Here is a 72,089-nt window from a genome sequence, read left to right on the forward strand (position 1 = left end):
CATCCAAACACTACCATTAAGATGCCTAGGAAAGACAGAGTTGCTTTTACTTCCTTGCTAGAAATATACACTGAAGTGCCTTGCCAGGACCATCTAGAGAGGTTTGTTCATTTTTTTATCTACAGTGCCACAGCTGGAAAAGTCTTATCCTGAAGACCTAATTTCCCTGACAGATTCATCCATGAGTATCTCAGTGGTCACATCCACACCATGCATTTAAAGTGCCTAGCTTCTGCTGAAGAATCCTGGGAACTGTTATTTGTTGAAGGTGCAGGGAACTGCGCTTCTGTAAAGGACATACTGCAGTTTCCAGGGTGCTTTAGTGCACTTTAAATGTTTGGTGTGGGTGTAACCATAATCTATGGGTGTTTATATGGGAGAGTACATTGACACAAATCCTGGTGCCATTATGTCTAAGAATCATAGAGCTGGAGAGAGTCTTGTAGGCTGTTTAATCAAAGCCCCTGCTCAGTGTTGGAAATCCAGAGCTAGAATGTCCCAAGCAATGGTCATTCAGACGCTTCTTGAAGACCTCCAGCAAGAGAGAGCCCTCCATTCCTGTAGGCCAGGGCCTATGGCCTTCCAGATGTTGCTGAGCTACAGCTCCCATCATCCCTGATACCTGGCCATGTCAGCTGAGGGTGGTGGAAGTTGGAGCCCAACAATTTCTTGAGAGCCAAAGGTTCCCTAGCCCTACTCAAGGTGTTTGGTTCCATTGTCAAACCACTATTCCCACCAGTAGGTTTCTCTAAATGTTCAACTAAGGCTGTGTTCACCCTCCCTTTTACTGTGAACTCACAGCATTTCCAGTGTTGGATTTCTAATGTCTTCGCGTGGCATTATCCCAAGCTCATATGTCTCCCGCACCGGTGTTTGATATGTTGTTTTTCAAACCAGCTTCCCACTGATGGGAGTTGCTGTTCCTAATTTGTTTGTGAACACCTTTGCACAGGGTAAATACATGACACCCCCCCATCCACACCTCCTGGTGTGTATGCAAACAGAAATGAACTGAAGCTGTGCTCATGTGAACAGCTGAGAGGTAGGAAAGATCTGCGAAATGCATTGAAAAAACAACTTCGCTGCTGCACTCTAAGACAATAATGGGAACACATCCTAAGAAACTTGGAATCAAACCTAGGAAGAAGCATCATGGTAGGCAGTGTAGTTGCCTAATGACCAATGTGAGAGGTTCTGGAGTCCCACCTGGTCAAGGTACGGTCAAGGGAATTCAGTGCTATCTTCAGCTTCCAAACCGTTTTCAGGGACATCCCCACCCCACATTGAATGCATTTCAGTGATCTACCCTCAAACTTGGCAGATCAAAGGGGATAATAGTGACCGGGGTGCAATCTTGCCTCATAGTAAGCCCCATCAAATTTACTAGGGCTCACTTCTGAGTAGACCTGGTTAGGGTTGCTCTGTGGGTCCTTATTACTTAGCTAAGAGCTGTTGTTTAAAGAACTCCAGAATTGTAACAGAATTTTCTAAAGTCACCTAACGCATGATAGAAGCTCCCTGTGCTTCCCTGAGCTGTGTTTGTGCTGTGTTTGTCTGCATTAGGAATTGTAAATGTAGGCAAAGGGTAGCAGCTCTGAGAGGCAGGGCTGACAAGCTTATTTTTATTTTACTTTTGCAACTGTGAAAACATCTTTTTTTTTATCAGTGATCTCATCCCTAGAATGGTTGATAGAATTTTATCGGTCTGCTGACCACAAAACCTTTGCAGTCACATGAAGTGCCTCCTGTCTGTGTATTTTTCTAGCATTAACATACATTGTGTATGTGTATATTTCTCTAGCAGAGGGAGTATTTATGTAATGGGTGAGTTATGAACTTACTGTATCTTAAATCCCGTTCTGTAAAGACTTCTGGACAAAGAGCTGCTGAGCTCCCGCTGCCCACCTCACAGGAAGATAAAGAGAAGCAAAATGGACAGAAGAATAACAGGCCTGCTTTTCTACATCACTGTTTCATTAATATAATCTTTAATACATATTTATTTGGTAGCGAATAAATAAATAAGAGTGAATTAAATTCACCGCAATCCAAGCAATATGAGAACATAAGAGCCAGTGGCCTATCTAGACCAGCATCCTGCTTTCACATTGACCACCCAGATGCCTGTGGGAAAATATTGTGGATAAAATATTGTGGAGGACAGGTAAGCCCCACCCCACATGATCAGTCACAAGATGTGGTGCAAACACTATTTGAATGGAAATGCCCATCAACATTGGGGACCCCCTGACCCCTCAAATATTTTATGGGAGGGTTATAGGGACCTTGGCCCCTAGGAGTTGGCTCCTATGACCTGAAACAGGACCCAAGCACAAGAGTACTCTCTCGTCCTGTGACTTTCAGCAACTTGTATCCTGGAGCATTACTGCCTCTGACAGTGGAAGCAGAGCAGAGCCATTGCAAGGGTAATGTGTGCACAGAAAGAGGTCAGGATTTAGGGTTGCCACCTGTCCTGTATAATACAGGATTGTCCCGTATTTCAATGCAAAATGCTACATCCTGTATTGATACAATTTTGTCCAGTATTTCAGGACTTATCTGTTTATCTAGCTAGCTAGCTAGCTATCCATCCATCCATCCATCTATCATATCATCTCTCTCTCTCTCTCTCTCTCTCTCTCTCTCTCTCTCTCTCTCTCTCTGCCAAGTTAGGGATCATCTCCAAATGCAAGTGTTTGAAAGGTTGTGTGAAAGCTCATGTATTTAAACTCTGGGTAGCCAAGCACAGACAGATTTACAAATTCATGTGTGTGCGCGTGCGTGCACACGTGTGTGCGCATGCGTGACAAATTCCAGACAGGCCATCCTATTCAGCTGCAATGGATTGCTTTGGAGTCAGCACCAGACCGTGGGGGGTGGGAGGTGGAATCCTCTCCCAACTACCCTGCCCCACCCTGTCCAGTATTTTGCCAGAACAAAGATGGCAACCCTATGTAGATTGGAGAACCCCTTGGAAAAGGGCATGACAAAGGACATTGCTCAGTTGCTCTCTCCGTTTTCCCTAAGCAAGGCCTCATGTATCTTCTGCTAGATCTCCCAAGGATACAGTTTAGGATGGCTGACAACCAGATGGGGAAATCTGGCCCATCTTCCTCTATGCCATCAGAAGCAGATTTACGGGAGTGCGAGTGGTTTGCCCACACTGGCACAAGAAGTCCCCACAGGAAGCGCCACAGCAATGACTTAGAATGGAAGGTGAGGCGGGGAGAGGAGAGGGGAGGCATAGACTTTTGACACTGCACAGGGCAGCACTGAAATTTGAAGGGTTGTCTGGTCCAAGTTGAGAGCCAATGTGGCTTAGTGGTTAGGCAGCTGAACTTGGATCTTGGAGACAAAAAGGTTCAGTCCCCAACGCAGCCATGAAGCTCACTAGGTGACCTTGGACCTTGAGCCCATCACTGTCTCTTAGCCTATTCTACCTCACATCCTCCTTGTTGTGAGGAGAGAAAACCATGCACACTGTCACCTTTTGCTCCTTGAAGGGAAAAGGTGTGGCAGTAATCTAACAAATAAAGTTCAGTTTAAAGATGAAAATCATAAGAAACACGAACGAGGCCTGGAAGTTGCTTATCCAAAGTCCGTACCTCAAAAGAAGACCAAGAAGGCAGATGCATACACCAGCTGGTCATCATCTACACCCTCTGAACAGCAATCCTAAATATAGAAAGCCAACATAACCTATGCCAGCTTAAATAAAACTGGCATAAATTGTTCCTATTCTACATTCTATTTGGGTGCAGAGACAGAAAATCAGGATTCTAAAATGACTGTATCCACTGATACAGAAAGTTCCTTGCTTTAGAAGATCAAATTTCTCCATAGTGGAGGGCAACAACAATGGTGATGAAGAGGATGGTGCAGCTAACAGAGGAGGTTCACCGGGCATCTTCATTACATATCTTTAGGCACCAGGCGACAACATTCCTCTTCTCCCAGGCCTTTGGCTAATTAAACTGTGTAGGGCAGGGTATTGTTTCATTTGTTATTCTGCTATGCGTTTTTGTGTTTTTCTGCTGCAAAGCGCCCTGTGATCCTCGGATGAAGGGCAGTACAATAATAATAATAATAATAATAAAAAATTTTATTTATATCCCGCCCTCCCCAGCCGAAACCGGGCTCAGGGCGGCTAACAACAATAAAACAGTACAAAAAATTAATAAATAACAATAAAATAAATAAGTTTGTCTCTGGCATGCCAGCACAGCTCATGTGGAAATTTAACCTTTATTGGTAATTTCTGAAGAGGGCCCTGGAAAGGCAAAAGAAAGGAAGGCAAGTTTTGTGACGATTCGTCTGTAGGTGACTCATAATCTGTTCACACATGAGGAACACAGGAGCACCTTCCTCTATGAGCACAGTCTTGATAGAACAGATATGGGTTAAATCATGGGTAGGCAAACTAAAGCCCGCGGGCCAGATGCGGCCCAATCGCCTTCTCAGTCCGGCCCACAGCCAGTCCGGGAATCAGCATCTTTTTACATGAGTAGAATGTGTCCTTTTATTTAAAACGCATCTCTGGGTTATTTGTGGGGCCTGCCTGGTGTTTTTACATGAGTAGAATGTGTGCTTTTATTTAAAATGCATCTCTGGGTTATTTGTGGGGCATAGGAATTTGTTCATTTCCCCCCCCCCCAATATAGTCTGGCCCTCCACAAGGTCTGAGGAACAGTGGACCATCCCCCTGCTGAAAAATTTGCTAACCCCTGGGTTAAATTGATGTCTTGGAAGCATGAGTTGTTTGGCAGTTGTGTTGTGAAGGAGACACATACTGCCTTATTAACTGGCTCTGCTTTTTGGAGGGAAGGCATAGGGTCTTCTCTGCCCTCTTGGTGCTAGGAAAATGGATACAGTCATACCTCAGGTTACAGACGCTTCAGGTTGCGTGTTTTCGGGTTGCTGTATTTAATCCAATTGTTGCCATTATCAATGGAAAGTTCACCAATTTTGCTGTAGTTTTGAGCAGGAAGGCCTGCTAGCCTAAAGAAAGGCACAACATTTCCAGTGGTTCATTTGTTGAGGGATACAGGAACAGATTTGCTCCATAAAGGGATACTTCGATCGCAGTGGCACAACTGAAGCCTGCTTATCTCGCACTCTCTGCTGCTCCTGCAGGCAGCTTGCAACAGCGAGGTTTTTTTCCCCATGCGGTGCATCTGAGAGACAGCTGACATCCTTGGCGAGAGCTCTGCTTTCTGCAGCATCCCCCTCCCTGTACATAAAAAGACACAAGGAGCAGTGGCAGGGCTGACAGAAAGCCAAGGTAATCTTAATATTTATATCAGATGTTTCAGGGAAAGGTGGAGGGATAGCTAGAATGTCAAGAAGGCAGGCTAAGGTAATGCTGAGAGAGAGCCATTGAAATGAACATGGAATATATTCTTTCTAAGACAAAGGGGCTGGAATACAAAGAGCAGGTTTGGGCACTAGACAGGGAGACTAGTGCTGATGGAATGAATGAATGAAAAGTTTGGGGTGCAACTGAATGTGTTGTAATGTTTTATTTTCTTTGTTTTTATGCCAGGTGCAAAATGTTGGAGAGAATGTTCTGATATTCAAAGCTGGAAAGGATTCTGTTTCCCAGGTGACAGTTACTAACATGGCTATTTTTTTTTTATCTCCTCAAGAGAGAGAGAAATAAATAAATAGAAAATACGTGTTGTATTCTCCAACAGGGGCAATTTCATTAAGACTATGTATTCTGGCGGTGGAGTGTGTGTGATTTCCTTATTTTCCCACTCAATATACTGGACCTGCAACTGTTATTTCCTAGCATTGTGTAGTCTTAACTGGGTCTAAAGGATGGGGCATCTCTTCCTAATGTATTAAAACTCTGCATGTTGTACCATATGTCAGGCTTACATTCTCCATCCTAGCCACCAGCAAACAGAACTATTGCTGCAAAACCTCATGTCATGAAGCACAGTGCTAGTCTGGGGTCTGACGGAATTGCAAGGATTCAAAGGTAATATTCCAAACAGACCCAAGTCACTCATGATTGCCCAGCCATAACATTGCTAAGTCCTTTGCAATTGCTCAATGACTGTCTAGCAAAAGGTGTTAGATTTGGTTTAGAAAGAGGTTGCCATATTTCAGGTGAACACTGCTGTCAATCCATGACTGGCTTCAGATTGTGACTCAGGCATTTCACAAGCATCTTCTTCATGCAGAGATGATGACTGGCAGGTTTTCTACTATCCTCCCTGGGAAGTTTCACAAAAGAAGCTAGGCTTGATCTAAAGTACACTCAGAAGTCAATTGGAGTTACCCACACAACCACAACCCCCCCCAAAAAAACTTTTTTATGTTTTCACTTGAAAATAATACCCTTTGATATGCAAATTATCTCCCTCCCTCACCTCCAGTGATTTTTGTTCATTTCCTCCAATTTGCCATATAGTACAAGGAAGGAAGCAGAGAGATTAAATGATAGGATTAAGAAAATACAACATGCATGTACAAGAGAAAAGATTCATCTGCCAGCCAAATTATTGTTTGTGTTTTTCAATGAGGACCATTGTGTTTACTGGCTAGTGTTGCATGTTCTTCTATTGTGGGCTGTGCACAAAACTCACTCTTGTACAGAATTCCTCCCCCCACCCCAAGTTTGGTGAGCCAGAAATTCAAAATTGGATGGAATAAAACTTTTTGCAAATACTTAGTAACTTGCAGAACAAGCCTATACATTCATTTCCCCCCAGTTTGGTGTCCTCCAGTTCTAATTCCCATCAGTCCCAGCCAGCACAGCTTTGGGACTTGTAGCACCAGATTGGGGAAGACTGTTATACACATTTGGCCAGAAGGACGTCACACCATGTCATTGAGGTTTACACCCAGGAAGGTGTGAGTCAGATTGCTGCCCCAAGGATTGGCAGGATCACATTTTGATGGCATGCTACTCTCTCAATCTCTTGGAGCACACTTATTTGTTGAGAGACCGTAGGGTGCAACCACACATCATTTTTACAGCACTAAACATTGTTCATCTCTGTGTTTTTTCCCACTTGCTTACTCTATGTAGAGGGGGCGGGGGACATCTTTTCCAGCATCAACAGGCATCACTATGCCCCAGTGACTCAGCTCTCAACAAGAAAACAATATTTCCGCAGCAGTAAGTTTACATTTTTATCCTTACCCAACTAATTGTTCTTGACTGGTTTTGGGACCCAGGCTTACTGTTTTGGTGTGCTGTTTAGCAGGACATCTGAAAATGTGTACCTGCATGCATATATTGGTATCCGCACGGCTGATAACCTCAATTGTGTAGAGTTCCAGATGGTTTTTGGTGGGTACCAGCACATGCACTTCTTTTCAGACCGCAGAATAGGTGCAAGTTGGAAGTACGAGTTAAAGGGGTTGCCACACCTCAGCTTAAAAATAACCCTAAGAAATACATCAGCACCTTAATTATATCTCTATTATGCAGGGGCAGGCCAAGATGTTTTGGTAACTGAGGCAAAACGTCCCGTCCCACCCCACCCCCCTGTGATGAGGGTGGGTGTGAATCTCTGCAAGAACTTCCCTGCAATGAGTCGTCTCTGAGGGCAGGGTGGGGTATAAACCCTGCAAAGGCTTCTCCTGCTTTTTCTGGTGGGTAGCAAGGATCCAGAAGGGCTTTTCCTTAAGGCAAAAAAGAGTCTCTGTGAGAGGGAGGCATTCCTCAAAGCTAGCTTTGCTATTGGTCTCTGTCCACCCTCCCTCTTGCAGTGAAAGGAGACCATTCTGTGAGGCTTTGCTGCTGGTCTCTCTTTACCCCTGAAGGTGGGGGAGACCAGCAAGCAAGGCTGTGCAGCAGAATACCATGCCATTCTGCCACTGCTGCAGCCTCCCTTACCTGGGTTGTTTCTCTGGTGGTGGCAGAAATGGTGGGGTGAGTGAATATGGCACCCTCAACGAGGAGAAAATTTGGTACCAGACTAAAGGTCCATCAGTATCCTGTTTCCCAGGTGATGGGCCATTCTCTGGGAAGCCCACAGCATCACATTTATTATTTGTTATCTCTTTTTAATTAATTAATTAATTAATTAATTAATATGTAGGTGATATGAAATGCATAAAAACTAAAACAAGGTTAAAACGCAACAAATATACAATGAACACATCCAGCATAAAAGACTAAAATGCCAGTTGCAGCAACAAAACATTTTAACACATAAGAAAACTAAAAACCGCATCTCAAAAGAGCTAAAATCTCATGGGAGCTAAAACCAAGCAACATCAATTAGAAGAGACTAATATCAAAACGATATTAAATTATTTTAAAATGATATTAGAAGACCCGGGGAGTTGGGTGGGAAACACACTTTTACCTTGTTCTGAAAAGGTCACGGTAGAACAAGCCTAACTATAGGAAGCTGGGATAATTTACCCTATTCCAAACTCCTTCCAGCAGCCTCTGGGAAGGGCTACTTCAGGCTGCGCTGACAGGTGAGCATTGGCTGGAGTTCTGAGGACTGGGCCCCAGGTCACTCAGCTGAATGGTGTTTGGAATAGGTGTAGGTCTCTCCTTGACCTTCACCCTCACCAATCCCATGAAAAACCCCTTTGGGAGGGGACTTAAAGCCCAAGATTGGCCAAAGTCCAAATTGTCTCATCCTAGTGGATCTTGGTTTTCCATTATGCTGAAAGGTGGGTGCCCAGCAAGCCCCTCTAGGGTGTGTGTTCCACAATTGGGGGTAACTGCCAAAAAGGCCATCTCCTTTGGTAGGCATCCTCCATAGTTTAGATTGAGAAAGGCCATCACATTGAGGTAGTATGTAGCCATTTCAACCAATAGCCACTGGTTTCTGTTGAGTGGGATCTTCAGCTTCACTTGGGCTGGACGGCACCCATAACAATCCATTTCAAATGGAAAAAGGGATCTCTCTTGGTATCTCTCTATCTGTATCTGTCTTTTCTATTAAATTATTTTATATATATATATATATATCTCAGAGACATCACCTTGCCAACAAAGGTCCGTATAGTGAAAGCTATGGTTTTCCCAGTAGTGATGTATGGAAGTGAGAGCTGGACCATAAAGAAGGCTGATCGCCAAAGAATTGATGCTTTTGAATTATGGTGCTGGAGGAGACTCTTGAGAGTCCCATGGACTGCAAGAAGATCAAACCTATCCATTCTTAAGGAAATCAGCCCTGAGTGCTCACTGGAAGGACAGATCCTGAAGCTGAGACTCCAATACTTTGGCCACCTCATGAGAAGAGAAGATTCCCTGGAAAAGACCCTGATGTTGGGAAAGATGGAGGGCACAAGGAGAAGGGGATGACAGAGGACGGGATGGTTGGACAGTGTTCTCGAAGTTACCAGCATGAGTTTGACCAAACTACGCTTGGCAGTGGAATATACATACACACACACATATATAATGTGTTATTATATATTTTCTACATGACAGTAGTACTTCTGTTTATTTCCTACTTGCGGGAACTTGACTTTAAAACAACAACACAAAACCCTTTCGTTAGGCAAAGGAGCAGTGCTCATCCTCATAATACAAGCATTGTAACCAACTGCTTCTCATGCAAACCACTCTGTCTAATGCAGACCTTTCACTCGCACAAGATAATCTATCTTCAAAGCTATAAATCCAGGAGTCTTCAGCCAATCAAGCTGCGTAATTGGTTGAACATTTACAAACACTTGATAATTAAATTTGTGTTAAACTATATAAAAGGATTTATGTCCCACTTCTTCCAGATTGTTTTCCCCCTTTTCATTTTGCAAGAGTGAGCAGCCTCTTTCGGAAATTCCTTCTGCCTGATGCATCATTCAGGTGGTTAGATGCATCACATTATGTCAGTAATGTCACATTAGTAGCTCATTCCACTATAATGGGCTTGACACATCATTGGAAAAGCATATCAAGACTCCCAAATTTCAGACAGCCATGTCTGCTTCATAACCAAAGGGCCTTAATGTGGTGGATTTTAATTAGACTCAAGGTTTTTGGTGTTGATGGTGGTGTTTTTGTTAAGCGGGAGAGTGAGAGAGAGCAAAAGAAAGAGGCAAGATTTGTTTTGTCTTGTTTGTTTACACACACATACACACACACACATGGTAAAGGTGAAGGACCCCTGGATGGTTAAGTCCAGTCAAAGGCGACGATGGGATATATATAAATATATAAAAAATATTTACACACACACACGCACTGTGTGTGTGTGTGTGTGTGTGTATATATATACAGTGGTACCTCGGGTTAAGTACTTAATTCGTTCTGGAGGTCCGTTCTTAACCTGAAACTGTTCTTAACCTGAAGCACCACTTTAGCTAATGGGGTCTCCTGCTGCCGCTGCACCGCCGGAGCACGATCTCTGTTCTCACCCTGAAGCGAAGTTCTTAACCTGAAGCACTATTTCTGGGTTAGCGGAGTCTGTAACCTGAAGCGTATGTAACCTGAAGCGTATGTAACCTGAGGTACCACTATATATGTGTGTGTGTGTGTACATACACACACACACACACACACACACACATACACACACACACACACACACACACATCCTGGTTCACATGTGGTTTGAAAATTATGAAGTTTCCCTTGGAAAATGATGAGACACCAAAAAAACACTTAATTGCTCATTTCAGATTGTATGTATATGTATTTATGGGTGTGAAAATATTATTCATTTCATTAAGGTCATTTGTGAAACAGAGCTCCATGCTAAACATTTGCTCAGGAAATTTCATGTATTGCAGCAGAAGCACTGGCCAAAGTGACCTGGGCCTTCACCATCTTTCTGGTTAATGTAAACACTTGCTGCCCTTTATGTGCTGTACTCATTTCCGGAACATATAATCTTCACATGAACAAGATGTGCAACTTCCTTCTTTTGCATGCTAACTAGAAACCTTGAAAGAGGATGAGTTAGCTGAATACCTTCCCTTGTCACTTGTGCAACAAAGGCAGCAGTGGAAGGGCAAGAAGTGGTGTTTTTGTTTTGTTTTGTTTTCTGGAAGAGATTAGGGCTGCAATCTTAAACACACAATAGAGAGCTAGCCCCGGGTCATCTGCAGTGGGCCACAGATCACTTGACCCTTCCCCCCTTCTTGAAACTTATTTCTCCCCTCTTTGCTTCTAGGGTGGCTGGACACACTTCAGTTTGCAGCCTGGCGACACCCTAGTCGGCTACCATCTTCATTTACCAGAAGCATCTCTATGTATAAATTTTCCTATGGAAATGTGCATTATGGGCCTATGTCTCAGTGTCTTAAGTCCCCAGAAACAACCCTGTGGCTTGTTAATATCACTTGCTAATATTATCAGAAGGGACGAGAGAGAAATCAGTTAGCATTTAAATGTATTCTTACCTAATTCTCACTTTCCAAAACAATTAGCAAACTGAAACACTGAAATTTGCATGTCTCCAATTTTTACAGTGTAATGTGTGCAAAAATGCAGTAGAAGAAACTGTGTATGTCACATCTATAAGTAAAAATAACACAGAAGAATGCATTATATTGGCGGGAATTGCTTTGCCAAAATGTGTATATTATTCACAGTAAACTGCTAGTGAATTTTTGTGAGGTTTTTATTTTCACAAAACTTGATGTGGAAAGGTTTAGAACCAAACTTCAGTTCGGAATAAATAACAAAATTTTGATTGGAGAACAATCAAAACTGACATATTTGTCCGCCTCTATCTATCAGCCACTTATACCTGCTTGCAAAATATTTTTACAGGCCTGCAGTAAGAGTCCTGAAAAAATGAAGAATGAACTAATGTAAGGAAATAATGAAAACATAGTATGCTTCAGGGATGGGGAACTTTTTCTTAGACCAAATATGGGTGCAGCAACACATGCAAATGGACTAGATAACCCTCTGGACTCCTTCAAACTGTGCAATTCTAGGATTCTATGAAGTAGGTCTGGTTTAAGAGTCTGGCCTGGGAAGAGGGGGTGTGGATGAGAAGAGATGTGGTTTGGGGAGAGTCCCAAGGGCCAGGTAGAGAAGACTGGAGGGCCACATTTCATCCCCGGGGCTGGTATTCTCCATGCCCTGGAAAATTGCATTAATTTTTCATGGATAATTTGGGACAAATACAACTTATCTACTGACATTGTACAGCATAAATGTTTTACAGTGGTACCTCGGGTTACATACGCTTCAGGTTACAAACACTTCAGGTTACAGACTCCGCTAACCCAGAAATAGTGCTTCAGGTTAAGAACTTTGCTTCAGGATGAGAACAGAAATCGTGCTCCGGTGGCGCAGCAGCTGGAGGCCCCATTAGCTAAAGTGGTGCTTCAGGTTAAGAACAGTTTCAGGTTAAGTATGGACCTCCGGAACAAATTAAGTACTTAACCCGAGGTACCACTGTATATCACTCCCTGTTTTGTGTGTGAGAGAGACAGGGGGGTGGGGAGAAGGAGAAAGAGAGAAATAGTCCAGTGAAAAAGTTCTACAAATAGAAAGTGTGAGATCCTTATTTCTCCAGATGAGCAGGTATTTATACAAACAGTCACACCACCAGATAATAGAAGTGAAATTACTTACTTCCTCAGAGGCAGGACAAAAGTGGTCACACAATCAGTGCTCCCTGTGCTCCCTTGGAATGTGGAAGAGGAATGAATGAAAGTCTACAAAGAGATTGTATTTCCCAATTAGTTTCTATAAAATGCTATGATGAACATCAAAGATGACATTTTCTCAAAATCTCATGAGATACCAGTGTAAACTTACCACCTGAATGGCATGGTAATTGCAACATTCCCACCCAAAAATGAAATTTAGAACTTAATGCAGAATATTTGCTTTATATTTGTGACATAATTCTAAAGTATAGTAGAAAGCAGAACATAAGAAACCGAAAAGTTGAATGCCAGAGTGATTTCTTTTTTCTTTTTTTCTTTTTTTAAAGAAGAAGCTTTCATGTTGACCTCTACTCTCTAGAAAAGTAAAATCTGTTTCACATCAGAAGCTATGGGGACAGAAGAATACATGGGAAACGAATAGTCATGGCAGTTTATAGAGGACCAGTTAGGTTTCCTGAAATCCAGGGGGATTCATGCCGTAAGCAAAGAGCAACAAACAGCAGGTGATAGGAAGGATTTAAATGAAAACAAGAATACTTTGAACTCAAGATGCTTTCATTCATTGTCTGCACATTTTCCAACCAAAGGGTGCATTTCAAAAACAAACAAGCACATGATACGAAAATGAAAGGAGAAGAAGTGAGAAAAACTGTACATCCCAAATGTTCTGAGTGCTAATAAGTGAAGTATATGTATATGTATATGTACTGTATATGTATATTTATATGTGTGTGTATGTGTATATGTATATGTATGTATGTGTACTTATATATCTATATATTCCTGTGTGTGTACACACACATATATACACATATATATCAGAATATATATAATATTACACATTATTATAATATAATATAATATAATATAATATAAATCACTCCTTATTTCTTTTTTATACATTCGATCGTTCTGTATTTTAAAGTGTTCAATGCATCATAAAAATGGGTAAAAATATAAGAAAGTCTCTGAACACACACATACACACACACAACATTATATGTCCCGTGGCTACAATACAGGTGACATCAAGTTGACCCACGCTGGTTCAACCTGGGTACCACCACCCCAACCCCTAGTCACTATCTGTCCACCTAACCTAACTCATGGAGCTGTTGTGAAGGGCTGGAGGCAGAACCATGTACAATACCACGAGCTCCTTGCAGTGGAAGGGTGGGTAAAAGAACAACGAAGCCCTTATCAAGAAGGTGCACCAAATAAGGGCTGTAGCTCAGTAATCCAAACCTTGGGAGCTCCCGGTTGGGCTAGGAGTGTCCCCTGCCTGAACGCTCAGAGAGCCACTGCCAGTCATTGTCACTCAGCTGTGTCAAGTGGACATTGGGAAACAGGACAGAAGTGTTGGCGTTATCGCCAGGGACACTAGCACAGTATTTCCCACATCCAAATGCACCCTTCTTTTCACTGGTTCCTCTGAACTGCTGCCTCAGTTCAGTGGCTCTTGGATTCCAGCTGTAAATGCATTTGCTTTTTAATTTTCTAACATCCTTTGGTAAGAGATTAAAGCCCCTAAGACTCAAGGCCTCCCTTCGGAATTATGGGTTCTCTTCCAGTATTTCCTATCAAATGCAAAAGGCTATAATCCTATAACTGTTTAGCCATTTACTGTAATCTGATGCCATAAATCCAATCAAAAACCCATTTCCTTTCAGAATTTATGGTATAGATTTGTGTAGGGTTTGAAAAAAAAAAAAACCCTCATGGGCGGAAGGGCTTACTTATGCAAACTGGATAATTTAATATTGTCTACATTAAAAAAAAACACCAGCAATCCCTACAGTATACAAAAGTTTTATGGACCTGTTTCAATGCTGTTCTGCATTCCTCTCCCCGCCTTCCTAATATATATCACTTTCCTCCATACTGAATGTCTCCCAAACAGCAGCCTTTGTCGGCATTGATTCAGAACATCATCATCATCTGCAATGAGGTGATAACACCTGTATTTATATCTGCCAAGGGACTGACTCTGGACGATGAAAACAGCCACCATCAAAAAGTATAATTCTTTGCCATGGGCGTATATCAGCATTTTTCTTAATTATTTTTGACAGTTTATCTATTGCACGATGAGCTTTCACAAGTGACAAAAATAACTGGGGTAGGAAAGGACATGTTTTATGAGCCACAGTCAACAAAACGCATTTCCTGTTAGATATTCCCATTAGAAATCCGGAGAATCTATATGGAGACAAAGAAATAGTACACAAAGATACAAGAGGGCTGCATTTATCTTTGCCAAGGTACTGGTCAGCTTCAACATAAAAATAGCAGTTGCATCAGGGATAAGCCTAGCCCTTCAGACTTTGTGAGGAAGAGAAGAGGGGTGAAACTTGAAAGAGTTCAGAAAAAATAATATATACATCTTGCAAGCAGTAGCGTAAGGGTTCAGCTCTTCTTAGGTTGTATGTTGAGAACTTTTTAATTGGATCGAGCCCATGATCCATCCTATCTCCATTTATGGTCCGTTGCAGATGCTAGAGAAGAAATGTAGAAAACTACAAGCCAGGAAACAATCTCATGCTCCTTGCTTTCTGGTTCAGTGACAGCTCCAGCAATAAAGCCCCATATCTTAGAGCATAACTGACTCTTCTGTTGCTGCAGCAGCTGGAGAACAAGGTACATCTCTGAGGGATTCCTTGTACTCTGCCACCAAACAGCACCACATCACAACTTCCTCCTTGCTTGTGACAGACTCTCATCTGGAATACATGTATCAATCTTTGGGAATTAACAACTGATTATCATTCTTTGTGGACCGGAAAGACTTTTCATTCCCTAGTGAAAAGCAACAAATTAGCAAAGAGAGGTCTCCTGAAACACAGTTGCTTCTAAAGTCTAATTCTACGTGCACAGTCAATCCTATGCATATACCCCAAAGATATTGGGTCAGACAGACTGAGGGGTTGCTTGTTCACACAGTCAGTTTTGTCTCCACGCAAAGGCTCCCTGAGGCTCCCTGGGGATGCATTCACACACAGCAAATCTCCCATACGGCCTGGAATCTCGACTGATAACACTTGCACTTTTTTAGCGGCAATTTCTGTAATCACAGCAACACAATTTGCAGCTACCGTGATAACAGGAATCATTCCTGAGAAGTAGCAGCTGCCTCCATTGAAAGCTCGGTTAATATGAAACATTCTCTGCATGATGCATCCCTGGAGAGCATGGTGGAGAGACAAAATTGACCGCGTTGACCTGCCTGGAGTCAGTTATTTCATTTCAATACAACAGTTTCCTTTTTAACATGTCATGGAAAACACGGAGTTAACAGCATTGACTCTCTCACTCTCTCTTCCCGTCTCTCTCTCTCTCTCGCACACACATACACAGCAATTTTGTAATACTTTCCAAACTAATATTATCAGACAGACCCTTATGTCTCTGACCTTCTGTTCTCAAGGCAATCCAAAACAAATCTGATCGCTATAACAAATATTTTCATACGTTCCTCTTCTGCAGAATCACAGGGTTTGCAACATTTTCTTTAATGAACAGAGAGTGGCAATGGTTGCTGTTTCTGTTTTTTGTTTTTAAAGCGGGAGCGAGAATAAGGAAAGGGGGGTTGAAATGGCCGATCGCGTGGCTGTTATCGCTTTGGGACAGTGGGGAAATGTGAACTAGGAAAAAGGCTGAAAGTGATCCAGCAAATGTCAGTTATCCCAGAAGAGAAGATCCATGGGCAAACTCACAAATGTATGTTAACCACTCTATGTCTTCAAGACACTGGTTGCTCACAAGCCACAAGATTAGAATCATGTTGGGGGGCGGGAAGAGACAAGGCCATTGACCCTGTCCCTTCCGTCATATCCTTGTCTCCTGTTCCCACTCCACACATTGTAGAGTGAATGTCTCCTGCCAGGAGCCTGCCATACAATCACCCCCCATTGTTCTGCCTGGACACTGAGGTCCATTGCCGAGGGCCTTCTGGTGGTTCCCTCGCTGCGAGAAGCCAAGTTACAGGGAACCAGGAAGAGGGCCTTCTTGGTAGTGGCACCCGCCCTGTGGAATGCCCTCCCATCAGATGTCAAAGAGAAGAACAACTACCAGACTTTTAGAAGACATCTGAAGACAGCCCTGTTTAGGGAAGCTTTTAATGTTTAATAGACTATTGTATTTTAATATTCTGTTGGAAGCCACCCAGAGTGGCTGGGGAAACCCAGCCAGATGGGCGGGGTATAAATAATAAATTATTATTATTATATTATTATTATTATAATCAGGATTCTAAATTGCACAGGAAGAATACATGTGCAGAGAAGGTAGGGTCGCCTCGCCTCAAAAAGGATATTGAGAAGTTTTCAGAAAAGAACAACCAAAAAAACCAAGGGGATGGAGCAACTCCCCTATGAGGAAAGGTTGCAATATGTGTGTGGTGGTTCTAGGGGTTGCTCATGCATAAATCGACGCCACACCTGGCTGGGTTACCTGGGTGAACCCTTTCTGTCCGGACAGCCACTCACCCGTGGCTGTCTCAATCGCTGGCAGAATCCGTCAGTGGGCGTTTCTTGAACTTCTTCCAGCAAAGAAGCTCTTTGACGCCTAGTCGCCGCCTACTCTCCCTGCGCGGAAGCCTTCTGCGCAGGGAGGGTGTGGGCAGCGGAGGACCCGTGCTCTCCCCGCTGGTCTCCGGCGAGGAGTCATGGAGCCACCTCGCCGATTCCCCCATCTGCCCCCCTTAGAATCATAGAATCATAGAGTTGGAAGAGACCACAAGGGCCATCGAGTCCAATCCCCTGCCAAGCAGGAAACACCATCAGAGCACTCCTGACATATGGTTGTCAAGCCACTGGTGCTACGCTGAATTCCTTCCCCAGCAGATGGGCTGCTTCTCTCCCTCCCGGGACGCTCTCCTGAACCCCTCTGGAGCCCTCCCTCTCCCTCGGGCTCCGATGGCAGTTCCCTGACAATGTGGGACTTTTTAGTTTAGAGAAAAGGAAAGCAAGTGGTGATATGAAAGAAATTATATAATGTTGCCTGGCATGGAGTAGATAAAGGTTCTCCCCCCCCCCATAGAATTGTAGAGTTGGAAGGGACCACGAGGGTCATCTATAGTCCAACCCTGTGCAATGCAGGAATCTTTTGCCCAACGTGGGGCTTGAACCCACAGCCCTGAGATTAAGAGTCTCATGTGCTACTGACTTGAGCTATCCCAGCTGGAGCACTGGAATTCCAATGAAGTTGCAGGTTTCCCACAGGCATCTGGCTGGCCCCTGTGAGAACAGGATGCTGGACTAGATGGGCCATTGGGCTGATCCACCAGGCTCTTCTTATGTTCTTGAGGATCTTCACAACAAACATGCAGCCCCCAATATGTGGGGAGCAGCGGGGGCAAGTAATGAGGGTACGATGGAGAGTGCTGGGCTAGCTTGTGCCTCATGACCCCATGAGGGGGATGACAGCTGAAGAAGGCTCTAACAGTGACTCACATCCATTATGGATTGGTGGAACAATCAGGTAAAGGACCCCTGGACAGTTAAGTCCACTCAAAGGCGGCTATGGGGTTGCGGCGCTCATCTAACTTTCAGGCCGAGGGAACCGGTGTTTATTCACAGACAGCTTTCCAGGTCATGTGGCCAGCATGACTAAACCTCTTCTGGCGCAACGGAACACCATGACGGAAGCCAGAGTGCACGGAAATGCCGTTTACTTTCCCTCCGCAGCTGTACCTATTTATCTACTTGCACTGGCGTGCTTTCAAACTGCTAGGTTGGCAAGAGCTGGGACAGAGCAACGGGGGCTCATTTCATCATGGGGATTCGAACCACTGACCTTCTGATTGGCAAGCCCAAGAGGCTCAGTGGTTTAGACCACAGCGCCACCTGTGTCCTGTTCCCCATGCACAGAGTGAACATGCTGAGAAGAAGATCTGAAAGGGGCTTGACGTGTTCCCATCCATGGGCAGAGGTCAAAAGAATGAGTAGGCCTCTCCAAAGGCAGCAGAGCTGGTTTCCCTTTTGAAGGAAGTACAGTGGTACCTCGGGTTAAGAACTTAATTTGTTCTGGAAGTCTGTTCTTAACCTGAAACTGTTCTTAACCTGAGATACCACTTTAGCTAATGGGGCTTCCCGCTGCCGCCGCGCCACAATTTCTGTTCTCATCCTGAAACAAAGTTCTTAACCCGAGGTACTATTTCTGGGTTAGTGGAGTCTGTAACCTGAAGCATCTGTAACCTGAAGCGTCTGTAACCCAAGGTACTACTGTAAAGTTATGCATATTACCATCTAAAGATGAGGGATCTGAAAGACCATTAAGCCCAGAAAAACAGTAATTGCTGTACTTCCCAATGCAAATTAACACACACACCATGCCCAGAATTTCATTTCAGTGTAACATTGTAAAAGATGGAACAACATATTTGAGAAGGCAAGGACAGGGGGTCATTTTTGGTGCCTGTTGTATCTCACAAAGCTGCCCCTGAGAGGCCATGCTGCATAGCTGGAGACAGCTGATTCCCCCTGTCCATTGAATCCCTACTCCCTATGGGAACTTGACTTGTCCGCCAGTTAGGACAAATATCAGCTAGTTAGACCTCTGATGGTGCTTTTGTGGATGGAGAAACATGCCCCATGGGATGCTTACAGGAACTGCAAGTGAACCATATGCTTCTGTCAGTCGTGAGAAACATCTTTGATAAACTGAAATACTTCTAGAAATTGCTACAGTAAATGGTCATTATTCTTAGCTCTCCATTGAAAAATGATACAGCCTGAAGTCAAGAAAAAGAAGGAAGCAGGGGGGGGGGGGAGCCCACAGGCTTCCCAGTGAGAAAACCCCTTAATCCTGACTACAGTATTTAAAATGAAATTTACTTATCTCTTACACAATTTGAACAGCGGCTTTTTAATTACGGCTGATTGTTAAAGGTGATGTTGTGCAGCCCTAAAGATTTAAGATGAAGACATTCAATTGCTGGAACACATCCTCTGGTTACCAGTACTACAATCGAAAGCCCATAGCTATCATAGCAGAAACGATCGTATAAAAAAGCATTAAAAAGCATTTATTTAAGTGAGAGCAAGCATGGAATCCTTCCCAAGAGCGTGGGGGTAGGGGTGGAGAGGGAATCTCTGTGTGTGTTTTTGGAGACACAACAACAACCAAACCATGAAATACACAGTTGAAACGTTTGGGATCACTGTGAAAAAGTTCCATGTTCACTTGTTAAATAATGTTCCAAGGCAGTCTAAAGCATATGAATGGTTCTTTCACAGGTCACAGATTCCATTCAGTTGTTGGACATTGTTATTATCCGACCGAAATAGACAGTCCTAATTAATATTCTACACATACCTGGGAGAACATTCTTAAGGAATCCATCTTCTGGTGGCTTGGGTATATATATATATATATATACAAATGGAAAACATTGAAAATTGTGACTAGTTAATGTACTGTAAACACAGTGATACTATTAAAAGTTTAATTTAATAAAGATACTACCACTAAATAGACTTGTTTACCCAGTTTTCCTTGTCTTTTACTACCCAACAGTTCTACCACGTATATTAAAGTTGAACTGTGAAGTCATTTTGCAAGTAATTATATTCTTGGCACTTTTCTGAACATAATATAACAATTACCACAGCAACCGCATTTTTATTAGGCTCCTCTGAGGGAGAAGCGGATTACTAGAAGGGACAGAAGGCGCTTCTAGACAATGCTAATATTTGCTCTATATCAGATGGAGGAAGCAGCAGCCTGATATAAATTTGGATCCACGTTGGAAGGACAGCCATAATTCTGCATGGCAATTCCTGCAAGAAAGAGCTGATACAGGCAATACATTTCAGAGACATAGCAGTGCTCTTACAACACCTCTTCTTCCTCTTTCGATGCTTCCAATATATAGAGAGAGATAGTGTTGTACTTGTTGTTTTCTTGGGGGGGGACCATTAATTGTGTTTTTGATAACACAATTAAAATATGAAAATCAATAGTACACATTCATTCCCCATTTTTTAAAACAACAACAACAACAATGTCCCCAACAGTATATAAGGTTCTACATTTTCTTGTAGCACTGCTGAGCTGCACTTATCATACTTACGCAAGTTGCAGGATTGGGGCAATTGTCATAGGCCTTATGGAATTGGTGGAAGGTTATCCAGTACAAATGAATAAAAATTTCAAAGTAGCCTTGATTATGTAGGAAGTTAATTCTCTGATGAAAAGTTAGCATGGGGAGAATTCTAGACCTCTGGAAAAGCCGCTATTAAAAATTCCCAAATAAGTTTTTTGTGCAGTTTTCGGCCCACAGCCCTTCTTCTCTAATTGAATCGAACTCAACAGCACCTTCTCCTTAAGAGGTCTAACTAACTTTGTAGAGTTGAGAGTGTCAATAGGAATATGGATAGTAGAGGCATAGAAAAGTGCCTTGTACCTAATTAGTTCAGTAGCTCTCTGGGATTTCAGGATTGGTTCTTTCCCAACAAAATACTTCTTCACACAGAGTATAATGGAATTTCCCATTAAAAGATATAGGCCTCATTTGCACTATACATTTTAAACATTATCCTACCATTTTGAGCAATCATGTCTTCCCCCAAAGGATCTTGAGAACTGTAGTTTGTGAGTTGTTAAGGAGAGCCCTATTCCTCTCACAGCTATAATTCTCAGAGTGGTTCAACAATCAACCCTTCTTCCCAGTGAGGTATGGGAATTGTAGCTTGTGAGGGAGTAGGGCTCTCAGCAAACAAACCGCAGCGCCCAGAATGCTTTGTGAGAAGCCACAGCTGTTTAAAGCGGGATGATACTGCTTCAAATGTATACGGCCAATAGGGCCAATGGGATAGTGACCAACTTTGTTTGCTTTAAAAGCAGACTGGACAGATTCATGGAGGTGGAGAACAAGATCAATGGCTATTAGTTACAATGTCTACATCAGGGGTCAGCAAACTTTTTCATCAGGGGGCCGGTCCACTGTCCCTCAAACCTTGTGTGGGGCTGGACAATATTTTTTTTTGGGGGGGGGAATGAACAAATTCCTATGCCCCACAAATAACCCAGAGATGCATTTTAAATAAAAGCACACATTCTACTTATGTAAAAACATCAGGCAGGCCCCACAAATAACCCAGAGATGCATTTTAAATAAAGGGACACATTCTACTCATGTAAAAATACGCTGATTCCTGGACTGTCCGCGGGCTGGATTTAGAAGTCGATTGGGCCGGATTCGGCCCCCATAGTTTGCCTACCCGTGGTCTACATATTACCTCCAGGATCGGAAGAAATATGCCTTTTAATACCAGTTGTTGGGGCTCGATAATTTGGAGAGTCCTGTTGCACTCATGTCATCCTTGTGAGCTTCCCACAGACATCTGGTTGGCCACTGAAAGATCAGGGAGGTGGACTTGATGGGGCTTTGGTCGGACCCAGCAAGGCTCTTCTTATGTTAATGTATTTCTGCTCTCATGGTTGATCCCTCATCAGCTCAGCCACAGTGGAAGAAAGACAAGAGGCAGCCACTCCTGATTGGTTGTCCCATGTCCAAGACTAGCCCTGTCATTAGCCAAATTGAACCCTTCTCCTCAGGGAGCAGATGCTCAGAGGCAGCTGTGACTGTCCCTCAGCTGTTTCCCTCTGGTGGAAGAGAGAGCTCTGGGTCCCACTTGGTCTGTTTACCCCTGCAAAAAAACAAAACAAACACCCTCCACTATTTCTGTTTCTCTGAAGTGTGACAGTGGATGTTGTCCCATTGCCAGTGTTGAAATATGATTCAACCGTCGGCCCAGTTGGCGTCTGTACATACAATAGGCTGCCATCTTTGGCGTTAGGCAGCAAGATATGTTGGGCCAGCCCAGTGTATGCCTGCTGCAAGAGGGAGACTGCTGGAATCTTATTGGCTTCCCATGCCCTCTTCTAGGAAGCACACAGAGGGAGAGACCACTTCTCATCCCTTGCCACAGCTTCTCTACAGTAGTGTGAGTAGCAGATGGAAAAGGTCAGACCTTTCTGTTTTCCCTACTTTGAACTCTTTTCTACCACTGATGTCAATGGGGTTTTATTAGCTGCTAGAGTGGGCCCTGTTTCAAGTGGTACCCTGAAGTGCCCAAAAGGTGTGACAAGTATTTTAAAAGTGTTCATCCTAGGTCTCTGTGAGTTTGTGTGTGCATTTGGATGTACCTTAGGCAGTACAATGTCTTGGTACAGCACTGCTAGCCATCTCGAGCATCCTAATGCCCCTATCTCTCTGGCCCTGGGGACTCTCCCAAAGTCACACTCCTTAGCTGCACCTCATACTAACCCTGCTTTTTCTTGAGTGTCTTCTCTTTGCCTGTCTGGAATGTGCCCTTGAACATGGATAACACCTCTTTCCTCCCTGGATGGAGCATAGAGAGGAACATAAAGAGTTTGTGCACTAACTAGCCTACAGTGAGTGTAAAATTTGCATTCATTGCTCTGTTCACATTTGCCCTTGCCATGTGCCCCTCCCAAAAGACTACCCAGAAAAGAATGTGCCCCTTGGGTTGAAAAAGGTTCCCTATCCCCGATTTAAAACATGTTGTACATATATTTTCTGTCTTCTTATGTTCAGCATTTATACATAGTACAGGACCTTAGACCATAGACCACATGCTTTCATTTGCCAGGACTAAGAAGTTTGTAATTATCTAAACACACACATACACCCCCCCCCCAAATCTGGAATACAGGGAGGACAGATTACACGTTTAAAACAGATAAATTGATAAAGCTACCATGAACAAAAACAGGAGCAAAATTTGGCCACAGCGTGGTTAATAATCAGTTCTGCGCTCCCACTGTTTTAGTACATTTAGAATTCAGGGCACTATTGCACAGCAATGCCTCACTGTTGTTCTCATCTTACATTTCTGTATTGCTTGCATAAATGAATGACAGTGTATGACTAATTATCACATCTATTCTCCATGCATGCATGGAGGCAGTATTGTGGGTTACTCCCACACATAAATCCTCCATTGTCAGTGGCAGGCTAGACATTATTTTAATCTACAGTATGAAGCTATTTTATTAGAGCAATAAGCCCACGGCGGAGAGAAGTACCTCTTAACAGAAAGGCAAATATCAAACTATCTGCCCACTAAAATACTTCGGCGTATGGCAGTTCAGCTGAACGATTACTGCCTGAAAATGGCTGTCAAGTGTTTAGTATTTACACCATAATATGGGGAAATGCATAAAAAAATCCCATCAAAATAAATAGGCCCATTTATTTCCAAGACGTAGAGGGAGGCTAAGTTTCTTTGTCCTGCCACTTCAGAGTCCCTTGATAGCATTTTCACCATCTTTATTGTCTCTTAGATATAGATCCTCCACTGCGTAAGTATCGGAGAAAGCTCCTGGTAACAAACACCTAGACATATAGCAGATGCATAAGTGCATCTTGGGATAAATACATTAAAGACAATTAACTGCCATCATACTCCTCAATTACAATTTCACCCGCTCCTGTAGTGTACACCTGTGGCTTGTTAGTGACGCAACTCATCTTTTAAAGCAGCACGATGGTTCAAAGGTGGCTGTGCAAAATCTGTGCTTCCTTTGCTGCTCAAATATCCTTTGAATACCTGTTCAAATAAAAGGAAGAAGCACAAGAAATTAGCGTTACCCAGCCGTTTCAGAACAAATCACTTGGCAGTCATAAGATTCGTAGAACCGGAAGGTAGTCAATTTTGTCCTCTTCTTCATGGGTGCCTAGTCCATGACAATGAGACTTTATCATGTGAACTGCCTCAAGATCTTTTGATGAGGACCAGTATATAAATCCAATAAATGATAAAATAATAAACAACCACCAGAGGCACCAACAGCCATGTCACAAGGCCCTGCAGGTCTACCTATGTGGCATATCCTCAGACCTTGAACTGACCTCATCCAGACCAGAATATAAAACTTTGTATTTGTGTGTTTCTTTTTTCTTCCTTGTTTTCCTCCCCATTTTCTTTTCTTTGTTATTATTTTGTTCTCTTCAGATAGCAGTTTTGTTTGGTATTTATTGCATTAAATGTTGAAAACCTTTAATAAAATTGAGTTTTAAAAAACCAAACCAGTTATCAGATGCTCCTGAGACAGGAAGGACTGTGCGCCCATTATTCATTGAAGGCACATTTTGCCCCTCAAAGAATTCTGGGCACCAGAGTTTCTTAAGGGTTCCTAGGAATTGTAACTCTGCCAAGGGTAAACTACAGGGGGCAGAATTCTTTGAGGGGGTGGGGAAAATGCTTTCCCTGTGCTTTAAAGGTATTGTGTGTACATGATGAAGGTTTTCCTGAGAACTGCCATGTCCCAGGGATGGGGAACCTGTGGCCCTCCAGATGTTGTTTATTCCTATTCTTTTCAGCCCTAGCCAGCTGAGACCCTGGCACAGAGTCCCCACTACTGGCTTCCTAGCCCAGTGTAGTAAATTTAGGGTTACCACATGTCCTCTTGTTCGAGGACATGTCCTCTTTTTCATGGGTAGAGTCGCCATAGCAATCCACAGTTAAAAGCAGAAGTCGGCAAATGTGTTCTCTTCTTTGCTCTTCAAAATATGGCAACCCTAGAAGGTGTCAGAACCTGTGGTCGACCGAGCTCCTCCGAGCTCCTCCGGAATCGCCTCCAACAATTATTAACGATCTGAGCCTTTGATAAGGCTCCAGGCACATTCCCCATTCAGCAGAGTATCAAAGCAGCATGTGGAAGGACGAGATAGTATGAGCTACATGGCTAAAGAGTTTTATTTCTCGCTATGCATTTAACCCCTTGAGGGTCAGTCAAAGGTGAAGGCAACCCTTTGGCCAAATCTGTTTAGATGCTGGTCTAGTTCATTTTTCTGCTAAGGGAAACTTTATTTTGTAGGTGGGAGTACTTGACTCATATCTTTAAAAAGGTGATGTGGAGATGGAAAAGATGCAGAAAAGAGCAACCAAAATTATTGAGGTGGGGTAGGGCAGTTGGAGCAACACTGGGGGCTTTGTAGTTCAGGAAAAAGGGGGAGTAAAAGAGGACATGATAGAGTTGTATTATTAAATAATTCATCATGAGGTGAAAGGGGATAATGCATAATGAAGTGAAAGTGCTCTCTCAGAGATGCTGAAGAGCTGGAGATAGACAAGTACTTCACACAGAAATTAGTGCAACTGTGGAACTCACTCCCACAAGAAATTATGGCCATCAACTTAGTTGGCCACTGTGAGAGCAGGATGCTGGACTAGATGGGCCATTGACCTGATCCAGCATGTTCTTCTTACACTCTTATGCTGAAGTAAGATTAGGTACATGAGAGGATAAGGGACGCGGGTGGTGCTGTGGGTTAAACCACAGAGCCTAGGAGTTGCCAATCAGAAGGTTGGCGGTTCGAAACCCCGTGATGGGGTGAGCTCCTGTTGCTCAGTCCCTCCTCCTGCCAACCTAGTTCGAAAGCACATCAAAATGCAAGTAGATAAATAGGTACCGCTCCGGCGGGAAGGTAAACAGCGTTTCCGTGTGTTGCTCTGGTTCGCCAGAAGCAGCTTAGTCATGCTGGCCACATGACCCGGAAGCTGTACGCCGGCTCCCTCGGCCAATAAAGCAAGATGAGCGCTGCAACCCCAGAGTCAGCCACGACTGGACCTAATGGTCAGGGGTCCCTTTACCTTTTTACATGAGAGGATAAGAGTACTAATCACAATGATTATAGGATCGCTTCAAGATCAACACCATTTCAATACCAACTGCTGAGGAATAACAACAAGAGAGGGGAATCTTGTTTTTGGTTTCCCACGGACAGCAGATTGGCCATTATGGAAACAGAATGCTATACAGATAGGCCTTTGGTCTGATCCAGCAGGGCTCATCTTTTTGACATGCTGGAGAGAGAAAAAGGCACATGGTTTAAAGACAAATGAGTCAAAACAATATAAAAATAGGGCATTACTGTTTCAAACAGGTTAGAACAAACCCAGAATAAGTCAGCACATGAGACCATAATGTAGTCCGTAAGAGTTCACCATAATATTGAAGACCAATTATTTTATAAATTGTAGAATAATCCAACAGTTACAGGAGTATAAATTTTATTAGAGCAGAGCTTTGTAACATACATCACTTTTTAATTTCCAGGGTTGGGAATTCATTAGAGGCCTATCTGAAAATGGCATGGATCTATGCAAAAGTACAATTAAGCCTCCAGCTTTACAAAATGGATGTTTATACAAGTTAAAGAAACTACTGGAGAGCTGTTCTATAATCACACTTAAAGCCATAATGGTTCCTGGAAGGATTATTCTTTATTAAATATGCAATTGGCATTTTTCACTAAGCTCTGTACGGGAATTTGATAGAACTCTCTGTAACGGAAAACATGACAAATAAAAACATTGGACAAATGGGCCCGTATCTCCTTTCAAATAAAGCAAATCTTGCATTAAAAAAGCATTTCCTACTTGATATGCCAGTGGAATTAACACTACCGAGTTGCCAATAGTGATTTATTCATTAGAATGTATCATATTCTATCAAACCATGCTCAAATCTTTTAAATCCTATTTCTGCTTCTTTTCCACGTGATGCTTTTAACATCCATGAACTGAGACTCAGTTACCAAATATTATTAACTAGTAATGTGCCGTATTTTTTTCCAAAGTCCCGCCCCCCTTTAACCATTCTCTAGCAATTAATGAGAAAATAAATTGTGTCCAAAATTTATAAAAGGGGATAATAAAACCTCAGTGAAATTCTCAAGGGTGGGGAGCAGGTTACCTTACTTTCCAAGTAGCCAAGGGGTATTTGTGAGTGTCCTTTTTTTCATTCTGCAAATCATCAGCACTCTGCAGCTTTCCTGGGTGCCCACACTTCCTAAAAACCCTGTGATGTCTTCAGATGGGCTTTCCTGTAAGCATCAGAAGGTGTGGGAAGGCTGCCAATTATGTGCCTGAAAGCAGCTCCTAAGAAGCCTTCTTTCTTCTAAAGAAACCAAAGGGTAAAGATTTATTTAAAAAAGCTAAAAGGAAGGATGTCCTTTCATTGGAACAAAGGGAGCTACGTAAATCAGAGGCTGCATACACGCCATCCATTGAAAGCACCTGACTTTCACCCCAAGGAATCCTGGGTACTGTACTTTATCCGGAAGAAGAAGAAGAGTTTGGATTTGATATCCTGCTTTATCACTACCCGAAGGAGTCTCAAAGCGGCTAACATTCTCCTTTCCCTTCCTCCCCCACAACAAACACTCTGTGAGGTGAGTGGGGCTGAGAGACTTCAGAGAAGTGTGACTAGCCCAAGGTCACCCAGCAGCTGCATGTGGAGGAGCGGAGATGCGAACCCGGTTCCCCAGATTATGAATCTACCGCTCTTAACCACTACACCACACTGGCTCATCCAGTGGTGGCTGGTGCCCATTGGGATTGGGGGGTGGAAAGCAGTGAGTTCACACAACAGAGCCAGAGCCAGTGACTTGTGGAGCTAACAAAGATTAGTCGAAACAAAATAAGCAAATTCCTTCCGGTTGCACCTTGGTATGAGCTTTCGTGTGCATGCACACTTCTTCAGATATACGAAAGCTCATACCAATAACAAACTTAGTTGGTCTCTAAGGTGCTACTGGAAGGAATTTGTTTATTTTGTTTCAACTATGGCAGACCAACATGGCTACCTACCGGTAACTATAACAAAGATTAGGTTTGTCCCCACCCTGTTGAGTTCTACAAAAAGCAGCCCTGAAGCTAAGGAGGAAGCTGGTTGGGAGCTGGCTAAGGTGGGGCACTGCCTCATTTGCCCTGCCATAATACACTGAGTTTACCCTGTAGACCTATAATTCCCAGCACCCTTAACCAACTACAGAGGAAGTCATGTGCTTTCAATGTGTTGTGCTTACATAACTGTAGACCAACTCCTGAGCTGGTCTAAATCTCTCTTTGGTTTGGAGCATGGGTTGGCAAACTAAGGCCCGGGGGCCAGCTCCAGCCCAATTGCCTTCTGGATCCGGCCTGCGGATGGTCCGGGAATCGCCATGTGGATGGGTGTGGATCTGATTCTGATTGTTCGCGCTGTGCCATTTCCCCCCCTCTCCCTCACACACACCGTGGTGGTGCCTCCTCCCTCCCTCCCCCTGGCTTCTCCCCACCCTGCAGGGGAAGGGGGCTAGGCTTTGATTGGGACCACCAGCAGCAGCGTGATCGCTCCAGCAGCCGCCATTTAAAGCAGCCCCTCTCCGGAGCCCTTTCGTGCGCCGCTCATCATCCTTCTGCTGCCACCGCCGCCCAACCCCCCACAAGGTCTGAGGGACAGTGGACCAGCCCCCTGCTGAAAAATGTTGCCGACCCCTAGTTTGGAGGCATATTTGCCCTTGCCCCACGGGCATAGTCAGGTGGTGCAGGGGGTGCAGCTGCCCCCCCAATCAAGTAAATAAATAAAAATGCTTAACTAGCTGACCAGTCACAGATAGCTCGATTCTGCCCGCCACCCCCCAATAAATCCTGGCTATGTATGATTGAATTCATTAGGATTTACATATGATAATACATGGTTGGGATTGTGCTGTTAAATTGTTAAAATTGAAAGTCTGGTTTATTTAAAGGTTGTTGTTGTTTGTTTGTTTGTTTGGTTGGTTGGTTGGTTGGGTTTTTTTGGGGGGGAAGGGGTGTAACAAAAAAATTGGAGCACAGCATACATAAGCCTGTACATTTTACTTACTTCTAATTGCTTATTGATAAAAGCTATTAAGTAAATGTGTGGGGATGGTTGTGATTAACAAGGCATTTTAGGCAAAGGAAAAATGCCAAAATGAAGTCGAGAGAGAGAGAGAGAGTGAAAAAACCATTAACTTTGGTGATCTATTAGGTTCTCTTAAAACTTCAGTACCACAAATTTTGACAAACTGAACAGTGCAATGATACTATTATTAGTAATCATCCGAACACTTTTTAAAAAGGTTTTCTAAACTTTACTCTTTTAGTTGCCAGATTTGTCCAAAAGATTTTGACAGGCAAAGCTTCAGTTCCAGCCATTTATAATTCTTCATCAAACTGCTGTAACCATGTTAATGTGCTTTGGGATAACTGCTCCTTAATGACGATTAAGAAGCCTCATCCGGGTGCCTATTGTTTCAGCAATTCTATTGAGGAGTTGAGCAAATTAACATCAGCGGCATTTACATAGTTCAGTAAAACAGAGCAAGGAAGCAGTAGCGACAGCTGAAGCCCGAGCTGAAATCTCATAATAAACTCACAGTATATTCGCTGTTTGTACTTCCTGCTCCGCAATTGAGGTGGTCCCTAAAGACAAAGCAGGCTGAAGATTGGTCCAACAACTCTATAAGGGAAGTCTCAAGACTCTTGTCAACCTAGCTGTCTAAATTACTTAAACAGGACTCAAAGGGATTTAAAGGGGACAAACGACATGACAAACAATTATATTCTAACACACTATTTATAACAATGCCCTTTTAGATTATTGTTCCACCCAGACTGTCACATCGCTGTAATCCAAGGGATGAATCTTGGGACTTGCAAGTTAGATCGCGCACAGCTTGTAGGCATTTAGAAAAAAAATAGAAATAAAGAGCTGACATTCAGGAAATATAGAGCATCTCAAGGATAAATTCTGCTGGGATAAGCTTAATTTATCAATGTCAATAACAACGGTGAACACATCGCAAGAATGCATGCATATTAATTGAAAATAATTCAGATTAAATCACTGCAGTTTGACATTTTGAGATAGGCACTTTATCTTTTCAAGAAAGAGAGCACTATAAAATCTTTAATCTGAAAACACATCTTAATTGCATGTTATCACCTCCTAATTGCTTCTATATTATATTAAACATTTTGCTAATTACTAGCCTGATCATGGTGTAAATAGCTCCAGGCTAGGGTTTTACATCCAGCTGCAGACAACTGGGCACAATGAAGCCCAGAATAAGACTTGATGATTTGGTGTTGAATCATGGGCTTCCCATCATTATCGGTAGCTATCACGTTCCTCTCAAGTTCCCATGTGAGATGAAGAAAAGGAGGCAATCATGTAGATCAGAAATTGGGTTGCCTTGCAGATGCTCTAGTTTTATTTGTTATTCCCTTATAGCATTCCCAGGAAGAGGCAAAAGCTGCCTCCTGCTGCCTGTATTCTTCTGCTAAGACACCCAAGTTCAAAGGCCAATGGTGTCCAACAACATGTTTTAAAATGGACATACAGTGATGAGGCTCTTGTAGGTATCTAGCTGGCCATTGTTACCAAAAAGATGCCAGACGAGATGAGTCCTTGGCCTAATCTAGCAAGGCTTTTCTTATGTTCTTAAGTATTTACTTTCCTAATCTACAGCCTGATCATATGCATATTTGCTTAGAGGAACACACACACACATATATTACTGTTACTACTACCAACATTACCACTGGTGACAGCATCCCATTTAGAGAACTCTCTTCCAGTATAGGTCTGGTTGTTCTCCACTTAGTGCTCATTTTTTGCCATAATGGCAGAAAGTTCAGCCAATTCTGCCATGCAAGAGAACCCAAATGGTCATGGAGATGCAAATTTTGAGAGCAGTGGAATGTGGATCAGATTCTGGCGATTCTGAATTTTATCAAGATATTTTGGCAGCCTTTCATCAAATCCAATGACCATTCTGTGATACCTATATTCTTCTATTATAATATATTAACATACCTGTGTTTGACAAGATTGCAGGAGATGTCTTTACATTCCATGATACAACATTGTGCACTACTGCTGGTCCCAAGCGCACAGCAAGCACTATGAGTCTCACATGACTTCAGTCAAACGTACATTGTAGCATACCGTGATATACATACCTGTACATGCCACAGCTAGATTATCTTTATTTGATGGACTACAAATCCCATGCAGCAGTGTAGGTCTGACAGACAATGCAATATGCCAAGATAAGATGAACTTCATGAGTCTGCAAATCCTGAAAGGAACTATGAGCACATTTCCCCAGGGACACTGAAAACAGTACAACTGCCGGCAGGTTTTTTTGTGTGTGTGTCACATATTGTCAGTGCACTAAGGCTTGATTCATGTGTAGCATGGTAGCAGTGAGAGTCCCATGGACTGCAAGAAGAACCAACCTATCCATTCTTAAGGAAATCAGCCCTGAGTGCTCACTGGAAGGACAGATCGTGAAGCTGAGGCTCCAATACTTTGGCCACCTCATGAGAAGAGAAGACTCCCTGGAAAAGACCCTGATGTTGGGAAAGATGGAGGGCACAAGGAGAAGGGGACGACAGAGGATGAGATGGTCGGATAGTGTTCTCCAAGCTACCAGCATGAGTCTGACCAAACTGCGGGAGGCAGTGGAAGACAGAAGTGCCTGGCGTGCTCTGGTCCATGGGGTCACGAAGAGTCGGACACGACTAAACGACTAAACAACAACAACATGGTAGCAGTGCTGCTCCATACCAGACCAGCAACCAAAAGAAAAGAAGAGTCCTCTGGGTCAGGCAAATGATGTTCCTTCTTCCCATACTAACAGCATCATTGGCCCCTAGGAGGAGCAAAGCTGGCATGGGAAGAAACCAAAGCATTAATCCAAACCAGTGTTCAATTTGGCCAATTTGCAGTCCTTGAAGAACCAGCCTGAAGCCTAAGCAGTGATGAATGAATCAATGTAACTGGATGAAGAATGTAAAACAGAAGTGAATTGCTTAAAGCTCACCACACTCACCCAGAAATAGAAACATGGCCCACATAAAGGTTGGTGGATCCTGGTTTATGGAAAAATCTTGATGCTGTCATAAGCACCAGGGAGACCTGTTGACAAGACTGGTAGGAGGGGAAGGGGAACTGGGAGACAATGAGTGAACTGGATCCAGGGGACTGACTGGTCTCTCTGGGGATATCCCTACCCTGCCACTGTTGGACCTCCCTGCAGAAAAGGGAGAACCACCTGCTTCAGCTGCCTGCATTATATTAATGGGATTGTTTTACTGAATATTTGTCAGGTAGCAAAGGAACCAAGCCCCATGGAAGGTTGCCAGGAATGGCCAAGACAAGGGAAAGTCTTTACAATCTGCTTTTATTCAATATTCACATAGAGAGGCTTGAGAATGTGGTCTCTCAGAATAATGGTGTTGCTCCAAGTAAATCTCCCCTCCCCTTCTCTCCCACTTCCTCATTCATCATCGCTTCTATGGTTGGCGCTGAGGGCCCTTTGCTTATGAGCCCTTTGCTCTCCTAATTTTAAGGTTCGCCGGGTTCTGGGAGATGGTGGGTCTGGGATGCTTTCTAGTGCTAACGTGTCAGCCAGCTGCTCCAGTCCTGCCTCCTCCTCCTCCTCTTCCATTATTTCCCAACTTTCCCCCTCATCTTCCTCTGAGCTGTGACCTCCCTCAAACCCCTGTTGTAATTCTGAACTGTCTTCTTCTTCTCTGGAAGGGTCAGGCTGGGGAGGCAGTCTCCACCATTCCTCCTCTGCTCAGTCCCTGACAATATTTTAATTATGGATGTTCATATCCTAATGTTTGTGTCATTGGCATTCATTCTTGAAAACTGCTTTGAAGTCTATTTTGGCATTAAGTGGCATATAAACAATGACGACACCACCGTGTGGAAGGGGCAAGAAAACACCTCGTCTCTCTCAACCTAATCAGCTTTAGGAGCTACCACATGATAGCCCCAAGCGCTCTGCCCTAAGCTCGCTGTGGATACGAATGTGCTAATTAAACAAATGGCCTTATGTAGGGTTGTCAGGGTGGGGTGGGGTGGGGGAGAAATGGCCACACTGCCATGAAAACAGGTGACCAGTCAAGCACAGACCCATTCAGCCAACGTATCCTAAATCACACAGGATCTCCCAATATCATCTCCCCTCATGTCACGTCATTGTCCTCTTTCTTCTAATGAACTCAGAGGTTTTATATTCTTTCCCGCTAGTCATGCATGAGGAGCAAAAGATGCCACTGACCACTCTCCAGTCCCACCTGGGTCTTTCACAAGTTGTTCTGGTCAGCCAATTACTCCTCCTAATAGGGGTTTCCATTGCAGTTGTCAAAAGCAGACAAACGTGCCATTGATTTCAGTGAAAGGAGCAGGCCTTTTTGCTTACTCATGCCCAGAGTTTTCCAGGCGACAGTTCTGTTCAATTCAAAAGACAGATTCCAAACTTAATGGCCATTAGCTCACAAGTTTCTAAAATAATCATAAACTGCTTCATAACTAAGAGGGGGGGAAACTTCTGGGTATAATGAAAGCTTCATTAGTAAAAATGAACTAATCATAGCTCTCCAAGGGGAAATTCTTTCTGTTCAGCGAACATTAGCCCCCGTTGCTGCACATACTTAATATAATTTATATTATTGTTTAAATACTACATAAATTTTAGATACTTTTCAAATGAGTTAATGGGCCATACTTTACAGTTTTAGTAGCATTTGGATCATGAATTACTGTCTATTGTGATAACATATTTAAATCTGAACGAGGTAACAAAAACAAGAAAATATTGCAGCACTTGAATACAGTGTGGTTTTTAAATTCTCCCACTAAGGACTCCTTTTTTCCCATCCATTTTGCTTTAGAGGTTCCTTAACTGTGCTTTTATCCTCATGTGTTGTATGTTTGAAGGTGACATCCTTAGAGCACGCAGTAACTAAACTGCAAGAATATATTAAGGGAAAGGACAAAGTTATGCAATTCTCCAGGGAACCAGAGCTCATTCCCAGCATTCCTTTCAACCAAGAGTGCCTACTGAAAGCCTTTCATGTGTTTGTCTTCAAGGATAGCAACATTCAGCTCACCACCTCCTAGCATTTCTCAAGTGGAAGGAATAACTTTGGGTCAACTATTCTGGTTTGGAGTCTCCTCCTATGCCAGCTAAAATCAAGAGCCCTGTTCAGTCATAGGGATGGATGCATGTCAATTTTGCTTACTCTGTTTTTCATTTTTCTTCATTTCCACATTTGCAATTATCATAAGATAAATTTATTGTCATTGTCCATATATACACAGTATACACAACAACGAAAATCAAACACCCACCCAAAGACCGGGTTCACATACACATTTGCACGTATCTCCAACATTCTCATCCTATTCAGACATAATCTATAAAACATAACATAATCCAGAATATAACATAACCTATTTAAAGGCATAACATAACCTAAAACCTATCTCATTCCTTCCTACTTCCTGCTTGCTATTTCTTGCAACTGGCCCTAAGATCATTATTTAGTGCAATCAGAGCTCTTGGATAGAAACTATTCAGAAGGCGTGTGGTTCGTGTTTTCATTGTCCTATATCTTCTGCCCGAAGGCAACAGTTCAAAGAAGTTGTGAGCAGGATGGGTGGGATCTCTCAGGATATTGTGTGACTTCTTCAAAGTGCGAGACGTGAAGATCTCATCCAGGGTTGGTAGTTGGAGCCCAATAACATTCTGGGCAATTTTAATTATTCTCTGTAAAGCTTTTTTATCCGTTTCAGAGCTGCTCCCATACCACGATAATACACTATAGGTTAAGACACTCTCAATGGTACTGTGATAATAGGACAGAAGTAGGTGCTGAGATAGATTCAGTCCCCTGAGCATTCTCAGGAAATACAACCTCCCCTGCACCTTCCTCACAACCATATTAATATTTGCAGTCCATGAGAGGTCCTCAGAGATATAAATGCCCAGGTATTTAAAACTACCAACCCTCTCCACCTCCTCGCCATTTATGTGCAATGGTAAAAATACACTTTTCTTTCTCCTAAAGTCAATTATGAGTTCTTTGGTTTTTTTGGTGTTAAGCATAAGATTGTTTTCTTTACACCATTGAATTAACCCCTGTACTTCTTTCCTATAAGCAGTCTCATTGTTCTCACTAATGAGCCCCACCACCGTTGTATCATCCGCAAATTTGATGATTGTGTTGGACTTATACAGTGGGGTGCAATCAAATGTGTACAGGGAATAGAGAAAGGGACTTAGCACACATCCCTGAGGGGCTCCTGTGCTTAACACTAGAGTAGAAGAATAGTGAGGTCCCATTCTCACTGTCTGCGGCCTATCAGTCAGGAAATTCCTTACCCACAGACAGATCTTCTGATGTATACCCAAGTTGGTCATTTTAAGAAATAACCTGTCTGGCAGAATTGTATTGAAGGCAGAACTGTAGTCCACAAACAACAGCCTTGCGTAGGTTCCCTGTCGTTCTAGATGACTCAGTACAGTATGGACAGCGATGGAAATAGCATCATCAGTAGATCTGTTTCTTCTGTATGCAAACTGGAACGGGTCTAGAGTGGATGGAAGACCAGCCTTAATATGATCTAGCACCAATCTCTCAAAGCATTTCATAACGACAGATGTTAGAGCTATTGGTCTATAGTCATTGAGAGATACCACCACTGACTGCTTGGGGACTGGCACTATAATCGATGTCTTCAGGCAGGTAGGGACAGAACCCTGCAACAGGGATAGGTTAAAAATGTCCGTAAATACCCCAGCTAATTCTGCAGCGCAGTCCCTAATAACCCGTCCTGTGATTCCATCCGGTCCAGCTGCCTTCCTAATGTTAATGCTCCGAAAGGCACGTTGTACGTCAGAGGTCTGTAATAAAAATGGTTGTCTATCAGTAGTAGTTTCTGATGATGTGCTGGTAGCCAATGCTGTAGTGACGGTAGTTCCAGTTCCCACCTCAAAGCGACTAAAAAATTGATTCAGTTGATCAGCCAGGTGCGCACTGCTACTGGCCAGTTCGTATTTAATATTTTGCCCTGTAATTTGTCGCAGGCCTTGCCATACTCGACGAGGGTCGGAGCTTTCAAAATGTTTTTCAATCCTCCGGCAGTACATAGCTTTGGCGTTCCTAATGCCCTTTTTCAATTTGGCTCTGGCTTCTCTATACTGTTGCACATCACCAGAGTGAAAAGCAGCATTTCTTGCCTTTAGCAGAAGATACACATCCCTGTTTAGCCAGGGCTTGTTGTTAGGGAACACCCGTATTTGTTTGATGGTAGTGACAACATCAATGCAGCTTTTAACGTAGAACAGTACTGTTGAAGCGTATGTGTCCACATTATTCTCCACAAAAAGCGACCACTCGGTGCTCCGAAAGCAATCTTGAAGTTGCTCAGATGCACCTACTGGCCACACTCGTATCTCTCTAGTTGATGGTCTGATTCTGCATACGAGAGGTCTATATGATGGTATCATAAGTAAAGATATGTGGTCTGACTGCCCCAAATTGGGCAAGGGCTTGGTCTTGTATCCATGCATGATGTTACTATATACTCGGTCCAGGGTATTTCCCCCCCTAGTGGGACAATCAACATACTGGTGGAACTTAGGAAGCACAGTCCTTAAATCGGCTCGATTAAAGTCACCAGCAACCACAAATGCTCCATCCGGGTAGGCCCGCTGCTGTTTGCTAATAGCAGTTAGCAGGTGGCCCATAGCTGTAGTAGTGTTTGCATCGGGAGGTATATACACCGCTGTTATTATAACAACATTAAACTCACGTGGCAAATAAAAAGGGCGGCACTTCACCACTAGGTACTCCAAGTCAGGAGAGCAATGCGTGTCCATTTGTTTGATGTCCGAGCTCCAGTTGTTATTTATATAAACGCAAATTCCTCCTCCTCTGCTCTTCCCGGATTCAGCGGTTCTATCCGCTCTAATTACTGAGCGTCCTTCTAGCTGCAGAAGTCCCTGTGGAAAGGAGGGATCCAGCCACGTCTCTAAAAGGACCATAACACAGCAGTCCCGGATACTTTTCTGCCGAGAGGTAATAAGCTCCAACTCCTCTACCTTGTTAGGCAAGGATCTCACATTTGATACAAGGAGACTTGGCAATGCAGGCTTGTGGGGATTTTTACCTAGCCTCACTCGTAATCCAGCCCTGCAACCCCTCTTCTGCTTACGCCCTCTCCGTTTTCTTTTCTTTCTGGCAAGGAGAGCAAGGGGAGTATCCCAAGAATGTGCAAGATATGGAGGCTCTCTGATAAGCTCAGCTGGAATGTTATAGGTTGAGACCTCCTGGCTGCAACCTTCTCCTCTGCCGATACTTAAGAGCTCTTGACGACTATAAATTCCTTGTGCCTGAGTATTTACAGTCCATAGCAGCAGTAAGTTCACAAATAAAAATAAAACACAAATCGGATACCGGTCTTCGGAGTGCCGAGCCGCTGCAAGTGCTTGCGCCGCCATCTTGGTCATCATCCTCATCTCATCATTAAAATTTGACCAACTCCGGCAACTCCTTGCATACTGCGTAAAGTTGGAGACAGATAAATTTGGGGGAGTGGGAAAAGAAGAAAGGAAGGAAGGCTTCCCTTTTCTGCAGGTATAGGGCTAGAGGAGATGTTGAAGAAAAGTAGAAAGTAAGATCAAAGATCTGAGGAAGAAACAAAAGCAAGAGGAACCAAGAAGGAGGGATGAAATAAACTTGCAGGTTTTGTTGTTTTTTTGAGAGGGCGGGGTAAGGTGTGAAAGGAGAATGGGAGAAGAAATGACAGAAAATGAGTAATGGTATTTTGAAAAGTATGTCAGGTGGGAAGGGAAAAAATATAAAAGACAAAACCTTCTCCACTTAGGGGTCCTGGATCAGTAAAATCTGCCTCAAATGGGGTGGTTGAGACACAATACTTCCAGAGCAAATGTCTGGATTTACTCTGAGGAAAGCTGAGCTTTGGAACTCCTTGCCACAATGAAAACACAGTCAGAAATGATTTAGCCATCTCTAAAAATGGAATAGACATTAGTAGAAAGTGATGCCTGTAACTGCCAGCTGATATATCCAAACTCTGCCTCTACCTGCCATCGTTTTGTGTCTGGCAGGCCTCGGTAATTTCCAAACACCTCAAGTGGGCCCTAGGGAAAGAAACTCTGAGGACCCCTGCTGTATTCTGATAAAACTACAATGAGAAGAAAAAGAAATCGGTAGAAGGTTTCCACACGAAAGCACCCTAAGGCTGTCAACCTGCATTCACTTAACTGGGAGCAAATCCCACAGAACTCAAAGAGACTTAAATGTCTGAGTGAAGATGCGTAGAATGGGACTATGAATGTCTTTTTTTGTATGCTGCTGTTTATGGATTCTTACTGTACAGTGCTACCTCAGGTTAAGTACTTAATTCGTTCCGGAGGTCCGTTCTTAAATTGAAACTGTTCTTAACCTGAAGCACCACTTTAGCTAATGGGGCCTCCTGCTGCTGCCGTGCCGCCAGAGCAGAGTCTGTAACCTGAAGCATATGTAACCTGAAGCGTATGTAACCCGAGGTACCACTGTACCTATAAAAACAACATGTATACAAAAACACATGTGCTTTTGATCAAAGAGTTTAAGACAATGTTACCAGCCACTGGGTACAAATGACTGGGAAGTTTTCCTGGGGCGGGTCCCTCAAAATGAATGGAAACTGCATAAGAACATTGTGCATTATTTCCTATCAGGACTTAAAATGTTGTATATAGAACAGGAAAAATGGGCTTGTAGTATGTTGGCTCCTCCATCATGGAGGGCATGTGTTGCAGTGAAATCACCAGAAACTGCCTTCCTGTTGTGGGGCGGGACCATTTGGATGGCCACAATGCCTCATTGGTTGCCCCTCTGTTGCTGGGGCAGAAATTTGGTCAGTTGGGTTGGCTATTGGCTGCTGAGGGGCTACTTAAGCTGCTGAACGTCACTGGAGAGTTTCACTTTCTTGCAACGTGCAGTGGATCACCCGCCCTCCTCTCCCTATATTTGGGTTGTTCTTAAGTCATCTGTTTTGGAGCAGGGGCCTGGTAGGAATTTTGCCATTTGGCTGATTGGCTGGTGCCATTTGGTTTTTGCCTACCGTGTAGCAAATCGTCAAAACTTTGTAAGGTTGGCGGTTAGGCACTGGTTCAATGTTTTGGGGAGGGGACGTGGTTGGCTGTGCCTGCCCGTCCATTGCTGCTGCTGGGGAATTCCATTAAAGGAACCCAGGAGCTTGCCTAGCTTTGTCCGAACCCTTTCAAGGGGCTAGGGCCACGCCAGAGCCCCTGGGAGCATCTGGGGTGAGCTGTGAGATTGAAGGAGTTCTCGCTCCCCCAGGATGCTTTCCCTAACTGACATATGGTGGTGCCCAGTGTCAGTCCTGTTCCTGCCACTGTGCAGGTTCAGATAGTCTGGAACCAATGCCTAAGCAACCACTCACATGCTGTAATCAATAAAGTTGTGGCCAACATTCAATGCCAAAAACTTTAAACTAAAATCTGTGTCTATTGTGTCTTCATTTGGGGTGGTTTTGGGGGTCTTCACATGCAACAACTGGTCCTTGTGCTTTACTTAGGAGTTTTCCTCATGTACTTTCATATTTTTAACTCACTCTCTCTTAATGGACTCGAAAGCTTGTTAAAAACAAAAATAATATAGTTATTTCTTTCCTAGTGTGCATGGGGGCTCATCAACCTGTAGCCCATCTAGGAGAAGGAAAACTCTGATCCCAGACCACCACTGCCTTGTGGGATAACTTCAGGAGAAGAAAAGGCCACACAAATCCGAAGTGGAGTCCCTAAGACGGTTGGATGGTGTCTTGTACGCCTCCTTCCAGTAACTCATGCAGTCAAACTGGTGCCAAATGTATTGCTCTGCTTTCCTTTGGACTTCATCAGCGAGGCTGAGAGAGGCATCATCATCTGGGCAGCCCAGGACTTTGTAATTAATGATATGTAACGTTTTGTTCCTCCTTAACAGCTGGTAACCTGATATAGGTGGTATATTTCCTTTAACATGTACGATTATGGTTAGTGATTTGAGCAAGAATATATAATTTTCGTATATTTTCCAGCTACTCCAAATGCTACCAGGCATTTCCTATTTTAGTTTGGGGTCTATAATAACCTGCCAGTGAGGTTGCATTTTTTGAGGATATATATGCACCATTCTGTTATATTGGCCAATTGATCAAAGTTGTTTACTATGCATTGATATTTTGATTTAGTATATATGTCTAGTTTATTAAATAACATGATTTTTAATATACTTTCCCTCTTTTCTTCTTTGTTCATGCAGGGGCGGAGAGAGACAGAATGACTGCAAAACAACCATGATTTTATGGTGTACAGTTAACTACACAATAGGAACAGACATAGCTTCCTCCTAGTTTCCAGTTGTGTGATTTGTGTTCCTGCCACTATAGGCTAGTGATGGGTAATCTGTAGCTCTCCAAATGTTTTTGGACTCCATCTCCCATCACCCCAGTAGTCAGATGTAATGGGAATTGTAGTCCAAGAACATAAAGAGCCAAATTGTCGCTACAGGCCCTCATGTTGAAAGTTGAAAGTGTAGAATAACCACAGTACTCTGCAAGAACACATTACTTCAAGAGCAATTCTGTCCTTCTGCAACCATACTTCATTTCAATGGGGCTTGCTCAAAAACTTAATCTGGTGCATTTTACACTTTCATCATACTGGAATCTCAGAAGAGATGAATTGGATTTCAGCCACTCCAAAACCATTACTGTATGCAAATAGCTCAACGGAGTGCCAAACATTGTCCTCGTAAGCCTTCCTGTTGTAGGCCACCTGTTTCAATTTCATTAATTTATTGTCCAATCCATAATTTACACGGCAGCATTAAATCAGACTGAAAGCAGAGGTTTAAATACTGTACACTTTGGGGCTTGTTATCTCCTAAGCAAGCATGTGGAAGGATTAACTTAATTCTAAAGGGAGCCCAATGCTAACATTTACAAGGAAGAATTTCCTGATAGCAAGTTTGTTAATGACAACCAGCACGTCTCTATGCATTTTACCTAGCCATATGCTGGTGCTTATGAAACCTGGAGCCCCTCACTTCGCACAATATAGAATACCTAACTAATTTTGAAAATCCTTGCTTAAAATCCTAATTGAAGGGAAAACCCTCTCAACCATATAAAAGGCATTATTGCCGGAGATTAAACTGCTTGATGCTATGTATTGTTCTAGCGGTAGTCAGGAGGGAATATTAATTGAGATGTGCCATGGATTACAGTGTGTATTCTGCACTGGTTCACATGTTTCCTGGTGGTCTTTGCAACAGGAACAGCACAAATGAGGGGGAATAAGATGGATCATTTGAAACCTTACTAGTTAAGTCATTGTTCTGCTTTGCACAAAAAGGTAATGCTTGGTTGATTTGCTTTATTTCTCCGTTGTTCTGGGTTGGTTTCTCTCTCTCTCTCTCGCTCGCCCTAATCTCTGCCATTTCCTCTGTGACTCAGCAGCAGCTGGACCCAGTAAGACCACAGGAATTGACTCTTGGTAAAGAGCTCTAATGGAGCTATTACTCAGGTTCAGATCTTTGTAAACCTAATCAGACTCTCGAAGCCCATAGACGCAGAAAAGACAAGTGCTTCGTTTTACATCGTTTCTCTACATCGTTATAAGCATGCCTTTGTCACATACGCAAAGGACAGGGGAGGACCTGCACATACAGCTACTATAGAATCATAGGAAGGGAACCTGAGTATCATCTAGTCCAACCCCTTGCAATGCAGGAATATGCAGCTGTCTCATCTGGGGATCGAACCTGCAACCTTAGCATTATAAGGACCACGCTCTAACCAAGTGAGCTATTAGCTGTAAACTAATGTATATACCTGTAAACAGTGTTTCCATGCACTCTGGCACTTGTCACAGTACTCCGTGTGCCAGAAGCGGTTTAGTCCTGCTGGCCACATGACCCTGAAACTTGTCTGTGGACAAACCTTTACCATAGCTGTATACATGATGTGATAATAGATAGATAGATGATAGATAGATAGATAGATAGATAGATGATAGATAGATGATAGATAGATAGATAGATAGATAGATAGATGATAGATAGATAGATAGATAGATAGATAGATAGATAGATAGATAGATGATAGATAGATAGATAATAGATAGATAGATGATAGATAGATAGATGATAGATAGATAGATAGATAGATAGATAGATAGATGATAGATAGATAGATAGATGATAGATAGATAGATAGATAGATGATAGATATAGATAGATAGATAGATAGATAGATAGATAGATGATAGATACATAGATAGATGATAGATAGATAGATAGATAGATAGATAATAGATAGATAGATGATAGATAGATAGATAGATAGATAGATGATAGATAGATAGATAGATAGATAGATAGATAGATAGATAGATGATAGATAGATAGATAGATGATAGATAGATGATAGATAGATAGATAGATGATAGATAGATAGATAGATAGATAGATAGAGATAGATAGAGATAGATAGAGATAGATAGATAGATAGATAGATAGATAGATAGATAGATAGATAGATGATAGATGATAGATAGATGATAGATAGATGATAGATAGATAGATAGATGATAGATAGATACATAGATAGATAGATAGATAGATAGATGATAGATAGATGCATGCATAAACACTAGAACTGTGCAGAGGCTCCAGCCAAAATCCTGAAACAAACTGGGCCAGGTTAGATTGACCAGGGATTTGGCTGAAGCAGATTGTGATAGCTTTGGATTGCCCCAAGTTAGGTTGGATCCATCTGCAGTGATCCTGGGCTGTCAGAAGAAGAACTCTTGGGTGCAAGGAAGCAGAGGGGAGAACCTGCATGCATCTCCTTCTCCCCCCGTCCCTCCACTGCATGCTGAATCAGGGTTTCAAACCTTAATTAAACATGGGCAGGGGTCTCATACAATCAGTTTGTGTGTGTGTCTCCTGCCCTCCAATTAAATACTGTGTGATATCCCCAATACATTTCATGCCCCAGATGCAGGTTAGGTTGGATTAGGGTTGCCATATTATTATTATTTTTAAAAAACACAGGACACCCTGAGAGTTGTTGAGCTTTCTTTAGGAAGACCCCAAAATTGTTAAGCATTCCCCCCCTCCATTTACTTGTAAAAGATCCAGGACAAAGCACCCCCCCCGCCCCTGGATGTCAATTCTGCCTTTGAAACAGATGTATGGCAGCCCCAGGTTGGGTCAGGCCAAAATTGAATTGGAGAAGCTGACACAGCTCCAATAAACACACACTTGCTCAGGCCTAGATTCTATGCCTGGTTTCTTGGAAGGAAGTCCTACTGTGTTTAGATGAATTTACTGCCCAGTAAGTGTGTTTGGGAATGCAGCAGGTATTTGCGTGTGAAGACCCCCAAATCCACCCCCAAAATAAAAACACAATAGAGACAGAATTTAGTTTACGTTTTTTGGCATTAATTTTGGCTACAACATTATTGATTTCAGCATGTGAGTGGTTGCATAGGCATTGGTTCCAGACTACCTGTACCCGCATGGTGGCAGGAACAGGACTGACACTGGGCACCACCATATGTCAGTTAGGGAAAGCATCCTGGGGGAGCGTGAACTCCTTTGATCTCACAGCTCACCCCAGATGCTCCCAGGGGCTCTGGCGTGGCCCTATCCCCTTGACAGGGTTCAGACAAAATCAAGGCGAGCCCCTGGATTCCTTTAACGGAATTCCCTAGCAGCAGCAGCAATAGAGGGGCAGGCACAGCCAACCATGTCCCCTCCCCAAAACATTGAACCAATGCCTAACTGCCAACTTTACAAAGTTGTGACGATTTGTTACATGGTAGGCAAAAACCAATTGGCACCAGCCAATCAGCCAAATAGCAAAATTCCTACCGGGCCCCTGCTCCAAAAGAGATGACCCCTAGACAAGCATAGCAAGGCCAAGGAACAGCCCTAAATAGAGGGTGGGAGGGCGGGTGATCCAATGCACTTCCCAGGAAAGAGAAAGCTCCCAGCAAGGTGCAGCAGCTTAAGTAGCCCCTCAGCAGCCAATAGACAACCCAACTTATCAAATTTCTGCCCCAGCAACAGAGGGGCAACCAATGGGACCGTCACAAACGGTCCCACCCCACAACAGGGAGGCAGTTTAAGTGATCTCACCGCAACACATGCCCTCCAATAAATAAGACTCGGTCATTAATGGAGATATCAACATGGGTAAGGTTGCCTTCTGGACATCAAGCTTTGGCATGTATGTACATTTATTTATTTTGCTCATTTAGATACCATCTAATACCATAGTTACTAAGTGGTGCTCAAGCAGCTCAACTGTGATAAATATCCAAAAACTGAAAAATTGTATATTTCTCCTGCCAAAGGGGGAAATAATGCCCCACATTTTGCAGTCACAATAGCCGTATTGCCTGAATACACAAAAACTCAAAATTGTGGATGTGGGGGATGCCCACAAAGACTAGAGGTACGCAGGCTTGTGTTTAGACCTTCCCATGCTTGGTACAAAGTTCTGAAGGAGATTGCTAAGAATGTTCTGTTGAACAGGAACCCTGATAAGACATAACTCCCAAAGGCAAGGGGAATTTCTAAGCCCATTCAGCTGAGATGAAACAAACTACTCAGACATTTGCGCCAAACATGCGAAGGTCTAAACAGAATTAAGCATGCCTTGCTTGCAGTGTGTGCCCTTTGGCTCCACCTTAACTTAACCATGGGCGGCTGTGAGCCACCCACCTTTGTCAACTTCCCACAATGCCCCAGGGTGATGCTACATCATGGTCCTAATTCCAAGCATACACAGATATTATTTTTGGTGAAGCTTGCATGAGATTCCCCATAGGGCAGTGCTTGGTGGATTGACCTCAGAATCATTAGATGTCTCTGTAATGCTTCCAGAGAGGAGGGAGAAAGCAACAGCTGGTCCATGCTGCTACCCATGCCTGAATTGTTGTCTAAGGTCACCTTATATTTGCAGAGGACTGAAAGTATTATCATGAATATTTATGATGGCATCAAAAACAGAGCAGCTGCAAATTTCTTAAGAACAAGAAACACATTTCCGATGTAAAACAAATAAATCTCTTTGAACTGGGAGGGAACTGGAAGCCCTTTCAGTTGAACCCAGCATCTTCTACGTCTGAAAGCTGGAAAATTGTCAGATGTCTTCTATTTCTGCAATGCTACTAACAACGTGCTGTATAGATAAAAGCTGGCGCGTAAGGGTGGGGAGTGGAGAAAGGAAGCTCAACATTTAAAAGATCAGTTTCGAACAAAAACTCGAACAATAATCAGGGATTAACTGGAATGCAATAAAGATGTCTAGATTCTTTCCAAGCATATAACGCAGTAGAATTGCATTGGGAGCTCTGTAATGACTTTATCTGCTCTCTGCTTTGAGAGAATTGCATTATTAAATTTTGTATGTAAATGTTCAGAAGTTTCTGTGCTGATTTGGGCATCCACAAGAATCAGGCTACTAGACATACAACACAATCCTAACCGTGTCTACCCAGAAGTAAGTCCCATTGAATCCAGTGGCACTTGCTCCCAGCTAAGTGGGGCTGTAGCCATTGTCACATAGAATGTTGCACTTATTCTGGCATAGCTACACAGGCTTTTAGGTCTCGAGTGCTGATGATTGCCTTGAACCAGATGCACCTAAAATGAACCTCCTTACCACTTCAGTTTATCTGATGAGGTGCTTCTCTATATCCCTTCATCTTGGGAAGTAATATCAGTTAAGGCACTGAGTGTGGCTTTCTCTGCAAGAAAACCCAGTACACTACCTGCGGCGTAACTTGGTCTTCTTCAGAAGGTCAGCACCACTTTTCTTAGGACAACAGTCCAGGAAGTTGCTATGTTTGGCATCCTTCAGAGAATCTGTACCTCTTTCCTTAGATCAGCAGCCCAGGGGCTCACTGGGTCAGCCAATTTTAATGGATTTTGAGGTGTCCTGCTTCCCACAGGCACTCGCAAGTATCTGTAGGGAGAGGGAGATCTGAGAGTGGTGTTGAGACATTACTCTGCCAATACTTATTTACCATAGTGCCAGCGATAACTGCACTCCTCTTCAGGGGAGCTGGAGCTTGAGAGAGGTAATTTTATATTGATAACCATAAAAAGTCACCCTTGTGTTGCTGAAAAGTTTCCCGACTTGAATGTTAATTAAATCAGTGACAGTTTTGAAGGACTCCTTTTCTTCTGTTTCAAGAACCTTTAAACCACCTAGCCCACTTCAATCTCCCAACTAAATAATGAGCAATAATTTGCAGCATGGGGTAAAATAAAAATAAAAAAATGAAGCATTATAGCTAAAATCTAAATGGAAAAGAGAAAAACAAAATATATTCTGCTAAGTGAGGCAGAAGGTAGTTTTTAAAATTAAGCTAATCACAGATTTTTACGTTTTCTGGGTGGAAGAGGGAGAATTCACCCACATTACATGTTAGCGAGTGTTTTCCCATGAGGAGCTATTATTTCAGCAAGGTGAAGGACTGCACTTCAATGGAAAAGCACTTACTTTTATAACTAGCAGCGTGTTACACTCTTATTTTCCCCCACCCCAGACAGTCAACACAAACCACCTTATCCTATGGTGTTAGACCCTATCTTCCAGGGACAGTCCTGAATTTACAGAAGGTGGCCCCGTTTATAATTTGATGCCAGAATGTCCTGCTTTTCCCTTAGGATGTCCCTTTTATCATCAGAGAAATGTTTGCAGGTATGGTAGGATGTCCCCATTTTCATTGCAGAAATACTGGGGATTATGGAGTTATGTGACCCCCAAGCCAAGGAGATAAGTAACTGTACAACTTTTAGAAGACATGGGGACTTTTTAATGTTTAATGATTTTTTTATGTTTTTATATATGTCGGAAGCCACCCAGAGTGACTAGGGCAACTCAGATGGTGGAGTATTATTATTATTATTATTATTATTATTATTATTGAATAGGATGTCCCTATTTTCATTAGAGAAATGTTGGAGGGTTTGTGGTGTCCCAATCCACGTAGCTAGTACAGTCAATGCCCACATATTACCTGAAAAATTTGTAAATTGAATTCCTGGTTAATCTTCCTTGGACTATATAAATGGTCTAAACAAACCAGGGCAGTTCTGTTTGACATCCTGGAAAAACGAAAAGGGTTGATGTTAACAGTGCTGACTAGCCCTGATAAGAGCAATTATCCAAAATCTCTAGAGCAAGCTAGGCCTCCGGTTGATGGGAGCTGCAGTCCAATACCTCAAACTTGATGTGACATTTGATTCCAGATGTGGGGCACATAGAGATGCATCTTTAAAGGAAAAGTCAGGAACCCTACAACTTAATAAAAGTGGGTTCCTCCCACTTGGTCAGTACTTCCTTTAAGACAAATACATGTGGTAGCAGAAGTGGAAGTGCTGGAGAATTTAGGGAAAGGAATGAACTCAATTTTACAAACTTCACTTTAGTAGGACTGCCAGCTAATTAAATCACTTTTGTTGATCTACCATCTGCTGCTTAATTAATCCCTAGTCTTTAATATGAGTTCCTTTGGAAAGAAGTGCAAAGTAACGTTATTTATTACATGTTCACCCTGTCCTTCCTCCAAGGACCTCAGGGTAGCGTACACTGTTCTTCCTCCTATAATTTCCACAAAATAATCCTGTGAGGTAATTGTACTGAGAGGAAATGCCAGGCCCAGGGACACTCGATGACATCAGGGCAGCGGGGGGATGTGAGCCTGGGCCAACACAGTCCTAGCCAACCGTCTCCCCACAAAATCACACTCACAGAATCAACTTAGATTGTTGTTTATTATTGTTGTTGTTTTAAAAAAACTACCACTCAGACAGAAAGACCGTTCTTAATATTTTCTTTTCCATGTTCTCCTTTTTAAATAACATAGTAACAAGCTTCATAGTGGCCTCAAAGTGCCTTTAGCTCACTTTTGTAAAAAAAAAAAAAAAGCAATTAAATTTACATCAACGTGGTTCATCTTTTGAACCACTTTGAGGATTTTGTTTTGTTTTGACAACCAAGTGTTTCATGAACTAAACAAACAAACAAACAAACAAACACTAATAATAATAGGGCAGAATAATAATAATAATAATAATAATAATAATAATAGGAAATGGGTGTGGTGCTACTTCCTCCCAGCTAGTAAGGGAAGGAGTCTCAGTCGTACTAATGGGGCCTGGAATGAAATGTTGCAGCTTGGAATCTTCCTGCTCAGAGTTCTATCTCCTTTTTGTCAATATACTCCCTTCCTCCCACCCCCCACCTCTTTCCCCCTTTTCTTCCTAATGTTTCAACAAATGAAACTGATTTGTAAAAATGTTACATGGGGGAAAAAATACGAGAGAGAGACATTGCACACACTTTTGTAAATCAAGAAAATCTTTAATAAAAATACATTTAAAAACAAAACAAATATATATATATACTCCCTTCCTGGGCTCCTCTCTTCTTGGTTTGACCCTGACATTCTGTGGCCACTGAACACTCTCAGTCCTCATTTAGAGATTTACCCTCTTAGGATTTCACCACCCAAAATATGTTGTTCTGCAAAGCACAGAATGGTTTCAAGCCTGCAGATATCTCATATCAGGCATGCCTATAATGTGGAATTAAATGGAAAGCCAGGTGTGAGGATGGAATGGAATGGAGTATCCTGAATTAGGAGCACTTCACACAGCAACTTTTAGTTTCAGGTCCCAGTTGTCCCAGTTAATGTGAATTGCCATTTACCCATGCCTTGCAAGGTTGAGATCCAGTAAGAGAGGAGGACTAGCTGCCCCTTATAGCTATTATTCCCATGTTCTGGGAAGACTTGCATTGCCGTTGTTCTATTTTACCATATTCAAAAGAGGATTCCCGTAACTGGTCAGCTGAGGCTCAAAGAACGACATTTCAGCATTTGCTTTGCTGAAAAAGAAATCAAGTACTGGTTCATCACCATCACTGCCACCCCTCCAACAAGCTCTTTACATCATTTGGGCAAGTGCAGGAGAGATAACAAGGAAAAAATGTTTGCCTTACTAATTGTAACCAAATATGTGCCATTCCATCAGAACACCCTCAAGAGGATCTGAAAGGCTCTTTCATCAGCTGGTATCTTGTGTTATCCTTTTACTGAAATGAAAGGAGAGGCTCACATGGAAGATGGTATTAGAAGGACCCTATTAGAAGTGAAAATACATCTCTAATTGATCTTTGAAAATAAAGCTTTGGAGTTGCATTGTTAATTTGCCTCAGCTGTGCCTCAGATGTTCCTGGCAAGGGAACACTGTCAAAATGAAATTATATCAACCTTTTCCAAACAAGAGCACGTTTCTAAAAACGGGAGGTGGAGGGGAAACAGGGGACTCTTGGTTACTTCACTATTCTTTGTAAGTTCGGACGTGAACCGTTTTAGTGTGTGTTTGAAATCTATCTCCTCGTAACACTCCGTTCCAAAGAAAGCAAATATTCAATACCTGATTATAATACTATTAGCTGACCTAGTGCAAAAAACTGGACCAAGCCCTTGCGCAGAGAACTCGACGAGCTTAAAGAGACACATTTTCCAACTCGAAGCAGTTTGTACAAAGCAAGACTGCTGAACTGCTCCGAGGCACGGCTGTTTTTAATGATAACACACACTGAGGCACAGCTCCCCAGTGTTGTTTTAAGCTATTCACTTATTATCAAACTATGAAACACACTGATATTTTGTCTTGATGAAACAACAGGACACACTAAAACAGAGGATTATTATTATTATTATTATTATTATTATTATTATTATTATTATTTCCATTATTCTGGCAACCAGGAAGCAACTGTGCCTTTTTCTACATGGCTATTGCCTTAAGTTACCAGGTTAGTTTGAGACTAATGTTAGAAAATCTCTGTACTTTTCTAACACAGAATTGCTGGGATTATAAGTTTGCATTTCCAAAGGTGAAGTTGTTTGATCTTCCAGTTTGATGTCCCAAAGTTTTTCTCTGTCTGTGCAGAATTCACTTAAAGTAGAACATTCAGGAGTGAAGGGATCAAATGAGACAATCGAATCTGCACTGATTCATTTTGTTATAAAGCAGAGAGAGAGATATCTAGGATAGTATCCCTCAAAGTTACGTTCAGTGTAGATCTGTTGAAATTAATGGACCTAAGTTACTCATGTCCATTATTTTCAATGAGTAGGACTAACATTGGAAGCAGTCCATACCAGTGCCCAGTGCGGCACGCACGTTCTGCAGCCAGGGGTGGGACGAACTGCATGGGGGGGGGGGCAAGCCAAGGCAGGGTGCACTGCATGGAGCCTCTCCGCAGCCTCCCCCTCAGCTGTAGGGTGGCTGAGGAGGTAGGCAGACGCAAGCCCCACACTGCTCAAAAAAGCAGCGTGGAGCTTGCAGGCAGTCCACCCACCACCTGCCCCTCAGGAGAGACACGTGGTTCAGGCACGCTGCAGGCCCCACGGTGTGGCGCCCAGTGCCCCCCTCACCTAGCTACCAGTGGCGTAGGAAGGGGGGTGCAGTGGGTGCGGGAATTATTTTTTCAAAAAAAAGTGTTATGAGCCCATTTGGGGGGTGGAACCACCACATTATTTTGCCATTTTGTTACCCCCCCCCCCACATGATGATACCCGGTGCGGACCACACCCACCACACCTCTCTTCCTACTCCACTGTTCCATACCTTTTATATTCAAATAAGCAGTGTGAGGAAGCACAACCCACCACTCCTTGGCTCTTAAGAGACTTATGGACCAGCAGTGAAGAGTTTGGATTTGATATCCCACTTTATCACTACCCTAAGGAGTCTCAAAGCGGCTAGCAATCTCCTTTCCCTTCCTCCCCCACAACAAACACTCTGTGAGGTGAGTGAGGCTGAGAGACTTCAAAGAAGTGTGACTAGCCCAAGGTCACCCAGAAGCTGCATGTGGAGGAGCGGGGAATCGAACCCAGTTCACCAGATTACGAGTCCACTGCTCTTAACCACTACACCACACTGGCTCTCTAACCCAGTTCAATGGGACTCCTTCTGTGGCCCATTCAGTAAGAGTCTGATCATGCTCAGACTGATTGGATTTAAAGTACCTGGACCTGTCCAGGTGTGGTGGAGAGGAGAGATGGAAGGACCTGTCAGTTTTTGTTTCCTGTTTCTCATTTTTCCAATCATAAATTCAGTTCTCTAAATTTCTGTTCAATCAACAATTAAAAAAGAAAAAAACCTCAGAAAAGCCTTCAGTACTTTACTATTTTCTCCCAATAAACATATTTCTGCATGCAGTTTCGGTGTACACATTTTTTTCCCCTAAGCAACTTATCCTAATATAATTCATTTTTGTCTGTTATTTTCACTAATATGTTCTTCTTTGGACACGTTTTGCTCTGATGCATTCATTTTAATGTTTCTTTTTATGCATTCAATTTTTCTAAACACTGCTTGGTAAGAAAACTGCAACACAAAATTAGGATCAGTGTGAATTTTGAAAGATGGCTGTGTTTAGGTTCTCATATCATTTCAGATAGTGCAAATTTGATAAATTTGGCTTTAAATGTGAAATGAATTTAATTCCCTCCCTCCATCCCTAGTGGGGAGGGAGGCTTAAGGATCCTTTTTCCAACAGGTGATCAACACGTTCAGTGCCTGTAGAACTAACCTGTTTGGTGCACAGTGCAGGAACTTTACAGTCTACAGACCCTCAGGTGTTGGATGAGCAACCATTTGCGTGGGCGGAAGAAAGTATCTGTACCTAACATGTTTCTGTAGGTGAACCTTTAGGCAATAAATATACAGTTAAAAATCACACAGCACAGTGCATTACAATTAGCAGAAAAGCCATTAAGTGGTCTGCCACCCCTGCTTGTATAAGGGCAGAAAGGGACTGCTTGTATAAGGGCAGAAAGGATCTTTCAGATGTCCTGGTCCCTAGCTGTATGAGGCTTTAGACACCAAAGCATTGAACTTCAGGCAGTGGAGAAGAGTTCCACAAAATGGGTCTTCTAATTTTGTCCCAGCATTAATATCTAATGCTCTTTGCACAATAGATTAGTCAAAGCCTTTAGCGTAGCCTGACAAACGCTTTCTTGGATGCTTTCTTGGACTCCAAATCCCATCAGCCTCAGCCAGCTTGGCCAGTGTTCATGCAGAATCAGAGTTGAAAGAGACCCTGAGGATCATCTTGTCCAACCCCCTGCAATGCGAGGAATATGCAGGTTTCCCATATGAGGATTGAACACGCAACCTTGGTGTTATCAGCACCACCCTGTAACCAACAGAGATATCCAGGATAATGGGAGTTGTTATACTCCAGCGGCATCTGAAAGGCTATGGTTAACCCCAGTCCTGGTCTATGCACACCCAGTACAGTGGTACTTCGGGATGCAAACGGAATCCGTTCCGGAGCCCTGTTCTCATCCTGAAGCGAATGCAACCAGCGTCCATGCGTCTGCGCATGCGCGGGTCAGGTTTCACCACTTCTGTGCATGCACGTGACGTCATTTTGACCGTCTGCGCATGCGCGTGTGGTGAAACCCAGAAGTAACACGCTCTGTTACTTCCAGGTCGCCGCGGAGCGCAACCCGAAAATACTTAACTTGAAGCACATTTATCCCGGGGTATGACTGTAATACATAATTTGGATAAGCTCTGCTGGTGAAATTTCAGTGACTATTAATGAAGAGTTTTCAGTCACTGTACATTCTACCTTATTCATTGGGGAAGATGCTTGTGAGTGGGAGTGTGGTGGGACATCATATTGAATCATTGCTCTTCATGAAGTGTTAGATCCTTTGTCGTTGCTGTGAGTCTTCCAAAGCAGTTTCCAATAAGTCAGATAAGAAAGCAACACCTCTACAACAGATAGGAGAAGAAATATAAAGACCTGGGGGGTGGGAATGTTGCCAAAGCACCACTTGTGGAGATAAATTAGTGTTAATGGACTATTCTCTTTTGCACTCACAGTGAGTATTCTTTCACATCTGCGTGCAGCTGGTTAACCTGCTCGAGTTAAGCCAGCCATATGTTTCTCAGATATGTACACACACCTTTACCAAATGGCATGGCTCCTCTGGCTGAAGTGATCTCAATTTGATCCTTTTACATGGTTTTGAATGTTCTGTGGTATTTTATACATTGTGACTGGCCGCTATGTTTGCTGATTTTAGTTTAGTAATTCTTTATTGTAATTGTCAAGTGTAAATTGTTTAATTATTATTTGTTGATATTCAATTTTACTGTTTACTATTACATTCTGATGGATCATTTAGTATTGCTTTATTTGTTTATTTTAAAGTTATGTTTCTATTATGACATTTTGTATCGGCTCAGATTGTTATTAGGTGTGTGATCGTTGCTGTCTATTTTGTTGTTTCTTCAGCTTGCAAACTGCCTTGTGTATAGTAATATAGAAAGGCGGTTTACAAATTAAAAGTGAAATGAAATGAAGTGAAAAATCCAAATGAATACAATGGAGGCATGACAGGCTGTGAAGGTAGTTCAAATCTGTTCTATACATAAAATACACAACTTGAAAGGATAGCTTTATAAAATGAGTGCCATGCCCATAATAGCCAATGAACATGTCTGCCTACACATGGAAATACATCATATGAATTAGGCTATGGTAACTTGTACAAGATACATGAAGCAGATATATTTCATAGCCAATAGCTTATGGGTGCTATAGTTTAAGGGTGCTAGGAATTATAGCTCTGGGAGATGGAAACTACAATTCTCAGGATTCTTTTTTTCTTTTTTGACAGCGTACGGAATATGCTTTAAATATATAGTGTGGATCTAGCCCTTCACCAACTCTGCTGCAGTTATTGTACCGTGATATACTCGGGTTCAGGCCAATGATGCTGTCAGTGCCTATCAGCACTGCTTGGTATTCTCTAGGCTTGGCACCGGGCCATAAGGCGCACAGCCCTGTCCCTTCGTAGGCCAGCACTCTCTGGTAAGAGCAGATCATCTCCCTTTGATGGGCATTCAGGGGTGACATCCAGGTTTTCAGCCCACTATATAAAACACCAGTGAATATAAAAACATTTTTGTTTAGGCAAGCCTACCCAGATATATCGAATGGCGATGCCTGTTTTAATCCGCTTTTAGTTCATTGCGGAATGTAATTTTCCTGAATGTCTTAAATGCAGGAGGTGACCATTTTGCATAGGGGTTCTATTCGTGTGTGTGTACAGCAATACATGAACCAGATGGGCAGGGTACAATTATTATTATTATTATTATTATTATTATTATTATTATTATTATTAAGGGGTGCGTGGTACAGTGGTATCTCAGGTTACAAACACCTTGGGTTACAAACACTTCAGGTTACAGACTTCGCTAACCCGGAAGTAGTACCCCGGGTTAAGAACTTTACCTCAGGATGAGAACAGAAATCGCATGGCGGCAGTAGGAGGCCCATTAGCTCAAGTGCCACCTCAGGTTAAGAACGGTTCTAGGTTAAGAACGGACCTCCGGAATGAATTAAGTTAGCAACCAGGGGCGTAGGAAGGTGGGCTGCCCGAGGTGCCATCATGGAGGGGGGTGACAAATTATCAAGGAACTGCCCTACTAGGGTGGTTCATAAAAAACCTTTCTTTGAAAATGCCTGCTCCAAAGGTCTTATCTCACTACACTAGGGATTATATAGCTATATATGAAATTTCATGCATATCAGTTAATATCTTGACCCTCCTCCATGAAAAATAGCTGTTTACTTGGCCATTTTCCTATGTCTTGAAGCCTGAAATTTCAATTCAGTGGAGCAGGGTCAAGATATACACATAACATCTGTACTGCATTGTTTACTGTGACAACACCTGCACTTTGGAACTCCCCGCCTATTGCAACAAAGCATGTGCCTTTGCTAGACTCTTTTTGGGCACCTGCTAAAAGCATTCTTCTTTAGGCAAGCATTCCTAGATGCTTAGGAAGTTGAAGTAATTTTAATCTTAATATTTTAGCTTTTGTATGTTTTAAAGCAGGATTGTTAAGTTTTCTTGCTTTTACTGCTGTGGTGTTTTTTTGTTTTTTGTTTTGGTAAACCACTTTGCAGGTTTTTAAAAATAAATTTTAATAAATAAATAAACAATAAATATAAGTAAAATAACACAAGCCAAAACACAATCCATCCTGTAGATTTAGGTATCTGTCCATAGTCGCCTACTTGTTAGCAGAGCCCCGAATCCACATTCCTTTGTAAGAAAATATATAATAACGTAAAACTATTTTTGCAGGCAAAATAAAAATAAAAATTGTGGGGGGAGAGGGTGACAAGAAATTTTCCGCACTGGGTACCACCTGATTTCCTACACCTCTGTTCGTAACCAGAGGTACCACTGTATCAGGAACAAGGGGTGGGTGGAGAGACCAAAGGCACCTCTTATTTGCCCAGAGGCTGCTATAGAGACGGCATTTGGGGGGAGCTGCTGAAAAGGTGGCAGATTTGGCCTCCAGTGTGGCTGTCGTTGCCACCGTGGCAATAGTATTCCTTGGAGGCCGGATCTACTGTCCCTGTGAGTTCTGCTGCCTGAGTCAGTCACCTCACATATTGGTTCAGGAAGTGCCAATTGGGAAGGCTTTAATTAAAACGCGAAAGAAATGAATTTCTCCTCTTTCCCTATCTACAGGTTCCCTGACCAACTGAGGTATCCCAGGTAGCAAAGGGAAAGAGGGTCTTTTCAGTGGTGGCACCTTAGCTTTAGATGCCTGCCACTTAGCTCGCTGTCATTTCTTACACCAGGCAAAGGCCTTTAAAAAAAATTAATAAATCCTTAGGCCTTTTAATCTGTTTTGACTTAAAGCTGCCTTTAAGCTCTGTGACTCTTTAACGCTGAGTTTATACTTAATTTTAAACTGTGTTTTTTCCTCTTTCTAACTACCCTCGGAATTTTGCTTATAAGGCAGCCTAAATACTGCAACAAATAAATAAGCGAGCGAGGGGTGCAACAATTGAATTAAGGTGAGGAAGTATCAGCCTGGTTGCCTTGGCAATCACAGCACCATTCATCTCAAGAACTGCCCCTTGTTGCTTCCTTTCACAAGGGGGGTATGGAAAATTGGTGAAAGTGGGGGTGTTCCATAAAAGGATGAAATGTCTGGGAAATGTGCATCCCTGGTTCAGCTCAGCACTAAAGAGAAAAGTCCTAAGAGTGATTCTGAATATATGGTACCTCCAGTGGGTTTTAAAGGCAGATTTTTCATGAAAAAAATGTCATAACAGTGCCCACTAATAAACATGATGAACCATAATCGACAAAGCAGTTTTGGTTCCCTTCCATTTTTCTGTAGGCTGTGTTATTATTATGTTCTGCATCTCAAGCTTTCTTATTTCATATTCTCCATTGAGTCGAGAGTTGTATGAGATTCAGAGGTCTATAGAAATAGTTTTGATCTACATGAGTTTGCATCCCTCGAGTTTCCCTTTGAGTTTGGAGTCTGAAAGGAAACTCAAAATTCAAAGCAAAAATCAATCCAAGTACAGGGGGAATCTACACTTTCCCCAGCTTTCTAGCAAGAGCATCTGGTGGCATATTGTCCTATTGTAGCCTCACAGACTTTATTTTTAATTGATTAAAAGTATTGTTTTGTTTGTCATTTTGGGTGTGTATGATTATATATTAGTATCTTGGTTTTCGAGCGTCTCGGAAGCCAAGCGTTTCAGTTTTCAAGCGCTGAAAACCCAGAAGTAAATGTTTCCATTTTCAAACATGCCTCAGAAGTCGAATGGCTTCCACTGCGTTTCCCCCCAATTTTCTCCATTGACTTTGGAGACCGCCCTTTGCGTCTCGATTGTTGAACATTTTACATAATGGTTGATATCGTATAAGAATTCTGCAAAGCATCCAAGAAGGGCTTCAGTTCAGTGACAGCTCACGTGCTTTGTATGTATAAAACCCCCAGCTTTAATTCCTGGCTTCTCCAGGTAGCAGAACCAAAACACCTGGAGAACCACAGCTAGCATTGGTAATTCTGAGCTAGCTCTTGGCTCATTATGAAGACGCTTCCTGTGCTGCTGTCTATTACCTTGGAGGTGACAATGGGCTCTCCCAAAATTCTGCAGATATATGTACAAAGCACAGGGAAAACTTTTCTTCTGAAACATTTTTGTTTGTTCGTTTTTGCATACAATTTTAGAGCTAAACCAAATTCCAAAACAGAATTGAATTTGGGAACTTGAATAAATTTACGGTATGTCCACTTAATGCTGAGGAAGGGACGTGGGTGGCGCTGTGGGTTAAACCACAGAGCCTAGGACTGGCCGATCAGAAGGTCGGCAGTTTGAATCCCCGCGATGGGGTGAGCTCCCGTTGCTTGGTCCCTGCTCCTGCCAACCTAGCAGTCCGAAAGCACGTCAAAGTGCAAGCAGATAAATAGGTATCGCTCCAGCGGGAAGGTAAACGGCATTTCCGTGCGCAGCTCTGGTTCTCCAGAAGCGGCTTAGTCATGCTGGCCACATGACCCAGAAGCTGTACACTGGCTCCCTCGGCCAATAAAGCGACATGAGCGCCGCAACACCAGAGTTGGCCATGACTGGACCTAATAGTCAAGGGTCCCTTTACCTTTAATGCTGAGGAAGAGAAGAAGAGATGAATGAGAGAAATAGAAAAACTGCTGACCTCCCATTCCAGGTAATGCATTAATTGGAGTGGGGGGGATGCTTCTTCTTCTTCGTCGTCTTCCTCTTCATTAATTTGCCTTCCATATATGTAGACCAGTGCAGCAAACAAAATATACAGAATATGAATGTTAAAAAACAATACAAAACCTATGGCAGACACCTATCCATCCAGCTGGGAAGGCCTGGCAGACCAAATAGAGGTGGGATAAAAGATAGTGCTAAAGATCTCATTCCATCAGCACAAGGATCTCTCCTTGTCCAATCAGGACGGGGAAAGGTGGGGGCGGTGGGGGTGGATCCCCCTGGGTGCCATCCCTGAGGGGGTGCCAAAATGGCACGCTGTGGCGCCCCCCTGGGCGGAACCACATGGGGCTGCATCAGCATTAACAGGGATTGCCCCCTAACTGACCCTTAACATGGCCAACCCACATCAACTAAGGGCCTTCTTAATGATATTCTAAGCACTACAATCACCCACACCTTTTATTTCAGATCTGCTAGGGCTGAAGGTCATCTGATGGTTGCTGCGGGATTGTGGCAACTTTTTAGACTTAACTAATGAGTTTACCCAGAGCAAGACGTCCATGAGTTAGCCACAGACACAAGAGCAAGTGCACCTAAATGTGGATGGATGTTCTCATCTGTATTTTTTAAAACTTATTTTAAAAATGCAACCAACCAGTTCATAATGTGGATGCAGATGGGCTTCCAGATGTGCCATCTCTCTCCATAATGCTTGCATGCCGCAAAGCCTCCCACAGACAAAAAACAATTTTTCAGACTATCTGCTAAAGATGGAAAAGGTACAAACTTAGCATGGATTTCTTAGGCTGCGTATTGCTTGTAGCTTTTTGCCAACATAGAAAGTTGCCCCTAAGGTTATGATCAGGCTTATATATTTATTAACTTGCTAGCTGATGGGATTGCCTTTCAAGCCAGATCTAAAGTCCAGTTATGCCCATAGAAGTGCTCTAAATATGTTAGAATGATCTTATTAAGCTTTGCTTCCATGCACACTGTGGCATATAATAATAATATAGCCGACAGCAAGGCAGAAGTCATGGTTGCACTTTCTGAAATAAATCCTGTACTTGAAAACTGTGAAATTTGTTTAAATTTATTAAAAGGATTAGATCCAGAAGAACTATTGTTGCCTTAAAAAAACAAAAAAATTCTTTACTTTTTCGAAGTCAGCGTCATAATATAATATAGCAGTTTCAATTTTATTAAGATTTGCAGTTGTATTATTGTAAACGTTCTGTGGAGTGGGAGTAAGGGCTTTCTTATTGAATTTCCTTGCTTTTTTGGAGCATTTGTTGTTATGTGGAGGTTAGATTAAAACCCCAAGAGTTCCAGATTACACAGCACCCATTTCAGTTGTTGCTGTTGTTGTATCCCGTTTTCACAAAGTGACCTCAAAGCAACTTACAGAAAAAGAAACATTAAAACAAGCATAAAAACAAAAGAGAAAATACAAATGTTTTGAATATTTATTTTCAAGTTTAAGGGTTTTTACAGATGTGGAGAACTGCAAGGTAGTTTGACCAATTTATAGATTACAGTAAATCACACTTGGCACAGGTGAATGGAACTCTGTTCCACAACTCTATTTCCCATTTGACTTTCTAAGCATTTTTTGAATTCCTGGAATTATAGACTGAATAGCAAGCAGCATGTTATATTCTAAGAATTTGTTAAATTAATTTTGATAACCATCCCAAGTGTTTATCCGGCAACTGATTTAAACACTAAATGGAGCATCAAGACATTAGATTGTCAATCTCGGAAGAGGGGGAATCCCTTGTTTTGTTGCGGTTCCAATCATCTGTATTGCAACTCGTTACAGACGAAGAGGTTCTGTGTCACACAGTGCATAGCTGAACTATGAAATTCAATGCCATAAGATGCATTAAGGGCCACCAATTTGAATGTCTTTAGGGGGGACACGGGTGGCGCTGTGGGTAAAACCTCAGCGCCTAGGACTTGCTGATCGCATGGTCAGCGGTTTGAACCCCCGCGGCGGGGTGTGCTCCCGTCGTTCGGTCCCAGCTCCTGCCCACCTAGCAGTTCGAAAGCACCCTTAAGTGCAAGTAGATAAATAGGTACCGCTTTATAGCGGGAAGGTAAACGGCGTTTCCGTGTGCTGCACTGGTGCTGGCTCGCCAGAGCAGCTTGTCACGCTGGCCACGTGACCCAGAAGTGTCTGCGGACAGCGCTGGCTCCCGGCCTCTAGAGTGAGATGAGCGCACAACCCTAGAGTCTGTCAAGACTGGCCCGTACGGGCAGGGGTACCTTTACCTTTAAGGGGGGGGTTAGACAGAATCGTGGAAGACAAAGATAGGAATGGCTACTAGTCATGATGACTAGGCATACTATGTCTTTGAGTATCAGTATTTGAAAGTGCTGTTGAGCTTAGGTCCTGCTTGTGAGTTTCCCATAGGCACCTGGTTGGCCACTTTGACAACAGGATGCTAGACTAGATCAGCCTTTGGCCTGACCCAACACAGCTCTTATTATCAGAAGCATGTGCACTACCACTGAGCTATGGGTTCTTCCCCCAGCATCATTTAAGTAAGGCAAAGGTAAAGGGACCCCTGACCATTAGGTCCAGTCACGGCCGACTCTGGGGTTGCGGTGCTCATCTCGCTTTATTGGCCGAGGGAGCTGGCGTACAGCTTCCGGGTCATGTGGCCAGCATGACTAAGCCGCTTCTGGCGAACCAGAGCAGCGCACGGAAACGCCGTTTACCTTCCCGCCGGAGCGGTACCTATTTATCTACTTGCACTTTGACATGCTTTCGAACTGCTAGGTTGGCAGAAGCAGAGACCGAGCAACAGGAGCTCAACCCATCACGGGGATTCGAACCGCTGACCTTCAGATCGGCAAGTCCTAGGCTCTGTGGTTTAACCCACAGCGCCACCCGTGTCCCTTTTATCATTTAGGTAGTTTATTCAATATTAAGTTGGAAACCACTCTGCTGTTACCATGTAATAAAGATGGACTAAGTCTAGTGAACAAACATTACAGTCAAACCTAAGTTTTCGAATGTCTCAGCTGCCAAATGTTTCGGAAGCTGAATGCTACAACCCTGGAAGTGAATGCTTCCGTTTTTGACTACGCCACATTTTCTGAATGAAAATGGCTGACAGCCCTTTGATCCTCAGTTTTTAAATGTTTCAGAAGTCGAATGGACTTCTGGAATGGATTATGTTCCAAAACTGAGGTTCCATTGTATTAATAATTACATTTTTTATCCCTCCAGGTTTTTAGGGTGGCATAGGTTGAGATATACAAAACTGGGCCAAGATTACTGAATTTTATGCCTGCATGGGGATTTCAGCGCTGACCTCCTTGATCTAGAGATTAATGCTTTCCACTGCCCCACATTGCCCCTTCCTAACTGAATGAAGCATCAGCCAAGCATCAGTCCTCGTTCAGTGAGCATCACTGCATGAGCTATTTTAGGTAGCACTTGCAAAGTAACTATTTTCTCAGTCCCAACCCGTCCACGCTGCTATCTGTAATGTGGGCATAATAATACTTTGCTTAACTTAGAAGGATGCTATAGGAATGACTGAGATAACATATGTGGTGTGTGTTGATCATTTCGTAAAGGAGGCTATGCTAAAACACCACTGTGCTCCTCAGTAAGCATTTGGCAGCAATATAGGAAATGGTTGCTGTTGTTGTTGTAGCAGTAATGGCAGTAGCAGAGACAACCAAAACAATACCAGACCCTCCAAGTTTTCCTATTTTTCAGGGACAGTCCCTAATTTACAGAAACTACCTGGTTTCTGATTTGATCCTGAAATGTCCCACTTTTCCTTACAGCATCCCTATTTTCATCGAAGAAATGTTAGAGGGTCTGGAGTTATGTGACCCCCCGAACCAAGGAGGTAAGTAACTATACAACCTTTAGAAGACATCTGAAGGCAGCCCTACATAGGAAAGGTTGTTTTTTAATGTTTAATTATGATTTTATATATGTTGGCTGGGTGGCTGGGGCAAACAGATGGACAGGGCAAAATAATAATAATAATAATAATAATAATAATAATAATAATAATGGAATAGGGTGTCCCTATTTTCATCAGAGAAATGTTGGAGGGTGTGCAATACCACCACTACCACCAGCAACCAAAACACTGCAAACTGTCCAGTTACCCCTGTCTGGGGTAGAGAGTACCTTGCACTCGAAAATATCTTCCGTTCTTTCCAAACATACCACATGATCATCAATATGTGTTATTTTCCGAAAGGTATGCAAATGCTCTATGGCAGCTCAAGTAATCATAAGAACACTCATTACTTAATTTGCAGCCAACCTTTGTGTCAAAATCAATATGGCTGGGCCACCTAGTTTAATGGATATCTAAGCTGAGAGATCACTCTTCGCTTAAAAAGAAAAAAAGAAATTTCCGATAAAAGAAAAGCCCAGCCTTTCCCCCAGATGAACATAAATATAAAACAAAAAAGCTCTGGAACAGAAAGGCCATGGGCTGCGTTTTGCACTGGATAGGTTCTGGTTGAATGAGATCTGGGATTTGTGCCAAATTAATTGGCGGGGGGAGTCCTTTTCTTCGTCTCCAATAGCCACAATGTTCATTATTAAGAAAAGCATATGAACTGCAGGATTTGATTTTAATAACACCAATGTCTTCATTAATCTGTACTACCATTTAGCCTCATTATGGAGAAAACGTTGAGTTAATGCAGCACCTATTATTGTTGGATTTTCCCTGGGGGAGGGAACGGGGGGGGGAGACAATCTCCCCCCTCCCTGTCCCCCCCTTCTTTTATAATTCATTCAAGGGCTATCAGGTGTGTGTGTCATATTTTTTAAACAGGCTGGCTGCTATCAAAAGGCTTGGGTCTATTATAGAAACGTGCAAAGAAATTTGTGGTTCCAGGGCGGATGAAACGAGGAGGAAGCAAACAGGGCTTGAACTGAACACCATCTTTATTTCGGTTTGTGTGTTTGTGATGCTTGTCATGTCAAGCATCCTTGTGCCATCACCTGCAAGTGAGCTGATCTTTCCTCCCAGGCCTTTTGCTACGGCTCCTTCTCAATCAAGACTCCCACCCCCACCCCGATAGTCGCTGCCCTGTTTTGTATCTGCCCAGCAAATAGCGCGCCTTTTGTCCCTGCACAAGTTCCTAAACAAACTTAATCTCTCTAACACGGTGACAGATGACATTTAGATGTCCTTGTCCCCCTTAAAATGAGTTTTATTGACAATCAGGGAACAAAAAGAAGGCCCCCATAGAAGGACCAATGTTTTATAGGGCCTGCTAAACAACATCTTCGTTTCTCAGTGCAGAGGGTGTGGAGAGAAAGCCTGAAGTTGCCCCCTCTTTTCCCCATTTCCCCCTGCTTTGCAATATCACCATGACAACAGATATAGAAATCACTTAGTGACTCCTAGAAAGAAAACACACTGACACAGTCCCCCTTGTATGGCGAATCAAACTAAAGCCTTCATTCAAATGGCTATTGAGCTTGGGCATTCATGTAGAGGATGGGTGGATTTTACACAGGTAACAACAACAGAAAGGCCGGCCTGAACTCCAGCCGCAGCATATGGTAAAGTCTCTGCTTAATTAATGCATCCTCAATAGAATTTATCCATTTAAAATTTGTTTTCTTTTACTTGAAACATCATTAATGTAAAGGGCAACATTAATCAACATCTTGCAACTTAAAGGGCATTAAAGAGCGATCTTTTCTTTTCTCTTCTCTCTCTCTCTCTCTCTCTCTTTCCCTTATGCAACAAAATCTTTCAAGTAGTTAAGCAAACAGCATATGATTTCAGGCACATTCGAAAGGTCCTTAATCATAAGGCACATCTGAAGAGGCCTCTACCGGCCAGGCTTGCTAGCTGCAGCAAAGTTCTCTTCTTAATTGATTTGGGCTGGAAACGCAAAGAGAGAGAGAAACGCTTGCAAGTTTTTGTTGTAAACTTGAACACAGAATGGACGGCCGATAAAAAATATGGTGCAAAGCATATAAATATTTTTTGCTTCTCTTTCTCTTTCTCTTCCTCTCTCTCTCTCTTAAAAAAAAACTACCAAGGATGTTAGCATTATATATATATATATATATATATATATATATATAGTAGAAAAGTAGTAGATTAGGATATGTACATATGACATTTAGCATTATTTTACTGTTATGTGGCTTACATTAGCAGCAAATGCTGTGAGTTTGTGTTTGTTTGTGTGCGTATGTGTAGGGCTTCCTTCTAACTCTGGACTTAAGACACTACTCAGGAAAACTTTTCCTGTAAGCAGTAGTTTTCATAAGCTTTGCTGTGTTAGTCTGTTGCGGCAAAAAATAAGGTCACAAGGCTGATTTATTTTTTTTTTTTATTGCTATATGACAATATAGTTATTTGCCACTGCTAGATTTTTTTAATTAAAAAAATACCAAAGCTTGTAATATGAAATCCAGAATACACACACACACACATATCTAGTGGAAAGCTGCTTCCAGTTTGTTTTTTCTGCAGCAGAACAAAAAAAAAAAACCTGACTTCAAAATAAGTAGCCTTATTTTGTTATTTTGTTATAACAAATAACATAGGTAACTGTGTTCCCTGTGTAACTGAAATACTGTAGCCATTTGCCCCTAGTTTCCTATTAAGCTTTCCCCCCCTGCTGCATAATTTTGATCTAAACTGAAATTTCACTTGCTTGATATTCTGTTCAAAAATGATCCTGTGTACAAATACCAATGAACTGAATGTAAATATGGGCCACCAAAAAGTTGTCAGTATTTAGAAATGGTGTAAGAATTTAGAAACCAACCTATCTGCTCCCTCGCAAGCTTTTATCCCTTTCCTTTTCTTTCTTGACATTGTGCAACCCAGACATTAGACATGCTGTTTTGCAGCATGTGATTTTCATTTTTTAAAAAAATAAACAACGGATATATATCGTTGCAAAGTTCAAATTGAGACTAAAACTAAAGAGCTACTGAAAAAGTTGAAGTTATAACCCCAAAAAAGTTTTTTTTTAAGTTTTCAGAAAATTACTATTTTGAGTACAGGACTAAATTTACCAGTTCTGTCACCACCACCCCCAACTACGCATCCTCTCTTTTACAAATTATTTTATAAGATGAGAAGTCTTCTACTTTAATTATTTCTGGCTGTGTCATAGTCATAGTTGATGTGCTGGCTTTGCATCTTTGTTTATATAAGTTGTCATCCCATTTTATCCTTGATTACCTTAATGATTGTCACCTCTTTCAAGGTCCACAGAGATGTGGGTGGAGATTGAACATATAGAATGACTTAGCTTAATATTAGACTGCTAGAATATCCTTAATATGTTTTAATAAAATTGCCACCTGGCAGTCGCAACAGTGACACCTTCTGGAGAAAGCAGGAAGTAGGAAAATATGTTTTCAAAAACAGCGGAACCCTGCTACACCTATTTTATTTTTAAGTTGCAAAACAAGCAAAGGGACTTCAAAATAAGTTTTTCCCTGAAGCTAAATAATATACATGCTAGGCAAAGCCTTCCATTTGGAAAGGGAGTTTTGCCTCTCACTGTGTTTGTGCCAAGCGAAGAGAGAGAGTTGCAAAACAGCTTTAAATATATAATTCCCCCCCCCCCAAAGTGAAGCCGTTAATCATATGTATGGAAACCATACTTGTTGACATACAACTTGATGTTGCCTGTCACCAAATGAAAAAATGGCCGAAAATGTCAGGAAAAATAGATCAGTTATGTATACACATATATAAGATACGATATGCACAAATAGTTTGCATTTTTAAGTGGTTTGGAACCCACTGAAATGTTATCAGTTCAATGTGAACACAGAGACAGAGAGTAGATATTTCTGCTCCTTTCAATCCTTTGGTTCCAACAGTGGAAATGATGTAGCAATGTTTTTAGTTAAATTTCTTGCTGGGAATTGATGTAGTCAATGTAATCAATGAAAAGTATTTCGAATTATGGCAGCATGAGGAGATGTAATGGCACTGTCTCTTTACCAAAATAACGCAGGCAACCACTGCTTTGCAAAATACCTGCATTTTTTGGTCCAAGAATGTGTGCCAATTTCTTCTTATACCAGTTAAAAGAACTAATGGATAAATTCACTAATTTGCTCATGAATAATTTCAGGCCAAGTAGACAGAAGCCAATTCTCTATATATATGACAGAGAGAGAGAATCGACATATATATAATCTGTCAATATATGATTAAATATTGTGTGAAGATTTTAGAAATTCACAAATCTTGTCCTTTTCGCTCATGTTGAGAATGGGCCAAACAAGGAAGGATCAGGTTGCCAAAAGTAGTGCATTTTGATAAAGAGACTGAGTATGGAGGAAGCAGAACAGTCAGAGGGAGCAAATATTAAGAACTATTAAAATAAAATAGGAAAGCTCCTGGAACTAAGGATGGTCACCTGGTATAGGTCTTCACCATTTGCTGAAGACTGATGTCCATCTCTCCTGTGTTTCTGCATCTTTGTCATAGCCACTGAAATTGCTATGAAGTGCACTCCTCTGCATGTTTACTCCAAAGAACATCAATGAAGCGTAAATGTCTGTAGCCTTAATCTGGAGAGCAAAGTATTCTTTAAAAGTGAAGCAATTTAAAGACTCTGCTTAAAATATATACAAATCACAGAATATGTGGAACGGTGTAATAATTTCCTTGGCAGAGATACAATTGAAGTTTTTTTTTTTTTTGTAACTGAAACAATATTCCTTGAAAAAGAAAGGAGGTTTCATTTTGGAATGCAGACAAACGTTATGGGGGTTATGTCATGAATATGTGTATGTTAATTTCTAATTTCATAAGATTCGACGTAAAACAACATTCTACATTATTGCGCAGTGTACAACTATGATCAAATTGCCATTTAAATACCTAGGGGATGGCTTTGCATAGTACTGAAAACACAAAATTATTTATGTCACAGACATCTAACAAGTGATCTCAGACATGTCCAGTATCTGTCAGACTGGCAACTGTGTGCAATATCCCATGAGGAACTGACCAAAGAATGATTTAGAGACATGTGCTGTAGCTGTGGTGATATTGCCCAAATTTGTGTAGTGATAGCAGCTATGTCATGTGTTTATTATTATTATTAATTATAAAAATATATTTAAATAACCGGGAGTTACATTTCCACCAGAGAAAGTTTATTTGAGGGGTTTGAAGGCATCTAAATTATATTTCAAGAAATGTTGCTGGAAATGATGTAAAACACGTCGGCCAAAAAATGAAAGCTGTGATAAAGTCTAAGTGTGGATGGATTCATAGGTAGATGGAAGTACAACACACACACATACGTGCACACACACACTTTATCATATATGTATATGTTTCCTTGCTTTTAAAAAATGATGAAATTTTAAAAACCGGGGGGAAAGGGGATAAAGAATAAATTTTTAAAAAAATATTCTTTGGCCACTAAACTTACTAAATTTGTGAGATGAATTTAGCAACCGAGGAGCTACAGTTTAGTTAAAAGGATAAATACTGAAAGACTCCTTACAGCTCGTGCTGTTGAACTGGTGATACAGCAAGTTGTGCCATAGATAAATTAGACAGAAGAGCAGAAAGAGGTAGAGAGAAGCAGAAAAAAACAGAGTTCTAGAAATGACAGTATTGATCAATGCTGCTTAAAAGTTTAATGTATGAATTGTAGGATGTTGAGCTCTGCATATCCTAATTAATATTTTCTCCCACTGGCAATAGCCATACTTGAAATATTGCTTGTTATGCCCTTTCTACAATGTGGTAAGACAGTCCTGCCAATATGTTTTGGTGGTGATCACTGACTATTTATATTTTTCATTTACAAGGGCATGGAAAATGCGGTGGCGGGGACAGGAAATGAATTTGGTTAACTGGGAAAACGAAGGTGTACTCCTTTAAATGTTATCTATATATCTATCTATCTCTCCATCACCTATCTATCTACTATCTATATTATATATCATTCTCACTAAGAATCTAGATTCATTGTATCTCAGCTGATTAATTGTAAACAACACAAAAAATGCAACTAGAGAGAGGCAGTGGGTATTGATTTACCAATGAGTACAGTTTCAAGACCAGTTCTACCAATTTCAATGAAAAAAAACCCATCATATTTTTGTTGCCTTTTTTGAAACAACACTCTTGATTTCATATACCAGCGTTCCCATTTCTGGAGTGTAAATGGCACAGTGTCAGGGCCAGGAGCTGACTGAACTCTAGCTGCTGATAAGCTAAATCTTTGGCTGGGCTATACTACTCTGGATTTTAAAAATGGAGTTTACACCACTGAATGCTTTGCTGTGCAATTATTATTATTATTTTTCTAGTTAGAAAACTAGATGGCATAGAAAAGGGCTTTTAGCCTAGCGCATTCCTCCCTGACGTGTAACTTTCTGAATCCCAGCTCCACTTCTGTGGAAGAGCTTTTGGTCACCTGCAGTCTTGAGTGGTATTGCCCAGATTCAGGTTTGCCACCTCAGTGAGAACGAGGCCAGAGAGAGGTGGTATCAAAAGCTAAGGCAATGGTTGCTGTGTGCCCTACTTTACAGAGGACCGTTATAGATGGTTAGTTCTCTGTTTAAGGAGTTCCTGTGTTCGAGGACCGGCCCTGTGTCCACGTCTAGTTTAAAACCAAAGAATCATAAAAAGGAGAACAAGGATACTTGATGTGTCCCATCAACAGTTACCAGCTGCTTAGCAGATTGACCAGGCACACAGACCACCTGGTCCCAGTCTCTCAGGCTATGGTGAGACATGCTATATTTATATTTAAATTATAACCACTATTTCTAAATTTCTGCCTAATTTTTTAGCATGTATTAAATTTAGAAAAAATCTGCGTTCTCTTTCCCCCCTCTCTCTTTCTCTTTTTGGCAATGGATTTCCTCATTTGAGGGGATGCGTAGGTGGCCCATCAAAAGCCCACAGAACCCAATCAAAGCATTATTGGTGGTCAAGAGTCGAACTCAAGGCAGGGCACCTGACAAGACGCCAGGAGAAAAACCTCACTTACCTGAATGGTTATTATCAAGAAAAAGACAGATTTAAATGAATAGCAATTCACGACACAAACACGGATTCTTTTGCCCTTGGCCGCCAACGGTGATGTGGTCTACCAAGTTTTATTCCATCACGGGACATTTTAAAGGTGACATTTCACCTTTCATTTTAGTGTGCAATAGGCTGAGGGCATGCATGCCGCATAAGATAAGAATGTCTGTACCAGTTCATTTTTTAATACTGAAACATGCTAGAAAGCAGATAACCCTAGTTCTTGTCACATTTTGGCATGGGCAGTTATTCCCACACTCCAAACAGCACATTGTATGAAAACTTAACATTGAAAATGGCCATTTATTATTACTACCATTAAAATTATAACTGGACCTTCCTCCTACAGGATTTATTATAATTCATGTCATGAAATGAAGCAGTCTGTTGGTAAATGCAGGCTTTAATATAGTCATTGTAGAATGTGGTGCATATGTAATCCACAAACCAGAGGTCTCGGTTACTTCATTTGCTATTATATTAATCAGATGTGTGTGAGACCTTGAACCATGTTTACATTGTTTTGGGCATTCTAATTGTGATGCCAAACAATGTACTTAAAAATGACCTTTTTCTCTTTTGCAAGTTTTTTTAAAGTAAGAATTGCCCCCATTCCCATTTTTAAAAGGGGAAGGGAACAGATGTCTACAACTGTTTTGAGATGTACTATGGCAACAGATAATACCGTAAGCATTGCAAAGGGGTGTTTCCAGAATAGCTCACATTGTCTTACCAACTGCACCCCAATTCAAGCACCCCTGTTTGTTTGTTTGTTTGTTTGTTTGTTTGTTTGCTTGCTTGCTTGCTTGCTTGCTTAAACAACATTTAGGCCACCCTTTAGAAAAGCTATCTGGGTGTATAGCCAGCACAGTAAAACATTAATATAAGTTATGACCAAAAATATGCAACCTGTGGCCATCTAGATATTGCTGGACTCAAACTCCCAATACCCTGAGCCAGAAATTATGGGAGTTGGAGCCCAACAACATGCAGAAGGCCACAAGTTCCCCATGCCTGATTTAGACAGACAACAGAGCAGAAACATAAAACAAAAACATGAACCAGCCAAGCAAATAAAATTGCCACATAATCGATATTACATGTTTAAAGCCAGGGTGAATAGAAATGCCTTTGCTGGGTGTTGAAATAACATTGTAGTTTGTGCTCAGTGGGTATTGTGTAACCAGGGTGTCTCAATGAACCTAAGAAACTGCCTTAGACCAAGACCAGCTAGTTCAGGGGTCAGCAAACTTTTTCAGCAGGGGGCCGGTCCCTCAGACCTTGTAGGGGGGGGGCGGACTATATTTTGAGGGGGGAAATGAACGAATTCCCATGCCCCACAAATAACCCAGAGATGCATTTTAAATAAACGCACACATTCTACTCATGTAAAAACACCAGGCAAGCCCCACAAATAACCCAGAGATGCATTTTTTAAAAAAGCACACATTCTACTCATGTAAAAGCATGCTGATTCCCAGACAGGATTTTAGAAGGCAATTGGGCAGGATCCGGCCCCTGGGCCTTAGTTTGCCTACCCATGAGCTAGTTGGTCGAGCGAGTTTCTTATTGTCTGCATTGAAGGACAGCAACTTTCTGTAGTTTCAGGTAGGACTCTCAGCCTCACCTGGAGGTGTTAGGGATTTAACTTCGGATCTTTTACATGCAAAGTATGAGCTCAGCCACTGAGTTCTGCCATTTCCCAAGCTACAGTCCATCCTCAAGCTGAAAAGGCCCTCTTTCCAGTTGCCACCCATCCAACTGACCATCCCAATGATAAATGCAGCATTTGAGTGGGCTTATGCATTGCCTGTCTAAAAGAGATTGCATGCGGAATTCTTTTGCTATTTCATTTCTGGAAGGGACTGTATTTATTGATTTATGTATGTAGATTTACCACCTGCCCTATCCTGTGGACTTAGACACCTCTGGTGCAGAAATGATAAACAATATGTTTGCATATTGTATTAAGTAGGAGGTTGAGAAAACCAGCAGTTATTCCCACCAAACTCCCAAGAGATACAATGCTCTTCTATCACACGGCTTTCACATATTTTACTGAAATGTCTGGAAGTTCTTAGAGAACAATGCTGAAAGGCTATGAGTGTCTCTGGAATTCTTGTCCTTAGCTGAATCTCCCTGCTCAGGAATATGGGATTTTCCCTGAGCAGAGGAATGTCATGTTAGTGTCAATGTACTTTATTCCACAAAATACTGGCAAAAATGTGTGGGCTTTAACAAACGAATCTATGGATGATTAAAAATACCCAGTGGGACCTACAACAAAATGTTGCAGCATTGAGTGCACCTATTCATGACCTCAGCCAGTCAGCCATGTCCAATCTGCACTTTCCCTGGCTAATAAGTCCAGCCAGCCCCATTTTCTTCCTCGCCAACAACACTCAACCAGCCTTGAATGTTAGCATGTTCGGTACTCATTTGTCTGTTGTTTTGTGTGTGTTTATGGAGCTGATTCCTTGCAGGGGTCCCTTCTATATATATGTTCTATACAAAAAATAGAAGCAAACCTGTGTCTTCCCCCCAGCCTGTGGATATCTCCTTGTTGGGCACAGATGGTGCCATTTTGGTTTCACAACGATCCACACTTGGAGAACTGAGTGTTCACCTGTAGAATATATGATAGCTTAGTAATGTGATGTAGCTAAGGAAGCATGCATTAGAAACCTATCATTTGGACAATATACATAAGAATGCTTGCCTCTAAGATAAAATAGGTTTTAACAAGTATGGCGTTCCTCTGGATAAGGGTGTACCCCGGTTACTAACATTATTCATATGTTCCTATTCCAGCATTGTTGGAATACATGGATTACAAGCAACTAATGTGCAGTTTTACATGGACTTCCTTAATGGAAATCCATTAAAACAGTATAATTGCCACTAATAAATAATAATAATAAAGCCCACTGAAGAATCATAGCAATGATTTTTCTCAACAGAGGCTAGTTCAATCTGAGCGGCCTCTGGGAAATAATTTGAAATATATATATTGGGTTAGATCCAAAGGCAAGGGTTAGATTCAAAAGTGCCCTTCCACTTATGAGAGGAATGTTCCATTCATGGAAGGCATCTCTCTGTCAGCAGAAGAACATCTGTGGATTCAATCTTCTCCTCTTCGCGCAATCCTTCAGAGTATATTAAAATATTAGCCCTCTG

General features: G+C 42.2%; 1 long non-coding RNA gene across 1 annotated transcript; it reads left to right on the plus strand.

Moving 5' to 3' along the window:
- The first annotated feature begins 5,117 nt into the window (after positions 1 to 5,117).
- On the plus strand, positions 5,118 to 16,912 carry LOC128414637 (uncharacterized). The gene is made up of 5 exons (XR_008330699.1): positions 5,118 to 5,281; positions 5,543 to 5,602; positions 5,875 to 5,983; positions 7,040 to 7,129; positions 15,178 to 16,912. It is a non-coding gene; the product is annotated as an uncharacterized LOC128414637 (long non-coding RNA).
- The last annotated feature ends 55,177 nt before the right edge of the window (positions 16,913 to 72,089 follow it).

Source organism: Podarcis raffonei, chromosome 5, assembly GCF_027172205.1.
Source record: "Podarcis raffonei isolate rPodRaf1 chromosome 5, rPodRaf1.pri, whole genome shotgun sequence".
Classification (NCBI taxonomy): domain Eukaryota; kingdom Metazoa; phylum Chordata; class Lepidosauria; order Squamata; family Lacertidae; genus Podarcis; species Podarcis raffonei.